Source organism: Orycteropus afer, unplaced genomic scaffold (genome assembly GCF_000298275.1).
Source record: "Orycteropus afer afer isolate SDZICR_OR568_19922 unplaced genomic scaffold, OryAfe1.0 scaffold00042, whole genome shotgun sequence".
Taxonomy (NCBI): Eukaryota; Metazoa; Chordata; class Mammalia; order Tubulidentata; family Orycteropodidae; genus Orycteropus; species Orycteropus afer.
Window position 1 is genome coordinate 12,988,182 of NW_006921629.1, and position 63,504 is coordinate 13,051,685.

Consider the following 63,504-nt stretch of genomic DNA (forward strand, 5'->3'; position numbering starts at 1 on the left):
CTCCAAATCGCCTACCCATGAGCCCTTGGAAACGGAAAGCAGCCCACCCCTGAGGCCAAGCCCAGGCTTCTGCCAGGAGTGAAACTACCAGGAATGGAGGAAGTCAGGCAGTGGAGGCCAGCTCAAGCACCCCGAGAGCCGCCTGCATCTCTGCTGCATTTCCCACGAACCTGTTGACCTTGAAGCGTGGAAAGCTGATGCTGTTCTTGATGAAGAGCGTGAAGTTCTCGGCCTCCTGGAGAAGGGCGGGGCTGGAGGAGAGCTCACTCACTCACTGCCCTTCCCCAGGAGGCTCTGTGTGCCCCACACAGAGCTTCACATGGTGAGGGTGGGTTGGGGGCGGGTGCATATGAGATCATCCGGTGGGGGGATGAGTGTGTTGTAAGGTGGACTCCCAGGCCCCTTGAGTAGGGATCAGGGGACAATCTGGCCTGGGCCTCACAGATAGGGTGGGGTGGGCGTCAGACATAGGGAGGCTAGATCCTTCCCAGAGCACAGATCCACATGCCCCTCTATCTGAGCTGGGGACCCTGCTCCCTGGAAGGACAGGGTGTTACCGAGGAACGTTGTCATCCACCTCCACAGGGCACCAGCCGAAGATCTCACAGGTGCGCACAGTGCTGTTGAAGGCCACACACTTGCCTGTGCGGATACCTAGAGCAAGGGAGGGAGGTCTGAGTGCCCACCCCAAGTTGGGGTGCAGAGGAGACCCCCATGACCCACCCTCTAGAACCTGAGGAATGCAGCACCCCAGGGAAGGAGCCTGAGGACACATGTGGCTGGCTCTGGGAGAGGGCAGACCAAGGTCAAGGTGGCAAGAGGTGACAAGAACAGGAAGGATTTCCTGGGGAGGGTACCTGGCGTATGGAGAGAGGCAGGTCAGTGGAAGGTGGCCCTGAAGGGCCACTGGACTTGGAACTGAGAAGGGCCGTGGAGGCTGACCTTACCTTGGGCCTTCCTCTCAGCCTTCCCGGGGGTGCAGCCGCTGTCATCTGTGCATGTGCCCCCTTCTGGGTGCTGGGAAAGGGGAGAGCTGCTGGCCCCAGACCTCTTGGGTGGGGTCCTGAGAAGAGTCCTTCCCAGCCCCAAGGCCTTAGTGAGGGTATGAGGCAGAGTCTCTGACCCCTTTAGGGGTGATCCTGGCTCACAACCTCTTCATCTAACCCCCTTCCATACTGCTCTGTCGAGAGCCCCACTGTCTCTTGGCCACTGTCAGCCAGGGCAGGAAAGTGAGAATGGGTGGGCACTAAGGCCTAACATCCACCTCGGTATATGGAGGGGAGGAGGGAAAGTTCTCAGCACTGCCAATGACTGACTGACTGTTACTTTGCATGACTCTATGTCAGAAATTCTACCATTGGAGTCCCTGGGTGGTACAAACACCATTGGACTGCTAACCAAAAGGTTGTCAGATGGAGTCAACCCAGAGGTGCCTCGGAAGAAAGGGCTAGTGATCGCCTTCCAAAAAATCAGCTACTGGAAACCCTACAGAGCCATGAGTCAGTGATGACTCCCCAGTAACTGGTTGGCCTGAAATCCCACCACTGTGGCCCCTGCGGAAAGCCTCTCTGGCTTCACCTCCAGTGCCTGAGGGGACCTCCTCTCTTATGCTGATTTCCCTGTAGGTCCAAGAAGGGGGAGCAGTAGTCCTCACCTCTGCACAGTGGCCTTGAGCCTGCTGGGGAGTCAAGATGAAATTGGTCATGACCACAAAGGAGCTGTCCCCCTGGAAGTGAGGGACAGGGGAGGATGGAACAGGGCTGTGAGCTGGGAGAGCAACCCAAGAACCTGAACACTGCCCCAGCCGGCCCCTAGAGCTCCCCTCCAGTAGCCTCCATATCCCAGGATGTCAGTTTGGGAGTGGCATTACAAAGCCACTCTGCCAGGAAAACAAATTCACAGGGAAACCGAGGCCCAGAGAGATGGACTGGAAGTGGACTAGTCCCCAAGGGAGGCTGGCAGAGCCCGACCTAGTTCTAGGCCAGGCCTGTAGGTAGAAAATATATTCCAAATCAGCTCACCTGGGCTGGGAAGACGTAGTCAGCCACGTCCCAGACCTGGGGCCTCCGGCCTGGGAGCTGGGTCACAGCCAGGCCCTTGAGTTTCACAGACACGCTACTGATGAGGCCGCTTGAGGTCTGGTAGCCCTTCTCGTAGACAAACACCCATCTGCAGGGGGTAGAGGGGGCAGAAGGGAGTTGTGGTTCTGGGCCAGGGCTGGGAGGCAGCATTGCGGCCATATGGGCCTCTACCCTGGGTAGCGTAAAGGTTAAGCAATCAACTACTCACCAAAAGATGGATGGTTTGAACCCACCCAGAGGAACCTTGAAAGAAAAGCCCAATGATCTGCTTCTGAAAGGTCGGTCACAGCCTTCAAAACCCTACGGAGTGCAGTTCTACTCTATAACACAAGGGGTCACCATGGGTCAGGATCTTCTTCAAGTATCTTAGTTTTTCAGTGCTGTTGTAACAGAAATACCACAAGGGGTGGCTTTAATGAACAGAAATTGATTTCCTCACAATTTAGGATTCTAGAAGTCTGAATTCAGGGCGTCAGCTCCAGGAGAAGGCTCTCTCTGTCTGCTCTAGGGGGCAATTCTCGTCTTGGCTTCTCGCCTATTCTTCTTGACATTCCTGGAGATCTCCACAGGGCATCTATCTCTCCGCCATTTGTGTTTGCTGGCTTCTGTGCCTAATCCCCTCTTTTTATATCTCAAAAGTGATTGGGTTTAAGACACACTCTACACTGAAACGGCATTAACATAACAAAAGCTCTGGTACCAAATGGGGTTTTAAAAAAATATTGTATTGTGATTTTGGAGAAAATTTACATAGCAAATTAGGTTCTCATTTAACAATTTCTATGCGTATTATTCAGGAGCTCTGGTAGCATAGTGGCTAAGACACTTGCCTGCTAACCAGAAGGCTGGTGGTTCAAACCCACCAGCCACTCCTCGGAAGGAAGGTTGGGCAATCCTACTTCCTTAGTGATACTGCCTCGGAAACCCAAGGAGGGGTTGCTATGAGTCGGATTTGACTCGACGGCACATAACAACAACAACAACAATGCGTATTATTCAGTGACGTTGGTTACACTTCTCACAGTGTGTCAGCATTCTCATTATTTCCATTCTGGTGTTTCTGTTTCTGTTGATGTAGTGTCCTTGTTCCCCCTTACCTTCTCATCCTTGGTCTAGTGTAAATGTTGACCATTATCCAAATAGGATTCTATCTACAGGTATAGGGGTTAGGATTCCAACATACATTTTGGGGGAACACAATTCAGTCCATAACACAACAGCAACTAGTTCTGGCCTTTTCTGGCACCAGTGGGACATTTGGTGTCCTTTCTCTCCCCCAAATGCCTTCCTGAACCAGTCTCTGCTCCTAAAGCTACCTCATGGGCTGGATGCACCATTCTTTTCACTCTGAAAATACTCATTCGTTAGAAGACCCAGTGAATGGCTCTTTCAGATGCTTTCCAAGAGCAGGGCTTGCTGGGGCTTGGAGGCAATGGTCTAGAAGCCAAGCTTTTCAGAGCCCAGCCCTCTTTCTTTCCTAAGGTCCTGCCATAAACAAACAGCAGAGTGCAATGGCTGAGAGCTGTGTGGTTTTGGGTAAGCTATTCAATCTCTCCATGCCTCAGTTTCCTCATCTGTAAAATAGGCATAATCACAGTAGCCGTAGTGTCGATATCAGATTGTTGTGAGTTAAATGAGTTAATAAGTGTTAAAGTACTTAGAATAGGGACTGACATCAAGTAAGTGCTAAAAAGAAAACCAGTTGCCATTAAATCGATCTTCACTCATGGCAACCCCATGTGTGTCAGAGTAGAACTGTGCCCCGTAGGGCTTTTAATGGCTGATTTTTCTGAAGTAGATTGGCAGGCCTTTCTTCTGTGGTGCCTCTGAGTGGACTAGAACCCCAACCTTTCAGTTATGCCCGAGTGCTTCACTATTGGCACCACCAGGGACTCCTGGGTGTGTTACATGCTGTTCTTAGGTGGCATTGGGTTAGTTTGACTCATAATGACCCTGCGTAGAAGATAATCGAGCACTGCCCAGTCCTGCGCCATCCTCACAATTGTTGCCATACTTGAGCTCCTTGTTGCAGCCACTGTGTCAGTCCATCTCACTGAGGGTCTTCCTCTTTTTCACATGATATCCTTTCCAGGGACTGGTCCCTCCTGATAACATATCCAAGGCATGTGAGACAAAGCCTCTCTGTCTTTGCTTGTGAGGAGCATTCTGGCTGTATTTTTCTCCAAGACAGATTTGTTTGCTCTCTGGCAGTCCATGACATATTTAGTATTCTTCACGAACACCATAAATCAAAGGCATCAATTCTTCCATTTCCTTATTCGCTGTTCAGCTTTTGCATGTATATGAGGTGCTAGAAAATACCATGGCTTGAGTTAGGTGCACCTTAGTCCTCAAAGTGACATCTTTGCTTTTTAACACTTTAAAGAGGACTTTTGGAGCAGATTTGTCCAATGCAATGTCTTGTCCTTTGATTTCTTGACTGCTGCTTTGATGGGCATTGACTGTGGATCCAAGTAAAATGAAATCCTTGCCAACTTCAATCTTTTCTCTGTTTATGCTTATTGGTCTGTTTGTGAGCATTTTTGTTTTTTTTTATGTTGAGGTGTAATCCAAAGGCTGTCGTCTTTGACCTTCATCATTATGTGGTTCAAGTCCTGCTCACTTTCAGCAACCAAGGCTATGTGATCTGCATATCACAGGTTGTTAATGAGTCCTCCTCCAATCTTGATGCCCCATTCTTCTTCAGATAGTCCACCTTCTTGGATTATTTGCTTAGCATACATATTGAATAAATATGAAAAGACACAACCTTGATGCACACCTTTCCTGATTTAAAATCACGTAGTATCCCCTTGTTCTGTTTGAATGACTGCCTCTTGGCCTATATACAGGTTCCTGATGAGCACAATTGAATGTTCTGGAATTCCCATTCTTCACAATGTTACTTAAAATTTGTTATGTTCCACACTGTCAGATGCCTTTGCATAGTCAATAAAACACAGGTAAGCATCTTTCTGGTATTCTTTGCTTTCAGCCAACATCCATCTGACAACAGCAATGATATCCTTCGTTCTACATCCTCTTCTGAATCCTGTTTGAATTTCTGGCAGTTCTCTGTTGATGAACTGCTGTGACAATTTTTGAATTATCTTAGCAAAACTTTACTTGTGTGTCATATTAATTATATTGTTTGATAACACATTCTGTTGGGTCATCTTTCTTTGGAATGGGCACAAATATGGATCTCTTCTAGTTGGTTGGTCAGGCAGCTGTCTTCTAAATTTCTTGGAATAGACAGTGAACACTTCCAGCATCGCATCCATTTGTTTAAACATCTCAATTGGTATTCGATCAGTTCCTGTTTTGTTTCTCACCAGTGCCTTCAGTACACCTTAGACTTCTTCCTTCAATATCATATCTTGATCTTATGCTACCTCCTGAAATGATTGAATATTGACCAATTCTTTTTGGTACAGTAATTCTGTGTATTCCTTCCATCTTCTTTTGATGCTTCCCGCATTGTTAAATATTGTGCCCATAGAATCTTTATATATTGCAATTCAAGACTTGAATATTTTTTCAGTTCTTTCAGCTTGAGAAATGCAGAGCATGCTCTTCCCTTTTGGTTTTCTAACTCCAAGGCTTTGCACATTATAATACTTTCCATTGTCTTTTGGAGCTGCCCTTTGAAATCTTCTGTTCAGCTTTTATCTCTCCATTTCTTCCATTTGCTTTAGCTACTCTCCACTCAAGAGCAAGTTTCAGAGTATTTTCTGGCAACTATTTTAGTCTTTTCATTCTTTGCTGTCTTTTTAATGACCTTTTTCTTTCTTTATATATAATGTCCTTGATGCTATCCCACAACTCATCTGGTCTTTGATTATTAGTGTTCAAGGTCAAGACTGATCAAATCTGTTCTTGAAATGGTCTCTAAATTCAGATAGGATTTACTCAAGATTGTACTTTGGCTCTTGTGGACTTGCTTTAATTTTCTTCAGCTTCACCTTGAACTTAATTGATGATCTGTTCTGCAGTTGTCCCTTGGCCTTGTTTTAACCAATGATACTGCACTTCTCCATTGTCTCTGCCCATAGATGTAGTCAATTTGATTCCTGTGTATTCCATCCAGCGGGGTCCATAGCAAGTCACTATTTATGTTATTGAAAAAAGGTATTTGCAACAAATAAGTCATTGGGCTTGCAAAATTTTATCATGAGATCTCCAGTGTTGTTTCTATCACTTAGGATTTATTTTCCAACTACTGATCTTTTTTCTTTGTTTCCAACTTTCACATTCTAATCACTAGTAATTATTGATACTTCTTGATTGCATGCTTGATCAATTTCAGACTGCAGAAGTTGGTAAAAATCTTCAATTCTTCATCATTGGCATTAGTGTGGTCCTAAATTTGAATAATAGTTGTAGCAACTGGTCTTTCTCATAAGCATATGGATATTATCCTATCATTGACAGCATTGTACTTCAGTACAGATCTTGAAATGTTCTTTATGATAATGAATACGACATCATTCCTGTTCAATATGTCATTCCTGGCATAGTACACAATATGATTATCTGATTCAAAATGGCCAATACCGGTCCATTTCAGCTTCCTAATGCCTGGGAATCGATCTTTATGCATTCCATTTCATTTTTGATGACTTCCAATTTTCTTAGATTCATACTTTGTACATTCCACATTCCGGTTGTTGATGGATATTTGAAGCTGTTTCTTCTCATTTTGAGTCATGGCACATCAGCAAGTCAAGGTCCCCAAAGCTTTACTCCATCCATGTCATTAGGGTTGACTCTACTTTGAGGAGGCAGCTCTTCCCCGTTGTATTTTGAGTGGGGCTCATCTCCTGGGACTGTATCAGACAGTGTTCTGCTGCTATCCATAAGGTTTCCACTGGCCAGTTTTTTCAGAAGTGGATAGCCAGGTCCTTCTTCCTAGTTTGTCTTAGTCTGGAAGCTCCATTGAAACCTGTCCACCATGGGTGACCCTGCTGGTATTTGAAATACTAGTGGCATAGCTTTCAGAATTGCAGCAACATGCAAACCACCACAGTATGACAGACTGATAGATGAGCGGTTGGAAGTGTTATATTTCAGCCATACTGGTGGGGCTCTCAGTATGGCTATAAATAACACATATATCTGTGTGTGTGTGTGTGTTATATAGACGTTAGCTATTATTATTATTTCAGCTATACTGGGAGCCCCTGGGAAGGGAAAAAAAGAGTGCACGTGGCTATCTCAAGGGCTTGCAGCATCTAGCCCCACCCCCCAGCCAAGACCCCTGTGAGAGTGGCTCAGGCTGGAGGCCTCCCTGCCTCCTCAGGTAATTCTCTTCCTCCCTTCCCAATATCAAGAACCCCTGCTCCTTTGGGTCCTCCAGTTTCAGCCTGTGAGTTTCAGCATGAGCTGACTTCCCCCCTGGCAACAAGAGCTCTCCAGGCCCTGTCATCCCAGAGTCACTGCTAGCTAGTTATGCACTATCTCCCTGCACCAGGCTCCAGGGAAGCAGGCGGCTGATGCTCTCCTCTCCCCTGCCATAGCCCACCCCTTCCTTTCTCAAGTCCCTCCCCTAGCCTTGCACTAGGGTTGTCACTGCTGCCTCCTGTAGGTCTTAGATGACTGCAAGTGAGGCATGACAAAGGTCCTGAGTGGACAGTCCTGAGCCTGCCGTCCTGCCTCTGCTCCTGATCAGGTAGAGTGGGGACGTCAGCCATCTCCCCCCATCACCCTTCTTAGGTTCCTTCCTGCAGGAAGACCTCTGGCTCCATGTCCAAGCTCAAAGGGGTTGCTGGAGGGTGGTAGGGGTGCTGCTTCCTGACCTGACTCTCAGTACCACCTGCCCTCACTCTGCCCTAACATCTCAGCAGCATTTTCTCTTTGTTCAGTTCCAACTCCTCATAATATAGGTGGGGAAACTGAGGCCTGGGGAGGTGTCCGTCCCAAGAGTCAGAGGCCAAGCAGGGAGCAGACCCCAGGCTTGGGGTACCCAGCTCAGGACCCTGCTCGCTTGCTCTGAGCAGCACAGGCATCAGTGTGTCAGCCAGGGCCAAGGGGTCAGAGAGGAAGCTGGCCACACTGAGGCGGTACAGTGGGGATGATGGTGCAACATTCCTGGGGGATGTCTGCTTCTAGGGGCTGTGAGTCACAGGGGTCAAAGGGAAAAGTAAAATCTGGCAGCAATGACGTTGCTCCCGACCATGGTGCCGGGCCTGCCTCCCTCCCCAGCTGCCCTGATTGTCCCTCCAAATCCATGCCTTCTCTAATCTGGCTTTGATGTCACCACCCCCGGAGGGACATCAGGGCACCTGATGCCAAAGACGCCAGCATCTTCAGAAGCCTGTCCTCTTCCAGAAATAATTACCCCCATCTTTTCCACCTTGCCCTCAGCAACACCCTGTCCTGAGTCTTTCTTCTCTGATGACACCTTGTGGAAGAGGCTACATGGTGGAGTGGCCCACAGCATGGACTCTGGGGTCCCGCAGGTGGAGATTCAGGTACCAGCTGTGTGAGTTCTGGATAGAGACTGAACCTCTCTGAGTTCTGGTTTTCTCATTGGTAAAATGGAGGTGATAGAACATACCTCAAAGGCACTGCTGCTCCAACAAATATTTAGCAAGGCCCTACTATGTGCTGAGTCTTGGGCTGGACCCCAGGAAGGCAAAAGAGTCCAGGTAATTGTTTAGGGAGTATTGATGAGATCTCTTTATGGAAATTAGCACACTGTGAGGCATGCAGTAGGCACTTTATAAATAAACCTTCTATTTTCTCTGTCTTTAGTCCTCCTTCACTGATTCCTCTTTAAATGTTGATCCGCCCCCATAGCCCCGGCTCCTATTTCCAGCCCAGGTGGAACTCCACGTGAGCTGTCTCAGACACGTGGTGTCCCTCAAATTTCTACCTCCAGTTCTGCACCTTCCTCTGAGATTCAGTTTCACATGTTTAGCCATTCAACACATGTTTATGGAGCCTCAGTTAAGTGCAAGTGATGCATTTGAATTGTGGCAAAGAACACAGAAAATACCATGGATAGAAGAACAAATAAATCTGTCTTGGAAGAAGTACAGCTGGAGTGCTCCTTGAAAGCAAGAATGGCCAGACTTTGTCTCACGTACTTTGGTCATGTTGCTAGAAGGGACCAGTCCTTGGAGAAGGATGCCATGCTCAGTACAGTAGAGGGTCAGCAAAAAAGAAGACAACCCTCAGTGAGATGGACTGACACAGTGGTGGCAACTATGGGCTCAAACGCAGCAAGGATTGTGAGGATGGCTCAGGACAGAGGCGTGTTTTGTTCTGTTGCACACAGACTTGCTGTGAGTCAGAGCTGACTGATGGCACCTAATAACAACATTAAGTGCAAAGAGTCCTTGTGGCACAAATGGTTAAACACTCGACTACTAACTGAATAGTTGGTGGTTTGAACCCAGCCAGAGGTACCTTGGAAGAAAGCCCTGGCAATCTGCTTCCAAAAGGTCACAGCCTTGAAAACTCTATAAACCACCTGCTTTTGAATGGTTTCTGACTCATAGTGAACCCACAGGACTGAGTAGAACTGCCCCATAGGGTTTCCAAGGCTGTCAATCTTTATGGAAAGCAGACTGCCTCATCTTTCTTCCATGGAGCAGCTGCTGGGTTCCAACCACCAATGTTTTGTTTAGCAGCTCAGCACTTACCACTGTGACACCAGGGCTCCTGATGATAACTCTATAGAGCAGTTCTACTCTACAACCCATGGGGGTCGCCACGAGTCAGAGTTAACTAGTTGACAGCTGGTTTGGTTTTTAGAGGATTTACTATGTGAGATGTACTCTTCTAGGCACTAAAAACTCAGAAGTAAACAAAGCAATGCAAGCACCATCTGATGCAATGATGGATCTCTCCTCATCCAGAGCAAAGAAGAATGAAGAAAACCAAAGATTCATGGAACAATTAGTCCATGCGACTGGTACACCATGCGATCCTCAGCCTATACAACTATGAGACCAGAAGAACTGCCCGGCTACCACTGTCAACCACTCGGAGGGGGATCTATGTAGGAGATCCTGGATAGAGTGGGAAAACAATGTGGAACAAAACTCAAAATCATTTGGGAAAAAAAAAACGGGACCAGGTTTGCTGGTCTGTTAGAGCCTGGTGGAACCACTGAGACGGTAGTCCCTAGCTGCCCTTCAGCCACACCCGTGGCTTCCAGCCAAACAAAAGACAGGCATAGGAGTTGAACATTTACCTGAGGTAGATACACTCCTTGGAGAGAACAATCGTGGGAGAAAGAAGGGCTGTTTATGCACAGGGGGACAGCTCAGGGGGCAGGAATGCATGGAGGGATCGACACAGGGAAGAGGTAACTATGGGGAGGAAGTGGGAGGGGTGCTATTGCATTGGGGTAAATTGTAGTCAATGTCATGAGACAACGTGTGTGTGAAGTGCTGTATGGAAAGTGAATTTGCTCTGTAAACTTTCACCCAAATCATACACACACACACACAAACAAAAACCTAAAAAAAAAAAAGAAGAAGTAAACAAAGCAAACAAAAATTCTGCACTCAAGGAACTTATAAAAATGTCTCCATCTCCAGCTGCTTGATTTCCTCCCAACTCCAACCCAGACACCTCACCAGTACCTCAAACTCAACAGGACCCTTCGGAAAACCGTCTGACAGTTCCTAAAATAATTAGAGAGTTACCATATGAGCTCCTAGTTATATAACCAAGCGAAATGAAAGCATATGTTCACACAAAACTTGTAAACGAATGTTCAAAACAGCGTTATTCATAACAGCCCCAAAGTAAAAACAACCCAAGTGTCCATCACCCGCTGAATGGATAAACAAAATGTGGTCTATCTGTACACTGGACTGCTATTCAGTGTGAATAATGTACTGTATAATAACACTGTAATGTATTTGGTATGAATGAATACTGACAATATGCTACAACACCGATGAACCCGGAGACCATTCTGCTAAGTGAAAGCAGGCAGACACAAAAGGCCACAGACGATAGGATTCCAAGACATGAAATGCCCAGAACAGGCAAAGCAGGCTGTGGGGAGGGGGATGGGGAGCGACTGCCAATGGGTATGGGTTTCCTTTGGGAGCAATGAACATATTCAGGAATTAGATATTGATAGTCGCACAACTTTGTGAATATACTGAAAACCACTGAGTCACATGCTTGAAAAGGGTGAATTGTGTGTCAGGTGAATTACATCTCAGTGAAAAAGATAATCCAACTGGACCAACCTGAACTCCCCACTCCTCTGCATACAACTTCCTCCTCCTGTGCCCCTCACCATGGGGGATCCAGTCATGCCCAAAGCACACACTGATTTTTCAGTTATATACATAAGCTGATCGATATTCCATACCCCTCCTTTCATAGCCAGTGTGAATCTGGCATCTGTCACTGGGAATCAAAGGAGTCCTGGCTAATTTGTCTACAAAAGGGGCTACTCCTATAGGCCCCCGTCAGGCTGAGTGATCCCTTCATCCTCTTAGTCACCGAGAAGAGTCTTGAGCCATCCTCAGCCTCTCCCTGCCCCTCTGCCCCACCCTGTGCCCTCTCTCTGTCTCATGGAACCCAGCACAGACACAGGCACAGAGAAGATGCTATAGACATGTCCCTTGGATGAATTTCTCTCAGAGATAGTTTGTCTCTGTCCTTATTCCTGATGGAGTCCCTCAGTGGTGAAAACGGTTAACACGCTTGGCTGCTAACTGAAAGGCTGCAAGTTTGAGCTCATCAGTGGTGCCTGAGGAAACAGGCCTGGTGATCTGCTAGTTCTGTTCTGACACACGTAGGGTTGCTGTGAGTCGGAATCTAACGACCTTGCTTGATTTGCTCCGGGATCAAGACTGCAGAAGCACGTGACTTCAAGATCTCTGCATGGGGCCTCTGAGGAGGCCAAGAAGGTCCTGAAAGTGTGCTGAGAGCAGACTTGCCCAGCTTCTAGCCTCCAGGCCTTTGCCCACGGTGGGCTTCCACTACCATGTCACCTCTTCCAGGAAGGCTTCCCTGACCCAGCCTCTCTAAGTTGCATTCACAAACCCCTTGGGGGGCCCTCCAGTGTGCTACAGACGGACCTCCCCACTCACAACCAGAGCCCCACCCCGGGCAGGGACACAGCACAGAATGCCCCCAGCATGGGCCTGCACCACGTCAAGCACAGACTTTCAGGCTTAAAGAATATCCAAAGGTCATGGGCACCGAAGCCGACTCCTCACACCCTTTCTGTGACAGAGCTCATCACCTCCCAGGAGACCGTTGTAAACGTGACCATTTTAATTTGAGCCAAGTGATATCTTAGCTCAGCCCTCCAGGGCCTCAAGCCCATCCATTCCTTCTGCTTTTCCTGGACTTTCAGGAAGAGTGTGACGGATGAAGGCCATGTTTCCTTCTCTGGAATCTGTTTGGATTCTCAGCGTCTCAGTCTCTGCCTCTGTCTCAGCAACTCTCTCCACCTCATATTCTCTCTTCATCTGACTTGTTGCTGGCCTCCAATATTTGTCCCTGTGGCCAGTTCTGCCTCTGACTCTATCACCCACCCCACCCTCAGGTCGTGCCCCTGTCTCTCAGGTACAGGGGTCTGGCTCTTCCCTGATGGTCCCCTCAATGATCACAGAATCAGACATTGAGATAGATGCGTGGATAGGGTCCAGTCCCTCCTCAAGAAGAACAAATTGTTGAGCTTGGGTGCAACATCTTCAGATGGGTGTTTTCCAACCCCTTCCTATGGAACAAATGGGAAACTGAGGCCTGATGTGCTGAGGCTGAGTTCCAGGCAGCACCACTTCTTGGTCTGCAGCTGCAGGCTCTTCAGGAGTCAATGCAACACTAGGAAGTGGCCAGATGAGGGCACCAGAGACAACAGGAGCTGCTACCTACGTTGGAATCAGAAACCTAGGCTGGGAAGTGGAGTGAGGTAGAAACGGACCTGGCCTTCCGGACCAGGCTGCTGTGTGACTTGGGCAGGTCAGTGCCCCTCTGTGAGGTTGCTTCCTTTGCAGGACATCAAGCTTCACTTTGGAGCCATGAATACCTGGGTTTAAATCCTGACTTGGCTTCTTCCTAGCTGACCTCTTGTCACTGACACTCAGGAGGGTCACAACCATTTGGAACCTGAATAGGTTATCTTTGGAAGGAGGAGGGTAGTGAGGTCCCCATCATTGGAGGTATGTTGCTCAGGGCTGAAAGGCAACTTGCATGAGTGACAGGGCCTGGGCACCAAATACAAGTGGCCTGTCCTTCCACTCTGACACTGACCAGCATACAGCACACAGCACTGCTCACAGCTGCTGATCTGGAAGCGGAAAGAGGGGCCACAGTGAGGAAAATATGCTCCCAGTCTTTTCAGGCGAGGGGCAGGCTGGGCTTGAGCGGGCAACCTCTCTCCTCCAGGGAAGGTCTGGGGTGAAGCGAGTGGTGGTAGACTTCTAGACCAACCCTGGGCTGGCATCACACCACCAGCGCCCCCATTACAAAGGTGCCCCAGAGGTGGGAAAGAGGAAGACAACAGAAGTGGGGCTGAGGCTCGGAGGTCAGGAGGTCTCAGTTCTAAGCCTCAATTTGATGCTACTTGCTGTGTGACCTGGGACTCAGTTTCCCTCACAAGTAGATGTCAAAGTGGTCTGTGAACAGGGTGAAAGTCAGCAGCACAAAGGCATCAGAAGGCTGGGTCCCCGCTCTGGTTCCACCTGACCAGCTCTGAGGCCTTGGGGACAGGATAGGGAAGTCTGTTGTGGATGCTAGAGGCCCTGGGAGGGCCAAGACTACGTGCTTTCTGTTTGGACCCCTGGTTGGCACACCTTGGTTGGATCCATTTTACAGTCCTAGTTTGTTCCCACAGCAAAAATGGGGACATGGAGACCAGAGAGGCAGAGCCCTCAGGATCACATACCAAAGTCAAGCAGGGACTACTGGGCAGCCCCAGGCCCCCAGCAGGGGCTGAGTCCCCTTCAGTGTCCCTGGGGCCTCCAGGAGCCCTCCACAGAGTCATTGTGAGTGGACATGATGCATCACACATAAAGCACACACATCAGGCACTTGGGCACACAGCCACAGGGCACACCTGGGCGCACACCCCTGTGAGCACTGAGACACACTGAGCAGACATACCCACTAGGCACATGCCCAGGCACACCAGGGCACAAGGGCAATGGAGTCATGGGTAGGACACACACGTGCGCTCACGCAGTACACACACATGTTGCACAAGCACACTCACACACATGCAAGCCCGTCAGGCCTGTCTTGGCTCCCAGGCAATGAAACTAGGAGAGGGGAATCCCATCCTGCATCTGACCCTGCACTCCTGGGACAGTGGGACAAGTCCAGAGACACCCAGAAGGGAGCCGTCATCCCTGGGGCCAGAACTGACACCCCACCTTGAAGGCACCAAGACTTCAGGATTTGAGGGTGTCTGCTCTGTTGTGTGCCGTTGAGTTGATTCCAACTCATAGCAACCCCTATATGACAGAGTAGAACTGGCCCATAGGGTTTCCTAGGCTGTAATCTTTATGGGAGCAGATCATTAGGTCTTTTCTCCTATGGAGCAGCTCGTGAGTTCAAACCGCTGACCTTTCAGTTAACAGCAAACACTTAACCATTGCACCACCAGGGATCCTTTACTCTGCTCTAACCCACTGCCTTGAGTGGATTCTGACTCATCGCGATCCTATAGGACACAGTAGAACAGCTCCATAAGGTTTCCAAGGCTGAAAATCATTACAGAAGCAGACTGCTCTATCTTTCTCCTGGGGAGTGGTTGGTGGGTTCAAACCGTCAATCTTTCAGTTAGCAACTGAGTGCATAATCACTGTGCCACCAAGGCCCCTCTTCTCTGTTTCAGGGGCCTGAGATACAGAAGGGAAGGTGGTGGCAGAGCCTGTCCCTCTCTGATCTGTAAGGTGAGCATGGCTCTATATCAGTACCACCCTGGCTGGCTGGGAGGTCAGAGGTAGGAGGACCGGAGGAGCTGTGGTTTGCTGGGACCCTACCACACATCATGTAAGGGAACCACTAACACTGAAAGGAGCTCTGGTAGTGTAGTGCCTAAGACATTTGACTGCTAACTAGAAGGTTCAGCCACTCCTCGGAAGGAAGATGGGGCAATCTACGTTCTGTAGTGATACTACCTCGGAAATCCAAGGAGGGGTTGCTCTGAGTTGGGTCTGACTCGACGGCAAAAAATAACAACAACAACAGTTCTCAAAGGCCAAAGGCCAAAAGCCTTGCCTCTTGTTCACCATATGACCCAGGGGAGGACCTCTCCTCCTCTGCCTCGATGTCCCCAACTCAACAGGGAGTTAGCAGAGTTTTCCGTTCCTTCTGAAGAGCACGGTGGTTTGTCAGGAAAGTCTTCCAATGGACACAGAGAAAGAGAGGCTCCTTGTATCATGGGGTGGGGAACATCCCAGAGCTAGAAGATAGGCCCAGATGGGGAGCTGGTGAAAAAGGGTGGCAGGGAGGGGCCCAGACTCACCCAACGACGTAGACCAGAACCACGAACTGGGTCAGCCGGAAGATGACGCCCACCTTCTTGTTGCGCACGAGCACCATTCGGGGAGTGTCATACTGGAAGAAGAAAGCGGCCATCTCATCCTGGAGCCGCTGCGCCATGATGGGCCAGGATGGGGCTGAGAACTGAGTCCCTGCACGGCCTGCACTTGAGGGCTTGAGGCGAGCGGCCATCAACACCTAGGATCACAGCTGCACTTCTGGGGGCAAGGTAGAGCAGGTGGGGCCAGAGGTCAGGAGTCAGAGGTCAGGCTGGAGGAGCTTGAGGTGGGGGGGGAGAATCCTTGGGTGGTCAGAGCCGCTCTTGGCCAGTGCAGGCAGCGGAGTGCAGGCCAGCCGCTCCCATGGACTAATAAATTCCCAAAGATAGATGGGGGCGGGGCTGGTGGGGCCACCCAGGCCCAGCCCCACTACCCCTTCTGGCTCCGCCTGGGCCCTGCTGGCCTCCGGAAACAGGAGTTGGCCGGAAACCACAGGCTACCCGTCATAAGGGCAAAGATAAAGCTGTCAGATCCCCAGCGTTTTGGCCAGGGCCTAGGGAAGCCTCAGAGCCCTCCCAAAGCCAGGGACCCAGCCCCACTTCCAGCCATTCTCTCCTCCCCCAAGCCCAGCCCCCAGAGTGGGCAGCTCAGTCCCTGGGGACCTGCAGCCATTCGGACAGAAGTGGAAGGAGGGTGATTTTGGTCTCCCTGCCTGACACTTTCTGTGCCTGTGGCAGGATGCCCACTCCTGTCCTGATCTGGAAGACAGCCTTCTGTCCACCCAGCTCTCTGGTCCAAGGCCTGCCCTGATTCAAGTAGTCTCTATGTTGGGCTGGAATCTCGTCTCCCACTCCTAGTCTTCCTCTAACTCCCCTCGGAGCAGAGGAGGAGGCAGGTCCCCAGATAACATCAGGAGCTTTGAGACCCAGCCGTGACATCAGCCTGCCTGGGTTTAGCATCCCTGTTCTGCCACTTCCTGGCTGTGAGGGCAAGGACAAGCTGCCTCATCTCTGGGAGCCTGCTTCCTCATCTGTAAAATGGGGACTATGGGGTCCTTTCATCACAGGCTGAGGTCCCTGGGGGACAGCTTCTGACAATACAGGAAAGAGGCCACTATTGAATTTGAGGTACAGCCCTTCTGTAGACCCTACCCTCATCAACCCCAGCTCAGCCCTTGAGCACAGGGTGTCTCAAGGGAGGGTTATGGGGGATGGTCCAAGTAAGCCTGTCCCATGCTACCTCTCCGAGCCCCAGAGCTTGAGGCCTCTCCACCCCGAAGTAATTAAAGCTTACATTGGAGGAATGAATTTCCTGAGCTCACCCTGGAGGTACTGGAGGGTCAAGCTTGAAGCAGGAGCCTCACTGGTCACCCCCTAACCCTTGTTGGGCCCCCCTGGGCTCCCAGAAGAAGTATCCCTAAGCTTCAGGGATGATAGGGACTCTTCTTCCCAGGAAATCACTCTGGGCAGGGAGCCATGACCCTTCCCACACCCCAGGCCACCCCCAGTCTGTCAAGATGAATGAGCCTCCTCCCAGCTTCCCACCAATTCAGTGAGGATGTCTCAGGCACAACTGTGGGACGCCACCTTCAAGAGGGGCTGGCAAGAGCCTTTAGGGCTTTTCTAAGGAAAACTGCAGAGAAGCTGAGAGCCCAGGATGTGGCAAGCACGTCTTCTTGGTGGAATCTTGCCCCGGGACCAAAAAGCCCATCCATTTCCCAGCTGATCTATAGCCCTTGGAATGGAAGGCCAAGGACCTGAGCCACCTGGATGGGGAGTGGGTGGGCACCAAGACTAGATCTAAGTCGTCTCTGTATTTCCCTGTACCCACCCATCCCTCTGACACACCATGCTCAGGACAGCATAGGCACTGACTGAGGGAGGGAGGGAGAGGAAGGAAGGAGGAAGGAAAGAAGGAAATAGGAGAGGAGGGAGGGAGGAAAGGAAGGGGGAGAGGGAAGAAGACTAGCTTCTCACACCACCTCCTCCTCCTCCTCTACAGAGCAGGCTTACTGACCAACGGGTTGGCTGATGGACAGATGGACTTGCTTGGAGCACACCCTTGCTCCTGTTATAGCCTCAGTACTGACCCCAACACTCAGAAAACAGCCTGGCCTGGAGGACTGTCTCATCTGGGGACGTTAGCATATCCAGAGTGTGCCCCAAAGAAGAAACAAAGAAATCACATCTCTCTCCCCAGATACCTTCTTTTTCTAATTATTCCTCAAGAGTAAGTTAGTCAGCCGATACGTCAATGTTCCTAGCACTGGTTCTAAAATGCATCTTTCTGGTCCGAGGCCTTTCCCACACGTGGTTGCAACTGCAGCATGCCCAGAGGAAAGACCGTGTTTGTTCTAGGCATTGTGGGGTTGGGGATGAGTATACAGGTGTCAGAGTGCTTTGTCAGGAATTCATCAGGTTTTTCTTCCTAATGTCCCTATGAGGTAGGTCTGGTAACGTAGTGCCTAAAGCACTTGACTGCTAACCAGAAGGCTGGCGGTTCAAACCCACCAGCCACTCCTCGGAAGGCAGGTTTGGCAATCTACTTCTGTAGTGATACTGCCTCAGAAACCCAAGGAGGGGTCTCTATGAGCTGGGTGTGACTCAATGGCAAATAACAACAACAACATAAGGTAGGTACCAAACCGAAAAAAAAAACACCTCACTGCCCTTGAGTCGGATCCGACTCATAGCAACCCCTCCTTGGCTTTCTAAGGCAGTATCACTTCTGAAGTAGATCGCCCAACTTTCCTTCTGAGGGGTGGCTGGTGGGTTTGAACTACCAGCCTTCTGGTTAGCAGTCAAATGCCTTAGGTACCAGTGTTCCCATTTTACAGAAGTGGAAACTGAGGCTTCTGAGGTTAAGTACCTTGCCCAAGGTTCTACAATGACTAGCTCCCATGTTTGCTAGGGGCTGGGAAGGAGGCTCCCCAAAGTCTGAGGGCTTGGCCCAGCGCCTACCCCAAGTCTCCAGCACTTGAGAGCCGTCAGGCCTGCCTTATAAGCCCAAAGGCCGGGTGGCTGGCTTGGGTACTGGGCCGGGCCTTGTAGGGAGACAAAGCTGTGCTGCCAAGCACTCGGCCCCAGCATGGCCTCCCCCTGCCTGGCTAAATTTAGCAGCTCTATGGAGCATGGAAGGAGCCCTAGTGGCACAGTAGCTAAAGCACTTGGCTGCTAAGAGAAAGGTCAGCAGTTCAAACCCACCAGCTGCTTCATGGGAGAAAGAGGTGGCAGTCTACTTCAGTAAAGATTTATAGCCTTGGAAACTCTATGGGGGCAGTTCTGCTCTATAGAGTTGCTAAGTTGGAATCCACTTGATGGCAATGGGTTTGTTAGTTTGGGTTTATAGGGTGTGGAAAGGGCCAATGCCTGTTTGGGAGCTGTTACTCAGGCCTGGAGGCCAGTTCAGGCCTTCCTGGTGATATAAGGTCCGGCGAGCCTCCTTAGCCCCTTAGGGTCTCAAGATTGCAGGGGCCATACCTCTCCCCCCAGAGAAGGTCAGTCCAAACCCTCACACCCCCTGGGCCTGCTCTGGTGTCCCAGGAGCTCACTCAATGCCATACAGTTGCTCAAGCACCCACAGGAACAAAGCCCTGAGTCAACTTCATAGTGACTGCGGAGGGAGGCCGAGGGGCCCAGCAGTGTTCCTCAGGGTCGGAAGCTCCCGTTGCCTCTTCCGTCTTCCCACTACGGGCCATGACCAGACTGGGTCCCCCTCCTGAGCATCCAAGGAGTCACATCCCCTGGTCCTCCTCCACCTTTTGGGTTGCTTCTCCTGGGTCCCTAGCCTCTTCCTGTACTTGGAATGTGGGGACTCCCCAGAGCTCTGGCCTAGGCCTATTCTCTCAAACACTGCACACTTAGGAGGCCTCGTCTCCTTCCCAGCTCCATAAGGCTGAGTCCTCCACCCATACCGACACTCACTCACTCTCTAGCCACATGCTACCCACTTCCTCTCTGGCTCCTGCCTCTTCTTCTTTTTAAATCAAACTGTATTGGGGTATCATTTACTTATAATGTGCTTTTTAAAAATGTACTTATTTAAGGGCACACTTTGATGACTTTTGACAAATGCACACATTCACGTAACCACCGCCCCAGTTCATCATCTTAGCATGCTCTCACATGTCTTCTTGCAGTCCATCTCCAATTCCAGTCCCAGGCCATCGCTGACCTGCTGTTTGGCACCACAGATTTGTTTAGCCTTTTCTAGAACTTCATATGGAGTCCCTGAGGGGTGCAAGTAGTTAACACACCTGGCTGCTATCCATAAGGTTCGAGGTTCAAGTCCTCCTAGAGGCACCACAGAAGAAAGGCCTGGCAATCTGCTTGTGAATGACCACAGCCACTGAGAACATTATGGAGCACAGGTCTACTCCGACAGTCACCATGAATCGGAGTTGACTCGATGGCCACTGGCAGAACTTTATACGTAACTGGAATCATTAGCTTTTCTGGTATCTGACTTCTTTCATTAAGATCATGATGTTAAGCTTTATCCACATCAATGCTTGTATCCATAGTTTGTTCCCCTTCACTGCCCAGGAGGATTCCACTGTATAGATGGACCAAAGTTGTTTACCATTCATCTGCTGATGGACATCTGGATTATGTCCAGATTTTGGTTATAATGAAAAGGCTCTGCTATGGACCTTTGGGTTTGAGTCTTTGTGTGGACCTATGTCTTCATTTCTTCTTCTGACTCTGTTTTGCCCTTCTGTTCCCCCTAACACTGACCCCAGTGTGGTCCTTCCCACTCCTGTGAATGGAGGAGCCACGGGGGTGTGGGGGAACACAGAGCCCTGGTCACTGGAGGGGGAGGCCAACCATTTGGCAGCTGCCATCACTGTGCCAGTGAGGAGTGTGCCTGGGCTTGCCCCGGAATTCCCTCCTGAGCGAGCAGAACTGTGAGGTGAGGAAACCTCTCTGTTTACCTTGGCCACTCCATCTTGGCCTACTGAGCTCCATGCCGTGGGCTGGACAGAGCCAGACTTGGGCAGGCCTGGGTGGGGGTGGAAGCAAAGCAAGCCCGGCCATGGTGCCCCAGAGGCTACTGGGAAGGCTGGATCCAGCCTCACTTCACACACAGGTCCGCCAGGCCCATCTCAGCTCCCATCTTGTCCTGCCTGTCTCCCACAGTGAGACTAGTCAGATGGTCAGATTCTCAGAGGGTCTGTTCTCTCCAGGCTGTGGGCTAGTCATTGGCCTCTCGGGGCCTCTAGCTCCTCGTCTATAAAATGGAGCCCTAACCCTTGGCTTGTCTGTCAGTTTGTGCATAGTGTAGTGGTTGCTAAGATAGACTCGGAAGAAGGAAGAGGCCTTCCACTTCTCAAAGAATTAGTCAGTGAAAACTTTATGAACAGCAGTGAAAGAGTGACATATTACTGGAAAACTTGCACAGAACCAGGCAGTGTTTCATTCCGCTGTACATAAGGTCGCCATGAGTCAGAGACGACTCGACGGTACCTAACCACCACCACCACCACCCTTGGCTGGCCCACCTCAAAGGCCTAGTAGAGGATCCTAGATGAGGAACATGTAAACGTTTTATGATCTTAGAGGTAAACCCACAGAATAGCCAGGGCTGGCAACCACTCTGTGGAGCGCAAGGAGCACCGAGTTCAGCCCCAGGCCCAGCCCTGCCTCCAGTCAAGCCATCAACCCCTCCCGGTCTCAGTTTCCTCAGTGGTGACATGGGAATTGTAAGGGGCTCTGAATGCATGCACTCTCTCAAATGCTGTCCACAGAAGGAGCCTCCCCGCCCCCCACCATGAGGCCTGCTGAGTCCTGTCTGCCACCCCGGTGTGGCTCTGGAAACGTCAGTGCCTCTCTCAAGCTTCCTCTTCTAGGGAGAAGGAATCATTCCTGGTGATTTGGGGACCCCAGGCCTTTGTTCCCTATTTCCTGGGGTGTGTATGGTGGTGTAAGGAGCTCTGGTGGTAGAGTGTGTGAGGCATTTGGTTGCTAATCAGAAGGTCCGCAGTTCAAACCCACCAGCTGCTCCATGGGAGGAAGATGGGGCAATCTAATCTACTCCTGTGCAGGTTTACAGCCTTGGAACCCAATGGGGGTCACTATGAGCTAGAATCATCTTGATAGTAGTACATGGGGTGGGTGTAGCAGGTAGATCCCCACGTAGACACCAGGGGCAGACAGTGGGGCCAGATTCCAGGAAAGAGATGCTGACAGTTCTCTGCTCCCAGGCACACAACCTTTATTTCTCTACCAAACAGCATGTCAGAGGTGGGTACAGGGCCCTGTCCCCACCAAGACCCCAACCCCTTCAGCAGGAAAGAAGCAAGAGTCTCTCCTGGGCACCAGAAGAGGGTCCCCTCCCCAACTCTGCCCCCTCCAGCACCTGCCCTAAGAGAAGGAGGGGGCACCCGGACAGGGGTGTCAGTGTTGATTTTCATACAATCACTTGACCGCTCTCCAGGTGGGGTATGGACTCCTTCACTCCCGGCCGTCTTCTATGCTTAGCTAGTTTTTGCCAACGGGGCAAAAGCCGAGTGAAGAGAAAATTTCTGTTCTTCAAACCCTATTTTCCTATCATCTGACGTGATCCGTGTGGAGCTGCATCTCTCCAGAGGAGGAAGTGCCTTGGGCAATTAGCAATCTTTCGTGTCATCCTTCTGGGTCACGGGGTGTGGGGGCACTAAGGGTGAGGCCAAGAGTTGAAGGGGGGATTTGGTCCAGGCCTCCCTGGCCACCCCCACAGAGGGGCACTGCATTGGTGTGGGCCATAGGTGCGCGTGAGACCCAGAACCACCCAGCACACACCTGGAAGGGCACAGTGGTTAGGACCCCAAGGATGTCTGGGACCTCAGGGGCCAGGGACATGGGCAGCCAATTGGACTTCTGTTTGGCAGACCAGGCAACACCGAGACATGGTAGGTCTTATTCCTTAGGACAGGGGTACCCGTGCCTAGGAAGTTACCGGAGCTGAGGGAGGCAGGCTGGGTTGTCTTCCTGGGTTGTCTCCTTACACCAACCAGCCTCCTGTCTCTCTTCTTGTGTCCCTCTCTGACTCCAAGGTCTGTACATATAAACAGAAACAGGCTCAAGTCCTCATGAGCCGACTTTGTGGAGGCAGAGCAGAGGGGACCCTCGCTGTGCACAGCTGGGCCCAGATGTTCAGGTTCCCCTTGTGACACCCCTCCCCGACCCTGACGACCAAGCCCAGGACCAATCACTGAGGGAGAGGTCAAAGCTGGCTAAAGTGGCTCCCAGGGGTCCTCTGTCAGTGCAGACACTGGTCACCAAGTAAATGCCCAGCCTCCAAATGAGGGAGGCAGGTTCCAGAACCTCTTATGGGTTTGGAGTGGAAAGGCTCCGGCTCTGGTGCCAGCTCCAGCTTCCTGGTAGCCCCATCCCAGGCTGCAGCTCCTGCAGGAACTCGGGAGAGTCCAAGAGACATGAATTACAGAGGCCCCAGGTCAGATGGAAGTGGTTCAGGTGAGACCCCAGCAGTGGGCCTGTGGTGTGTCCAGCTGGGCCGGGGGAACAAGCGGATGAGCGTGGCGGGCAGGGGTGGGACGTGGGGGTGAGTGCTTGGGCACCATCAGTCTGAGGTCAATGTCGGAGACTCCACTCTGCTTCCGGCACTCACTTCTGGCCTTTTTCTTCTAGAAGAAAAACCCCAGAGCATGGTAAGGTTTATGTGTGAGAGCACACTTCTAGGCTGGCTCCTTTTGGCCCCTTCCTCAGCCTTTTCTCACATTATGCTTCTTCCAGAACAGCTCCCTCCTCCCACAGCATCAGTGACTCCAGAGCTCTGTCTACCCCCAGAGCCCAGCTGTCTCTCCTGAGTTCCACTCCCTGGGTGTTCCCCAGCCTCCCTCATTGCACAGGTTTCGCTGATTCACCCCCTTACCCTGAAGTGAATGATCAGTTTGGGGAGCCACCACCCACCCATCATCACACAGTCCAGAAACTGCTCCCCCATTCCATATACCCAGCATTTCCAAGGCCTGCTGATGTCTCCCCATGAATCTCTTGTGCACATCGCTTCCTCCACTGCCCCACGAGGTCTCAACATCTCCGACCCTGGCCCCAGCCGCCAGTCGGCATCTCACTCCACCACCACCACCTCTGGGATCACACAAAAGCCCAAAACTGATCCATATCCCCTTTAAGGGCTCCCCACTGCCCAGAATAAAGTGCATGCTTGCCTTGTATCCTGACCCGCTCAGATCTAGTCCCACACGGCCTCTCCAGTCTTCACCCTCCCCACAGCCTGGTCCACAAGCCTCCCGCTGGACAGCTGCTCAGCCACACGTAGGCAGAGCCAGGAGGTGGGGCAAGAGGACCCCCTACCCCACTGGGGTTGACCCGGATCCACAATCTTCCCTAAGGCACATCCTTGTAAATCATGAGGGAGCCACAAATGTCAGGCCTCAGCAAAACTTCCCTAAAAGGCCACCCAGCTGGCTTGGCTTGGGAACATAACAGGGTCCGCTCTCTCACCCCCGCCCTGTCTGGTTTTAGGAGGCCCAAGGGACACGGCCACATGGGGCAGAGCACACGCCTCAGGCCTGTCCTTCCACCTCTCAGAGGTGGCCACAGGCACCCTGCCTGCCTGTGTCTGTCCTATGGGCCCCACAATCACTCCCAACATCTGGGCACCACCCTCAAGCTGTACCTTGCCCCGACAACATCTCAGGTCACATCTCAAGGCACTCTGGGCTTGGATTCAGAATATCTTCCCTAGACCCTTCCCAGACAGGCTCAATATTCCCCCCACCAGTCTCCCTGCCTATAATCTTGCCCTCACCCATCTTGCCATCTCCCACGGCCCCCACTGTCCTGAGGATAATATCCAGGGTCCTGGCCTTGGCATGTGAGGCCCTTACTAACCTCTGGGCCTCACCTCTCTACCCTGCACCCTGAACTCCAGCCCCACTAGATAGCCCCTTCTCTACCAGATTCACCCTTTTCTTTTCCAATCATCACTCAAATTCTGCCTTTCTAGAAATCACCCCTGACCCGGAGCAGGAACTGCTCCCTCCCCTGCCCTTCTAATCTACCTCCATGTGCTAGAAACCCTTTGTTGGGCCAGAGAATCACCAGCCAACCAGCAGCCAATGCTAAACAGTGTCCAAGAGATAGGCTTTTCCCCATTGGCTGAGAAATTTTAGCCATGGCAGAACGCTCCCACTTTTAAATTTTCCTAGAAAATTTTACTGCACCCCTTGGCAGTATGGCCACTACGGAAAGCTCTTGAGGAAGACAAAGAAGCCACCTGTGCTGTCTGTGTGTATCCTGGCTGGTTTTGCAGGTGAGTTAGGGAGGTCCAGTTCAGCCAAAGGATCTCCCAGCAGACCACTTTTGTGCTCTGGACATAGCAGGGGTGGCCTTAGGCCTTTGACGCATTTCTTCCTCCTCATCTCCCTAAGGCGCTCTGGTGGCACAGTGCCTAAGGCATTTGACTGCTAACCAGAAGACTGGTGGTTTAAACCCACCAGCTGCTCCACGGGAGGAAGATGGGGCAACCTACTTCCATCAGAATTTACTGCTTTGGAAACCCAATGGGGGTAGCTATGAGTTGGAATTGACTCGATGGCAGTGAGTTTGGTTTTTTGTTTGTTTGTTTGTTTGTTTTGAGCATCTTCCCAGAAGTGGATCAGGAAGAACCTTATATGGACAGAATGGCCTGATCCCTCCCTCCATCCCCACACTCTCCACCCTGGGCTCCAAAAACATCCACTTCTGCCTCCAGGTGAGCCCCCCACATGTATCTTTTCACCTCCTCAATAGACATGTAGTAGGCTAGCTCTCCAGAGAGAGAAGGGCAACTTCTTTTTTTTCTTTTTTTTAAAAAAAAGATAAAATATTTGCAGTACTCAGGGGACTGGCCAGCGTGGGAGATGGGGGCCAAATGAGGGTTGTGGCCCATGGAATGACAGGCACTGATCTATTTATAGCCCCTTCCCCTTACGCCCTCTCCTGGGGCCAGGACACATTCTTGCCAGAGATGGCCTCCAAGGACCCAGCTGCCCCAGCACAGCCCTAAGCCGTCGCTAGGCCCACCCCAGCCCCTCCAGTGGCCACTGACTTGGCTCAAACATCCAGGAATGGGGAGCTCCTCCTGCCTCCTCCTTCTCTGAGCTGCTCTGATGATGAGAACAATGCTGCCTCCTTTGCCACTAGGAGGCTCAGAACTGCTTGCTCTCTCAGCCTTCCTGACAGAGGCAAGCAGCAAACCCCACGTGTCAGCTTGCTCCTCTGCACACTGGCCCCTGCCCATTACCATTTTGGAGTCTAGGCAGACCCAAAGCTGTTAAGCTCAGAAACAAAGACCCCTATCTACCCACCCACCCACCCACAAGGTGACACCAAAGAGGCCAACCCAGTGTGGTTTGGGGTCCAGAAGGTGGTCAGCAGCTGCCCACTCCATGCCTGGGAGACTGTCCTGAGAATGCCTGGATAAAGATGGACCAGGGTCAGAGGATTCAGACCACAAACCAGGCCCAGAGTGAGGGAACAGTGGTCCTGGCCATGCAGGAGTAAGGGCAAGTGAGGCAGGCAAGGCAGCACGGCCCTCAGCAGTGCCCCCCACTGCCCTGGTCCCTGCAACACAAGGCCCAAAGGACACCATGGTCACAACCAATAGAGCACCTTTGTGTTTTCCATCTGGTGATCCAGAGAGGCCAAGATGCTGAGACTGAGGCTCTGAGTGTGACTGGGACTAGCCCACAGCTACTTATACCTTGGTGCCCATGAAGCCCAGGGAGTGAAGGAGGCAGGGAGGTGGCTGGAGGCAGCATGGTAAGCAGGGCACAGAGGGTCTGGGCTTTCCACTCACCATCCATGTGGTTTCGGGACAGGTACTTGAGGGCCTCATCAAGCAGGATGACAGGCAGGGATATCTGGAGAACCACCACCCACTGGCGCCCGCTCAGTGGTGTCACCTGGAAAATAAGCTGGGGAGGGGGTGGGTTTGGTTGAAGGAAGGACTGGCCCAGGTACCCAGCAATGGACCCATTCCATCTGCTTGGGTGACAATGGACTCTCACAAGAATATCTGAGATGTCCCTTGAATTCCAACCCCTATATCTTTGCCCGTTCAATTTCTTCCACCTGACATGCCTTCCCTGACCCTTGCCCACATGCCCAATGCCCATCCATCTTGTTGGGCTGTGACAGAGATTCTGCAAAGTCCTTTCTTCTGCCCCAGACTCGGGTGATTCCCTGCAGCAGGGAGTCTTCACCTCTTTCGCTGCCCAAGCCTGAGGGCTCCTGACAGTGGGCACATCTGAAGACAGTGCCCGCTCAGGGCCCACGCACAGGCTACACGCACCAAGCACCTTCAGGTCCCCCGCCTCTCCATCCCCCAGGCGGGCTCCATCTCAGGGGACCTGGCAAGGTTCAGTGAGCAGCCCGGGGGTCTGTGACGTCAAAGGAAGATTTGGATCCTGTCATGCAAGGAGCCAGGTGGGTGGAGCAACTCACTGGCAAGGGCGGTACAAGCAGGATGAGGAAGTGCAGGGCCATGGACATGGCCACGGCCGCCAGCAGCCAGGGGTTCAGCCAGGGTGGCATCCGCAGCAGCGACTGGTTCTCCGAGACACTGTCAAGAGCACAGAGGGCTGAACCTGGGTAGGCTAGGGGGCCCTGCTGTGGGCACCCCCCGTATGAGGGAACAGGGTAGCCCATATCTCAGCACTGCTCTGTTTGGGGTTAAGAGCTTGCGAGATTGTGGGGAGGTTGGTACGGCTGGGAGGGTGTCAGCTGCCTGCCCGCCTTCCCTGTAGGAGCTTGTCCGGGGCCTTGGTCACCTTTCTCTGCCTTTCAGACTCAATCCTGACCCTTCTATTTCTTCCAACCCTTGGACTGAGTCATGGGCTCCTTTGTCCCCTAGATCTCAATTCTGGTCCCCAGTAACTGTCAGAACCCCCCTTGTAAGCCTCTCTCTCACTCAGCTCCCAATCCTGGACCCCCTCCCACCCTCAACCTTAAATTGTGGATCCCTCTGACCCTCAACCCCAATCCCGGACCCCTCTGATCCTCAGCCCTGAATTATGGACTCCTCCATCTCTCAGACCCAATCGTAAGCCTCCTCTGCTCCTACCCCTTCAACCTCCAATCCTGGCCCCCATACTCAGCTTACCTGTTGAGGGCATTGCACATCTCAATGGTGACCAGCACAGACAAGGCCATGGTCGTTGGGAAGCGGGACTCAAAGACCTCACAGTCAACGTTGTCATTGGCAAAGAGCGGGTTGTCCTTGGAACACTTCAGAAAGTTCCTCTGTGCCACAGTGAGGTCAGGAGGGGTTGGGAGAGAGCAGAGGTAAGAGGAGGGGTCCGGCTAGTCAGACAATGGAAGCCTCACTTTGCCCTCAGCCCCTACTCTGAAGACTCAATCATGACCATGGGCAAAGTGCTGCCATAGAGTGGGTCAGGGAGCTGGGGAGGGATGTTCACCTAGGATGAGGGCCAAACGGCCTGGGGGGCTGCAGGGTGCCAAGGGAGGGGTGCTCACCCAGAGTGGAGGCTGAGGGGCCTGGGGGCTGCATTGTGCCAGGGAAGGAACACGTGTGCAGGGGTGAGGAGGGCAGGGCTGCCTAGTGGATCAGAGGGAGAGCAGTTGGACACTTCCTCCACACAGTCTCATAGAGCTGTAGCACTCATTAAGTCTAAACCAAATACATCCACTTTCCCCCATACCAACCTCTCCTCTATCCCATTTCCTAGGATCAGAAGCAAAGATACCCACTCACCCACCCATAAGGCTGGGGAGGACAACAGGGGTTGGGAATCAAGGTGTGGTGGTTAAGTTTGTGTGTCAACTTGGCTGGGCCTGGTTAAGTGGCTGGGCACCTGGATGTAGTATTCCCCATGATGAGACTGGTAATCAACTCCGTAGTGGATTCTACTGTGAGCAGCTGAGTAGCTGCCTTTGGGTATGCAGTCTGCTTCCTATGTATAAACAGCATCTTTGGGAATGGTCTGTAGCTTACGGCACGCTTGGACCCTGTGTATAGCCGTGCCATTGTTCAGTAGCCTGCCATGCTCTGCCGACCTTGGAACTTACAATGGATTTGAATTAATGGCCTGCCATGTGGTTTGGTAACAGCGGGACTGTGCCATTTTATTTGTCGACCTTGGGCTTGTTAACCTCAGCAGCCAGCAGCTGTCTGAGTGAAGAGATGCCTCTAGCTTCAGTGGGCCGGAAGCAAGAGGCAGAGCAGAAGCCCAAGGTCAAGGGGCTTTTCACACAGTCCCTAGAGCCTGGTACTTTGAACTCGGGACTTCTAGCCTCCTGAACTATAAGAGAATAAACTCCTGTTTGTTCCATCCCAATTTTGGTACATTCTTGTCAGAGTGGTACTAGGTAACCAGAACCAAGGAGAAGGCCCACACTTTACCCTGGGGCACATAGGAGCTTGGGGTATAGAAGTAGGGGTGTTAATTGAGTGAGAAAGCAAATGAATAGGCAAATGTGAAAAATCAGCCAACAAAACCCTGTTTGAGTACGATCCAGCTTGGGTGGCATAGAGGGTGAAGGCTACCCACGCCCTATTCATTAAATGCAATTCCATTCCTGCCTCCCTCCATTTCTGCCACTAAGATGGAGCTCTACACCACCTGCCTTATGCTTATAATGCAGACAACTAAATCGCCAGAGCACAACCTTAACAACACCCCCAAATCCCACTGCCATGGAGTCGATTCTGACTCATAGCAACGCTATAGGGCAGAGTACAACCGCCCCACAGGGTTTCCAAGCCTGTAAATCTTTATGGACACAGACTACCTCATCTTTCTCCTCTAGAGTGGCTGGTGGATTCAAAGCAACCTTTTGGTTAACAGCCAAGCACTTTAACCACTGTGTCACCAGGGCGCCTTCTTAACAACACAGGGCTTTCTAATTAATAAGATGCTCTCAGAGTCTGAGAAACAGGGTGGCCTTCCGGTGCAGCCCCAAGGAAGAGCTGTCTTTCTGTTTATAATCTCACTCACAGAACCGGCTGTGAGAAGATGTTAAGCAGAACATTCAGGAGACCCTTTGTCCTGTTCGCCTCTACGTCATGGAGATGAGTGTGGATGTTCCCCGTCATTAACCAGCTCAGCTCTGTGATAATATCAGTCTGTCTTTGGAGTCTAACCAGAATACTAACACCAAATCAAACCCACTGCCATTGAGTCAATTCCAACTCACAGCAACCCACAGGGGAGAGTAGAACTGCCCCATAGGGTGTTCCAAGGCTGTGAATCTTTACAGAAGCAGACTGCCTCATCTTTCTCCCTCGAAGTGGCTGGTGGGTTTGAACTGTTGACCTTTATTCCATTAGCAGCGAATGACTTAACCACTGCACCACCAGAGTTCCTTAATCTGCACACAAAGATCTTTTAAAGGACGGGTTTAGAAATTAGCATGCGCTGGGACAACAACCCTCAAAGAATTTCTAGAATGACTGGCTGGCTGACCTGCTGCCCAGCAATGACGTTTTCTCCAGCTTGATAAGTACGGGCAAGGCAGCTCTGCCAATCAGAAGGGGCCGCTGCCGGTACCTTTCTCTTATTTCTCCCGTGGGATGAAAAGCAGTAAAAGATGATGGCTTCGCTAGATTTCTTATTTTAACAAAGAGATTAAGAATCTTATTTAAATCAACAATGGGTGTTTCTTGAAAACCAAGCATTTGGGGGCAAGTGCAGGTGTTTTAACTTGGTGCTGATAACACAGCAGGGAATTGCCCTAATGCTTGAACTAGCTCTACCCCCCCCCACCAGTGACCAGAGCACCAAGACCTTCTGCCACCAGTTAGGTTTCCGCTCCCAGTCCTTAATGGCTTCACTATACACATACACACATTTATACTTCTCCCATTCAGGCACATGTATGTTTAGATCCTTATGCACGTATAACACAAACAGGGAGGAAAATACAAACAGGACCATGCCATGTGTTTCAACAGATTCCCTGCTCTCGCCATAAACACCCTGCCCAATTCAGACCTCGGGGTTTCACCAGGGAGCACCTGCATGCTCCCATCAGCCCTCAGGTCGTGGATCACCGTACAGCACCCAGAATCGTTTCTTTGAAGATGCTCAGGACTGGAACTTAAGTCTCAGGGTTCACTGGGAACCCTTGTGGGGGAAGGAGCCCGTTTTCATTGGTAACACTATTGTTCTGCCTGCATTTTCCCTTTGCCTGCTTGAGTATTTCCTATTCACCTATGCTGCAAGACACCTTTTGGGTTTTATTCATTTAATTAACATTTATATAGCTCTTACTCTAAGCCAGGGCCCGTGGGTGATGCAGTTCACACACCCTTCTGCTAACCAAAATGGTGGTGGTTTCAGTTTACCCAGAGGCTCTCGGAAGAAAGGTCTGGCAATCTGCTTCCCAAAATCAGCCATTATAGAGGACAATTCTACCCTGATACACATTGGGTCGCCATGGATTGGAATCAACCTGATGGCAATTGGTAGGTGATCACGTGTCAGGTGTCAGTCTACGCACTTTACAGAAATTAACTCTCAATAACTCTGTGGAATAGGAACTGTTATCATCTTTACTTTACAGACAAGAAAACCAGGTAACAGAGAGGTTAAGTAGGTTGTCCAAAGTCACACAGCTAGAATGTGGTACAACCAGGCTCTACCTGCCATGCTCTGAACCATTTTGCTGCTCCTTGACAACTTCCTCCAGGACCCCTTCCTGAAATTTCAACAACCCAAGCTGAAAGTTCTACCTCAGGTTGACCCCTGACCACCTCCGAGTCCTATAGCTACCTGCCTTTTCTCCACCACTCTTCCCATCCTGAAATGTGACTGCCCATTTCCATGGCTCTCTCTCCTGCCACCTTGTAAGCTCTTTGTAAAGATTTTGCCTGTCCAGTCACTGCTATACCCCTTGCACTTTGCATCTGGCACATGAAACCACACCCAAACCAAACCAGGTGCTGTAGAGTGATTCCAACTCATGGCGACCCCATGTGTTTCAGGGGAGAGCCGTGTTCTGTTGGGTTTTCATGGCTGTGACCTTTTGGAAGCACACTGCCAGGCTTTCTTCAGAGGTGCCTCTGGGTGGGTTCAAATCCCCAACCTTCCGGTTAATAGTCAAGTGCTTAACCATATGTGCCACTCCAAGACTGTTGTGTCTGGCACACAGTTAGTGTTTAATGGCCATCTGTTGACCAACTAGATAAATGAGAAATGGGATGACTTGAGGACTCTTGGAAAGTTGGCACTGGGACTGGGGACTGATTGGTGGTGGGCATGAGAGGTGTCTAGCATGACTCAAAGAGTCTGGCTTGCACGACCAGGTGGGCAGTAAGACCAAGCTAGGAGATAGGGATGGAGGAGAAGGACCAGTTTGGAAGAAAGATGATATACTTGGCAGTGACTGCCATGCATCTGTGGGTCATCCCAGAGGAGATGTCCTGCTGGATATGTGGGGCTGAGGCTCGGAGATTTGGGATCCTTAGCATAAGGGATGGCAACTGAGACCGGGCTGGAAGAATGCAGCAGTGGGGGGCGGTTAGCACAACCTCCAGTGCCCACTCTGCTGCTCCCACAGGCTTCAAGTGAACACAGGAGCCCAAGGCTGGCCTGGGCCTTCTGTTGTGGCTTGGGGAGAGCATCAGCCTTTGGGATCAGGGTCTGGGGCCTGTGTTCTGCACTGCTGCAGAAGGGAGAGCGCCATGTATTCAGAGCTGGTGGGTGCCAGGAAAGCGACCCTGGGCTGCCTTCCGCCCAGGAAGCCATCCCATCTCTTCCTGGACATGAACACTGCACACTGAGACTCTCTGAAACCAGGGAGCTCCCACGGAAGATGGCCAGGGACGGCAATCCTGGCCCCACACTGCCATCAGAATGGGAAGACTGAGCAGGGCAGAAGCTACTCCACCAGGCTCTCCCGACCTTCCCAGGGATGGGGAAGAACCCCTCCCTGAGACCTTCTACCGAAAGAAGGTAATGAAGGCAGGCACACTCAGAGAAAGCATTCCTGTCACTTTAACCAGAACCTGCAACTGGCTTTGTGGTAATTGCCATGACGGCTCTTTCAAGCCAAGGACATGGTGCTGACTGCTTAGGTGGAGGGACAGGCTGACAGACAACGGCTGAAGGGTCCCCTTGCTTGCTTCCAGAGATGTGCCAAGCCAAGCTGGCTCCATGGTGGGCACCTGCCAGCCACTATGGACTCTTCCCCCATGCCAAGCCAGGTGACTTCAACAGGACCGTCCTCTGAACAACATCTGTTGGATGTGGGGAGGAGCACCAGGCAGGCCTCTCCCCTCCACACCCCATCCCCTCAGATTGACCCACTGCCTGAAGTTCCACCATGCCTTTGACCTCAGTGTTTTGGGGGCTCCCTGATAAAAGACAAACTTTTCTGGGCAGATATACCCCTTGGTCTCTCTCTAATTAACTGGCTGAGAGAGAGAATAACTTCTCTGGCTTAGAGGGCTGTGCTGGTGTCTCAAGGCTTCTTCTAGTGGCTTCTGAGCTTGGTTCTCCAGGTGGAAGATACTTATGTACATGTATGGGGGAGCTGGGGAAGGCAGTAGTTGGCCATCCGTGGAGCTCGGGCCTTCCTGAAATTCCAACAACAACTTGAGCTGGAAATGCTACCTCCCGTCTAACCCCAGTAGGCTCCCTGACTGCCACTTGCTCACCAGCTGGTAGAAAGTGACGTGAGGTCCCTCGGCATCATACAGGAACCACCAGGTGGCGGCAGCCACTGTGGCCAGGCCCACGTACACTGCAGGGAGGGGAGGAGGAGAAGCACTGTGGTTTGGCAACCATTCCACCTAACAAGTCCCTGATTTTCTCTCAGGGAATCACCCTTTCCCTCTCTAAGCCATGTGGATTGCATAGACCTACCCTCAGTACCAACGGTGGGGCCTGATTTGCAAAGAACCTCTACCACACCCCTGACAACAGTGACTGGCCAGGAGATAAGCAGGTGACCCAATATGGGTCAATGAGAACACGTCTGAGAGTTTGATCACACCACTGAGGGAACCGTATGGTAAAGGCTCTTTCTTCCGAATTTGGGGCTATAAGGGAGTGAGCATGAGGATTGGAGCTGCAGCAGCCATCCTGCTACCAGGAGGCATGCCTGCCTGAGAAGGGAGCTGAGGCAGAGCCCGTGATACTGTCTGGGGCCTGGATCTACCATTCCTGCAGCATGCATCTAATCGTGGAAGCCCACACAGTCTCTTTTGGCACAAGCCAGACTGAGTCACACTGTCTGTGGTTTGTAGGCCTAACTGATACAAGGGTCTTAGGAAGTTCCTGAAACCCCACTGAGGGCTAGGGCCCTGCTCACCACCAATCGCCAGATAGCGGAAGAAGAGCCAGCCACTGATGAGGGCCTCACGGGGGTTCCGGGGTAGCTTCTCCATGATGTCCAGGTCTGGTGGGTTAAAGCCCAGGGCTGTGGCAGGCAAGCCATCTGTTACCAGGTTCACCCAGAGCAGCTGCACGGGGATCAGGGCTTCGGGCAGGCCCAGAATTGCTGTGAGGAAGATGCTGGAACCAGAGTCATGGGCTGTAGCCCCCAGCAGGCCAGGCCCCCAGCAGACGGAGGGCCCAGCTCCTGCTCACACCCAGGCCACAGGGAACTCACCCACTGCCTCTATGGCAGCCCCTCGCCTCCTCGCTGATGTGTGTGCACGAGTGAGAGGTGTGCATACACATCTCTGTCTCACTCTGGGCTGGCCCTGTCTCCTCTAGACCTAGCTCTAGAGTCCCGACATGTCTGCTCTTTAGGCCTAACAGAGGCCAAATGCACACGCACACGTGAACAGTGCATTCCCATGCGTACACACATTTATGCATACACACATTTGTTCATAGACACATGCAAAAACCTAGGGCACATCACCTAAATCCACAGACACCCACACACTTACACTGGTGTGTGGAAACGTACAGGCAAACTTGTGCTCACCATTCCCCTCAGGCGTCTCTCACACAGGAAGGTAAATGCTGTACAATTACATGCTGGCACATCCTTTGTGCTTGTACTCGTGGCCAAAGACGCATAAGAGTACACATGTGCACATAAACACATGTACGCACCTCTCACTCAGGCACACACAAGCATGTGCACACACACATACACTTAGACGCTTATGCATGTACACACACCAACACATTACTGCCCGAAGTTGGGGCTAGTCTCTCCCATCTTGTGACTCTGAAAGTGGGAAGAAGGTCATGACTGAAAGGATGATGGGACTTTTCAAGCACCTCTTTGAGGGCTGGGGTGAACTACAGTCCATAGTTCACCAGGTCCTCTGGAGAATTACATGGTATCCCCAGTCCTGGAAAGCTCCGGCCACCAAGGCACCTGTCCTTCCTCAGCCTATGCTAAGAACAAGCATTTCTCTATCTCAGGGATATGGATGACCCAGAGGGGCTGACAGGAAGGACTGCAGGGCCTCACCAGACCACCTCGCCGACATTGGAGGAAATGAGGTAGCGGATGAATTGCTTCATGTTGCTGTAGATGGCCCGGCCCTCTTCCACTGCAGACACAATAGAGGCAAAGTTGTCATCTGACAACACCATCTCTGCTGCTGACTTGGCCACAGCCGTGCCTGAGCCCATGGCGATGCCAATCTCTGCTTTCTTCAGGGCTGGAGCATCGTTCACTCCGTCACCAGTCTGTGGGCCAGGTTAGGTAGGGCCACACCTGAGCAACTTCCCTTCCACCCCACATCTTCCCCCAAATTAGCCTGCCCTAAGGAAGCAGACAGCTGGATAGGACAAGGTCAAGAACGAGCTTAGAAATTAGGCTGGGATGAGGCTAAGGGGAAGGCAAGGGGTACAAACGAGGACAAAATTGGGGAGGAAATCAAGTCAAAGGCAAGAGAAAATGATAAGGCTGAGGGAGGGTAGTAGTGAGGATGGAGATGAAATTAAGGTTGGGATAGGGTAGCATATGAAATCGAGGACAAGTCGGGGATGAGGTCAAGGTTGTGGCCCAGGTCAAGGACCAGGGAGGTTTTGTAGTCAAGGTGAAATTCAAGGTCAAGAATGGGACTCCAGCTCAAGGTAAAAAAAATCAGATTAAGGTGGAGGTCAACTCAAGTCAGAGGCCAAGTCATATGGTTATGGCCCACATCAGGAATGATGCCATGGTCAAGGCTGGAGTTACAGTCAAGGGCAAGATTGGGACTCGGGGCAAAGTTGAGGTTAGAATATAGTATTGGGTTGGAGGTCAAGGTCAATAGTAGGGATCAGGTCAGAGTTTAGGTCAAGACTGGAATCTATATCAAGGTTGAGTTCAAAGTAAAGAATCAGATTAAAATGGAGCTTAAGATCAAGGTCAGGGACAAAGTTTGTGTAGAGGTCAAAGATAAAGTCAAGAACCAGGTTACTATTGTGGTCAAATCAATGATGATGTCCAGCTCAGCACTCAGGTCAAGGCTAGGCCACAGGTCAGGGTTAAGGTCAAGGTAAAGGACTAGGTTAGGCTGGAGGTCAAGATTAACATCAGGGGCCAGGTCTGGGATAAGGGTGAGGTCAAGAATCAAATCAGTTTTGAAGAACAAATTAGGATCAAGAGCGAGACAGAACAAAACCTGGGCCCAAACCAAAGGCAAACCTGGGTCCATCCAAAGGCAAATGGATAAGTTAATTGTGATATATTCACACAGTGAAATACTATATAATAATAAAAATGAATAATCTACCAATACCCTCAACAACACAGATAAATCTCAAAAGAAAGAAGCCAGACACAAAAGAGTACATACTGTATGATTCCATTCATGTGAAAATCTAGGACAAAACTAATCTAAAGTAGGAAAATTTGCAACAGCGGTTGTCTTGGGTGGGAGAGGGACCTGAAGGGGAGGGGACATGGGGGAGGGAACTCGTGGCTTGATGGTCATGTTCTGTATCAAAGTTTAAGTTATACAGGTGTGTGTATTTACCAAAAATTGTTCAAAAGGCAGATTTAAGATATGTGCATTTCATTGTATGTAAATTTTATCTCATGAAAGAATAAAAAAAACATACACAAATGCTGATCTCTAGTTAATGATACGTTTTCTGATGTATGTAAGGGTGAAGTGTACTGATGTCTGTGACTTACTTTGAAATGCTTTTAAAAAGATGTATTCAGGTAGATGGGTAGGAATAGTTGGGTAGGAATGTGATAAAGCAAATAGTATAGCAAAATGCTAGTTGTAGAATCTAAAAGGTAAATATGCCAGTGTTCACAATAAATTCTTTCAATTTCTCTGTGTGTTTCAAAATATTTGTAACAAAGTGTTAGACAAAAAAAAAAAAAAGGGTGAAGGGCAGTTGCACGGGTTGCTTTCTCCAAGCCCTGTGGCAAGCACTCCCCATGTCTCACCACCTGCCCCAGGCTCCTGTCTACTGGCCTCACCATGGCAGTGATCTCATTAAAAGACTGTAGGTTCTCCACAATTCGGGACTTGTGTGCTGGCTCCACGCGGGCGAAGCAGCGGGCTGTCCGGCAGGCATGGCGCTGCTGCTCAGGGCTGAGGTCATCAAATTCACGGCCCGTGTACGCCTTGCCCACCACGTCCTCCATGTCCCCGAAGATACCAAGCCGACGGCAGATGGCCACAGCCGTACCTTTATTGTCCCCTGTGATCATGACCACACGGATGCCTGCCTGGCGGCAGCGGGCAATGCATGCAGCCACCTCAGGCCGTGGGGGGTCTAGCATGCCCACACAGCCCACGAAGGTCAGGTCCATCTGCAGGGAAGGAGCAGATGTCAACTGGGCCCGCGACTACCCTCAACCCACTACCTGCCCAGCAGCTGCAGGGGGACACGTGGCTCCCACCCTGTGACCCCAACCCAGAACCCACCTCATACTGTACAAACTTGCTAGAGTCATCCAACTGCATGTCCTCCTTCCTTGGGGGTGCATCCCGGGTGGCCAATGCCAGACAGCGCAGCATGTCTGAGCCTGAGCCCCAATCCCGGATCTTTGCCAGGATTTGATCCCTGGAGGTGGTGTTCAGGGGTACTGTGCGGCTCCCCACGCGGACTGAGCTGCAACGCTCAATCACACTCTCAGGAGCCCCCTGCAGAGTAGGGGCAAGATGAGGAGGTAACCCTGCAGTCACAACCCCCCCTTCCAATTGCCCAACTAAGGAAACTGAAGCCCAGAGATGGAAAAGACCCCCCCCAAGGGCACACACTGCAAGGCAAGACCCAGAATCTACTTTAGAAAGTCCAGATAAGGAAAGGCCCACTGTGAGAAAACCCAAGGGTGGGGAGAAGGGGGAAATGACCGCCCACTAGGTGGCACCCTCTCCCCACCAGCCTGCAACTGAGAAAGCCTGCTGCAGCCTTTTGGGGGTGGGCGTAAATGTGGGTATGCCATCCCTTCTGCAGCCCTGTCTCCCTACTCACATGGGGCTACTGGGATTCCAGGTCTGTGGGGTCTCAGCGGCAGGGAGGCAGGCACGGCGCCAGGAAGAGGAGGGAGTGGAAGTGGCTTGGAGGAAGCTGGACTTGGAGTCAACATGTCCCTTGGGGTGTCAGGGTCTCACCTCAGACCCTACCCCAGGCCTCAGAATAGGTACTGCCTCTGATCACTTGCTCAATGGCTTTTGGTTCTCCCAGAAGGTCTTACCCCAGACGCTAACTTTTTTCAGCAGCCCAAGCACCAATGCAAGAGCTACTTCACTTCAAAAGGGGTTAAAACCTGCATCATGGGGTAAAGCTAGGGCTGTGGTTCCTGTTTCAGGTTTAGAAGCAGCAACAGGAGGTGCTATGGGCAAAGATCTGGGTGGAAGCTGGTGTCATTCCCTTCCTGGGATTCAGTTTCCAAACGTGGAGCATGAGGTGGGCACCGTCCACCTCAACACCACTGGTCAGAGGCAAAAGCGCTTCTAAGACCTTCTAGCTTGACCCCATTGTTCAGATGGGGTGACCTAGGCCCACAGAGGAGCAGGGATGACATGAGGTCAGGTGGCAAGGCGGAATCTTGCAGCCCAGAGGTGGGGCCATGGAGAGGAACAGGTCTCAGGCCCCTGGCTTTGTCTCTGTCTCTACCAGACCTGGATCCTACTCCCACTTCCCCATGGCAGGCTGACCACCTTCATTCTGCTTTGACATCGGGTCTCCTGCAGCTGCAGTCTGGTGATTCAGTGGACTAGTGACCAGGTCCCCAGTCCCATGGTGTGTAGGGGCCCCAGGCCAGTCAGCTAGGCCCCCACCTTGACAAACATCTTGCTGCCCTGAGCCGCAGAGCCAGGGCGAGTGGGCGTGCAGTACACTGACATGGACTTCCGGTCTCGGGAGAACTCAAGGGTGAACTCTTTCCGCATCAGCTGCTTGATGACCTGGGGGGCCAGGGTAGGTCAGGGCATGAGGGGCAGAGCCAGCTGGTCCATGTGCTTCCTCACCAGCTGCTCAGTCCCAGGAAGCACCTCTCTCCTCCCTGCAGGATAACGTTTACACTCCTTTGACTCTGGCATTCAAGGCCTCTACCTCCATCTCCAGCCAGAGAGATGCTGTAAAGTTGTCCTTTCCTGACCACGCTGTGCACTTCCTCCTCCAAGCCCTTGCCCACATGGAGCCTTTTCCCTTTAGCCAAATTTTACTAGGAATCTGAAGTCCTATCTCCTCCCAGAAGTCCCCCAAGATATTTTTCTCTCTCCTCTCTCCAGACGTCCCAGCCATGCAGCCTGCGGCCTGAGCCCATCACCATACTCACTGCATTGCAGGCCCCGGCTTGCTCCACTCGGGACAGCCTCTGCAGGTCCATGTCAAACACATTCATCTTCTCTACCAGGCAAGTCAGGGCCGTCTCCGTGGCCTCTCCCACCTTCTCATACACGCCCTTGGCCTGGTGGGACCCAGAGAACAAGGAGTGAGGAGCAAGATGGCTGCCAGCTGGGCTCCCCAATATCACCTCCCACTCACTCCCTGCCCTATGGAACTCCCTTTGCCAGAGACATAACTTCCTTTGAGCCAAGGCTCGTGAGCCCTTCCCAATCTGAACGACCTGGGTCTGGGCAGCTTCAGGCAGAGCTGCCCACATTCCTTTCCTCTCTTTTCCTCTGGTCATACACCCCAGCCTCCCAGCTTTCCTCACCTCTCCGCTCACTCCTTCCCACTCTCCTTCACTCTCTTTCCAGGTCAAACTCTGCTGTTCAGGCCCTGCCCCTTGCCTCCCACCATCTCCCCCTAGGGTCTCAAACACCTCCTGCTTTCGTGGCATTTCATGTGCTCTTACCAGCACTCAGTTGTGACCCTCTCCTAAGCTCTAAACCAGCATGTCCAACTGCTGCCTGCCAGACCCTAGTCCTGGGGACCTCTCAGGCCACCTCCTCTTCTCCCTTTGTTTGCAAATCCAGTGACAGCCCAACCCAAGATGGCAACCAGGAGCTACTCTGACCTCTTCTCTCTCTTTCACCCAACTAGGCACCAAGGGTTTCCGCCTCCCAAACCTCTCTCAACCCATGCTAAGGCTCCAGCCAAGGCTCAGTTTGCCTCACTCTGGCCCTGGCTCCAGTCTGGCTCTGCCTGCTCTGTTCGTTCCCCACAAGGAAGCCTGGGTGACCTTTTGTAAATGCAAATCCGACCATACCGCACCTTTACGCAAAGCCTCTCTGTGGTTCTCTGCTGCCCTCAGCCTGGCACAGAGATCTGACTCAGTCTGGCCAAGGGCTTACCCTCGCGCCTCACACTCACCTGGGCTCCATCATTCAACTCCAGCCCCGGCAAAGGCATTTGATACCTAAATAACATCAAGCTATACAGCATGTGAGTGGTTTCTGGGCTGCGCCTTATGCCTTAAACACTCTCCCTAGTCCCTGTCTGGCAAATCTCTTCCCCAGGGGTCCTTGGTCCTTCATTCCCAAAGCCCCAGTGGTATGGCACTCTGAAGAGGCAGACATCGCCAATCCTGGGAGCTTTGAAACTATGTGAGAAGGTCTGTCCTGGGTGTTCATATACTAGGGAGGTCGTGAAAGAGAGTGGTGACCCACCTCATTGTAATCCAGTGCTGAGTCGTTGCACAGGGCACAGATGGTCGCCAGCTCCACCAGCCCATCAAACTGCCCACAGCGCACAGGCTTTTCTCCCTGCCTCCTGCAGAGCCCATGTGGTCAGTATAAGGGCATTGGCCCCACGCCTGGAGGTACCCTGCCTCCTGGCCCCACCCCCAGGAGACCCACCACTACCACCTCCTTCACCACCACCACCACCGCCACCACCACTCTGAGCTCTCCCGTGTGGTCCCACCCACCAGGAAGCACGCCCTCTTGATTCGCACTCACACTTCACCCTCAGGGGCATATGTGGTACCGGAGATGGTGAATTCATGCAAACGGCAAGAGCTGGCATCGGCCTCCGCCACCACGAACATCTGAGGAGCCAAGGGGTGTGTTCAGGGTGGGCTGAGATTGCCTGTCTCCTCCCAGGGCAGCCAGTCTGAATAGCGTGACTCCAGGGTATGGTCTTGCAAGGCTGCCCTGAGAGCCACTGGTGCCATCCCCGTCTCCAGGGTCACGGAGGCGCAGTGTAAGAGTAGCAGAGCGGGCTCTCTGCTCTGTGCAGGTGCGTTGCAGCTTGGACTTGGCTGTCTGCTCTGGACCCGGAAGGGGTTGCAGCAGATTCTTCAATGCTCTGGGGCAGCATCTAGCTTGATGGAGCCCTGAGCTAAGATAGGAAGCCTGGTCCTTGCTCTGAGTGGTTCATCACAATCTGCCGAGCACCTGAGCCTCAGTTTCTCCTCTGGCGAGTTGGTGGGATCAGAGTCCAGCTGTTCCTACTTCTGCTTCCCAGGAGACCTACACCCCACTCTGAGATACATCTTCCTACACAGAGGTGTCCCCAGGGAGTGAGCTCCTGTCGGCAGGGCTGCTGGGTCACCAAGTACAGGGGGCTCACCTCCTCCTAGGGTGGCCCATTTTCTTGTCAGCTAACTTCTTGGGAACAGCCTTGCTGCACATTCCCAAGCAAATGGCCAGCCCAGCACTCAGTAGGTGCTCAATAAACATGTCTCCCTGCTCTTCTCCTTGCTCCTAGAGGCAGCTCCCCAGCAAGTGCAGTCTTTGAAGAGTAAAGTTTCTCAGCCCAGCATCCAGCAAGTAAGGCCTCTACAACTTCCTTATGCTGTGTTTTTCAAGTCTCTATTTGAGCCAAGGAATATTTTGTTCAAATAAAGTCCCATTAGGGATTTTAGCAGAGCTCTGGGGCAAAGTCAGGGGCTGCAGGGTGGTAAGGCTTGCTGGTGGCCCCTCCCCTGCAGCCCCTTAAGGCTTCAGAACACAGAGCCCACCCAGCTGGCAGACTGTGGGAACAAGGATGAGGAGAGAGGAGCCATGGGGGAACCTGGAACCTGAGAGGGATGGGAAACCCACAACCTTCACCGTCACCCCAATCCACTTCTGTGCTGGGTCAGGAGGAGCCCTTGCCCTACAGGCTTGCTGGAGCCTTGGCTAGAATCCGTGGAATACACGGGCAACGTGCCCAGGATATGGGATCAAGCACCAGGGAATAAATAATTCCTGCCTTGGCCCTTTCTCGGTCACTGGAGCTGACAGATCTGGTGACGGGCATTAACTACAGAGAGCCATGGTGGAAGCAGGATAGAACCCAGATCCAGCCCCAGCTTGGCTAAGACATCAAGGGTCAAGTTTAGACTTGACCCTCTCCTGGGTCCTTTATGGTTACTTGCTAGGACTTGCACACCCAAGCTTCCGACAGGGAAACTGAGGCTCAGGGATGGGAAGCAACTTGCTTGGGGCCCCACCGTGACCTAACCAGGCTCCGTCCACTGCAGCCTGCCAGCCATCTACTCCATGAAAACCTGGATCTGCTCCCCATTGTGGGATGGCCCTTAGGTTCTCCTCTCCATCCCCTACCAAAGAGGAAGGCAGGGAGAGGCCCAGAAAGGGAGCCCAATTTACCCAGCATCACACAGCACCACCAAAGGGGTCCCAAGCTGACTGCGGCCACTCACTCGGCAGACGGACATCTGGTTGGTGGTGAGCGTGCCAGTCTTGTCAGAGCAGATGACCGAGGTGCAACCCAGCGTCTCCACAGAGGGTAGGCTCCGCACAATGGCGTTCTTGCGTGCCATGCGCCGTGTGCCCAGCGCCAGGCATGTAGTGATGACAGCCGGGAGGCCCTCAGGGATGGCAGCCACAGCCAGGGCCACGGCAATTTTGAAGTAGTAGACAGCGCCACGGAGCCAGGAGCCGCCATGGGCTGGGTCAGCAAAGTGGCCGATGTTGATGACCCACACGGCCACACAGATCACAGAGATGGCTCGGGACAGCTGCTGCCCGAACTCGTCCAGCTTGCGCTGTAGCGGCGTCCGCTCTGGTTCCACTGCCGCCATCTGGCTCCGGATCTTGCCCAGCTCTGTGTGTAGGCCTGTGGCCACTGCCACACCTACTGCCTTGCCCGATGCGATGTTGGTGCCCTGGCCGAGTGAGGGGCAAAGGAAGAGCTGCTTACACTGCAGCCAGAGCCCCGGATCTCTGCCTCCTTCAGGCCCTTGCAGTGATTTTATTTATCCCTCTGCTTGGCTTTGCTCTTCTTCCTGTTGCTTAGTGCTCCCTGACTTGGAGCTATGTATTAGCCATTGCTGTCTCCCTCATGAGGGTGTCAGCAGGGCTCTGGTTCATCACCATACCCCCAGTGCCTAGCACAGAGGAGGACCAGAGCCAGCATTGACCAGCACGGCACAGCATGGGCACCAACCCATCAAAAATGTGACTTTTGGAAGGAAGGTTGGGTAATCTACCTCCATAGTGATACCGCCTCAGAAACCCAAGGAGGGGTCGCTATGAGTCGGGTCCGACTTGACAGGACATAACAACAACAACATGTGCACATGGGAGCAAGTGGCTGATGTGATTCCTCATAAATAGTCCATAAATATTTATTGATGAATATTTACTGAAGAAGCCAGAAAACCTGAACCTAAGCCTCTCTACTCCCAGGGCCCTGGCACAATGCCCAAGTCCTGGTACAAGGGACAGCCAGCCTTGAGTCCTTCTCTATAGAATGGTACAATATAGGCCCAAGATGCAGTTGCTCCAAGGAGACTATTAACTCAACTCTAACTGGACTATTCACCCTTCTAATGCATGCACTATGTTGAGAGTGGCAAGCAGGCAAGGGCTTCTTCTGCCTCTCTTCTGCCCTGAGCAACAGCTCTCCACCTCCGCCCTCACTCGCACCCTCCTTAGAAGGCTTCTGGGACAGCTGCTGATACCGGAGCATGGCCCTTGAAGTCTTCCTCCCCACCCCAAAGCAGTCTTCCTGTCTCTGATATGGACTGTTCCCACCATCCTCCACCACTCTTGCAATCCTCTTCCCTCTAGAGAACTCTCTGTAGAGTCATTATAGGCGAGCTCTTGCCGTTTCCCAATTAGTCTAGTAGGTAAGAGGGAAGGAAAACTTTGGAGAATATCTAAGTTCCCATCCCAGCTCCGTCACTCACTCACTGACTGCGTTACCCTGAGAAACTTACTTAACCTTTCTGTGCCTGCTAGAAAATACAGACAAGAGTACTTATTTCAAAGGTTTTTTGTGAGAACTCAACAAATTAATATTTATAAAGAGTTTAGAACAGTATCAAAGAGCTCTGGTGGTGTGGTGGTTAAGGCATTTGACTGCTAACCGTAAAGGTGGGTGGTTCAAACCCACCAGCTGCTCCGTGGAACAAACATGAGGCAATCTGCTTCTGTAAAGATTTACAGCCTTGAAACCCAATGGGGGTCACTATGAGTCGGGATTGACTGAATGGCAGTCAGTTTAGTTCGGTTGGTTCAGAAATACCAGGCCCACAGCCCTCAGTAAACACAAGCTATTATAAGTGTAAATCTGCATGTATTGTCAATAACTGATGAGGTTCTTCCCATTGGGATGTTAATTGATTAATATTAATGATATTGTTATTCCACTAGAGGGAAGGCCTGAGTACCCAAGGGACTTACAGAAAACAGCATATTTTTCTTGTCCTGGTTCACAGCTCTGGAGTCTGGGATAGCATCTGTGTGCTTGGTCACAGACACAGATTCACCTGGTCATGGAAGAAGAATGAGAAACGTTGTGCAAAGATACCCATGTCCTGGCCCAGCCCCTGCTTGGCCAGGCCTCCAGAGCTTACCTGTCAGAATGGACTGGTCCACTCGCAGCATCGTGGACTTGATCTCAATGAGGCGGAGGTCGGCAGGCACTTTGTCCCCAACTGAGGAGGAAAGAGGGCCTGGCTGAGTGTGGGGCTTTGGGTACCACCCCGAAAGCCAAGAGGGCTGCCAGGAACCACGACTGGGGCTGGGATGCAGGGGCCTGAGTGTGATCCCTTAGGTGGCCCCCTGCCTTCTGGCCATTAGTCTCTTTGTTTGTATAATATGGGGGTGGGGTCGGCAGAGGAACTTTGGAGGGATCTGAGGATCTGACAGTCACCCCTCTAATTTAAACAGCCGAAAGATGGAAGCATAGTGAGAGACAGGATAACCAGTATCACCCAACGAAAGGGGGAGCCCCGGCGCACCCGCCACTTCCACGATGTCTCCGGGTACGATGTCCCGGGCACGGATTCTCTGCACACCCCTGCGGTCTGAGCGGATCACCTTGCCCATCTCAGGCTCATACTCCTTCAGAGCCTCAATGGCACTCTCAGCATTGCGTTCCTGCAGAAGGCAAGGCAAGCAGGCGATTTGTTCCTGCGGCCCCCAATAGGCCACCGCCTCAGAGTGACACCCTCAGGGCTTGGAATGAAGCTGGAAGCAGAAGGACCTGCAGGGGGTCCCAGCATCTGGTGAAGGTCACACCTAGCAGTTGGGAGACCTCAGAGCCCCAGCCACTTCCCCATGTCTCCCACCTGCCACACGCCCACGATTGCGTTGGCCACGAGGATCAGCATGATGACCAGGGGCTCCACGAAGGCTGTCATGGTCTCTTCACCCTCCTCGAACCAAGCCAGGACCTGTCGGGATCATAGCTAGTGAGTTTGGTCTGTGCTGTGGGCAGGACCTGCTCGACTTTCTCTTCCTTCCTGTCTACCTGTCTGCCTCCCTGCTGTGGAGGAGATCCCTGGATGTCCTAGGCGACTCTGAGAAGGCCTCGGCTTAGAAGACACTCAAGTCCCTCAGATAGTGGCTGCCACAGCCTCTGTCCCACCCAAGGCAACTTTTAGGGACATGGGACAGTTAAACAACCACCAGCTAGAGACTCTAAAGTTTGCCCAGAGCAAGGTGGGGTCCCAGACCAGCAGCAGAAGCATCGCCTGGGAACTTGCTAGAAAAGCTATTTGAGGTGCCCATCCTGGACCTACTGAATCAGAAACTCAGGGAGTGGGCCCGGCATCTGTGTTTGCACAAGCGCAAGTGATTCTGGACCTTATCATGTTTGAGATTCACTGGCCAAAGGAGCCTCATTCCACAACTAGCGCCCACGTGCCCAGGCTGGGAGCCAGTTCAAGTCCCGCTTCCACCATCTCTGGCCTACGTGGGTACTTGTCACACCCCTCCAAGGGTTCAGTGTGCCCGTGTGTATAGTGAAGGGTATAAGCACCCTATAGGATCATCTGTTTCAGGGTTCTGCAAGGATAGACTTTTTCTGTTTAAGAGTCCAAGAGCCCAGTATCCATGAGGACAGTGGCCAGAAGGGCCAGGCACAGCTGGCTGAGCCCCTGCTGGCTGGAGGGGAAGAGTCCCACCCAGTGCACCTGACGTCCTATGCTCTCAGCCACCAAGATGAAGTCTCCTCCCCAGGCCCTGCCAGGGGAGGTGCCAGGAACCAGAATCATGCCCACTCTCAGGGAGGCCTGGAAATGAGCCCGAGTTCCACTTGGGTCGCTGCTGCTCAGCCATCCATGACAACCACTATCTCCCTCACTACCTTCCCACCCTGGCCCCGTGGCCCCTTGGGTTCAGGAGGAGTCTGAGTGCCAGGAGGGGAGAAGAACAAAGGGGAGCAACGATCAAAAGGAGGTCACAAAAATTTAAGGCCCCAAAATATGTCTGAGGAGCATAAAGAGTGAAAGGAGGGGCTGAGGAAGCAGCTCTCAAGTGGAGGGGGATTTCGTCCCCCAGGGACGTCTGGACATCTGGAGACATTTTTGAGTGTGACAACAAGGGAGTGCATAGCTTCTGGTGAGTAGAGGTCAGGGATGTTACTAAACATTCAACAAGGCAAGACCACCCCGCACAGCAAAGGATTATTGGCTCCAAAACATCAGTAGTGCCAAGACTGAAAAACTCTAGGCTAAAACAGGGAGGGTTGGGTCCCATCTATGCTTTTGAAAGCTCACTCTGACAGCTAGGGTGCAAGACAGACTGGAGGGGACCAGGGAGGAGCCAGGAGACCAGTGTAGGGGCTATGAGAGCACAGGTGGGGGAAGTCAAGGTCTGAGCAGAGCAGGAGGTGGATAGGGCCAGGGAGCAGGCTCAGGGACGCCCAAAGCTGAGAGGACAGCCTCGTGCCTCAGGGCTCCCTCTTCTGGCTACAGACGGGGCCCTACTTACAAATGAGACCAGGGCAGCCAACAGCAAGATGCGCACCAGGAGGTCCTCAAACTGCGCCAGCACCAGCTCCCATAGGGACTTGCCTGGGAATGGGAGCACCATGTGAGAACAAATGACACCCCCCCATTCTGAAACCAACTGGCCTGCTCCCTCCCTGAAGTTGGAAAGAGAGCCCTAGGCCCTGAGGGAAGGCCTCACTCTACAGGGCTGGAGGGGGCATACCCGGACAACATAGGGCCTCGGAACATCTCCCATTGGCTTCAGAGCCTGCCCTGGTGCAAGCCTTACCTTCCTCAGTTGGGAGTTCTGCAGGATCCAGGCAGCCACAGGAGACATGAAGAGATAAAAAAGTGATCAGGTTATACAGTGGGGCTTTGAGGTGTCTGGGCCACCCCTCCCTACTGTGTGCACCCACAGATGGTCTGGACAGATCCCTACGACCCTGTGAGGTCACTCGACCTCTGGACAGATGGCTTGAGCCCAGATGCCTGACAGCCCCCCACGCCACCCCACCCTTAGTGAAGTAGATCGGGTGTGGCCAGGCTCACTTTGGGACAAAACTGGAGCCCGCAGGGCCCTTCTAGACCCAAGTACAGCTCCTTTCCCAGAGAAGGAAGGTGTCACAGTAAGTTGATAGTTCTCACAGTTCCCCTGACTGTACTTCTTCAGATGGCCACCTGCTCAATGTCCCCCCCACCCCCACAGCAAAGCGGGCCCTCCATCCACAAGCAAATCAGATGGAGATCATCTGCCCAGGTCAATGGAATCCCCGGGTGGTATAAATGGTCAATGCGCTTGGCAAGGTTGGTGGTTAGAGTCCACCCAGAGGTCACCTTGGAAGAAAGGCCTGGTGACCTGCTTCTGAAAAATCACCCATTGAAACCCTGTGCAGCACAGTTCGGCTCTGCTATACGTAATCGCCGTGAGCCGGGGTCGAGTCAATGGCGACTGGTTTGCTAACGCAAGTGAGACCCAGCCCTGCCTCTGCTCACAGGGCCTTAGACACACCTGCTACTCTGGGATCACCTGGCTGAGGTCTACAGGAGAACCTCACCCTACCCTGTGTGTGTGTGTGTGTGTGTGTGCGGAGGGCTTGCCCTGGAAAAGACCACAGCAGCCAGCATCCCATTCAGTGAGGAACGCTTCCGTGCGTTCCCCCTGGGGGCTGGGCCTCAGCTCACCCCTCCTAGGTCCTCCTCTCCAGGCAAGGTCAGTGAACATCCACAGCCTCTCAGGCCCAGACCCACAAAACATTATGAATTTATTGGACCTGCCAGCACTTTACATGCAGAGTTTTTACCTCTGTGTTTCCTGAAGCACCTTTTGTACCAAGTGGGCTGGTACCTGAACTCATACCTGTACCTGGCTGCCTTGGATACCAGATGTCTTTGAATCATTCCAGCATCTTAAAGGGGGGATGTGGTGGGAGCCATGGCCTTGTTTCACAGAGGGAGTTAGGCTCAGAGCGGAGAATCAGCTTGGACAAGGTGACACAGCAAGTAGGTGTCTCTGTGGGGTTGTGGGAGGGGGCCCTAGAGAATAGTCTCTGACAGGCGTCCCCCTGTCCGTGCCAAGCTCCTGGCCCTGCTCAGGCCTCTCTGAGGTCCCTCTCATTCTAACTGACCCCACGTCTTCCTGCCCCTTCGGGCTTCCTGCTACTCAAAGGACAGTCTCCAGGGCCAGCAGCATCAGCATCACCTGGGAGCTTATTGGAAATGCAGAATCCAAGAGCCCACCCCAAGTCAGTGCTCTCTTCCTCCTCCCGACACATGGAACAGGGCTTTGCATCTGCCCACCTGTCTTCAGCTCATGCACCCACAAGCATTTTCTTCCTGTAGGAGCCTTCTCCCAGACCACCTACCTGTTTGAAAGGAATGGGGTCTGCACCTGGCAGCTAAAACAGAGAGAGTATCACGCAGTCCACTGGGCTGCAGGAATCCAGGAGGGAAACATATAACCTAAAAATACACTTTCTCGCATTTTCTCCAAAGTCCTATTTTAGGCAGCGGCTGACATTTTCCGTGGAAAATGTAATCTCCAGTGTCCTGCGTCGAGATTAAAATCAAACAGACTTTTTCCTTCTGATCTATTTAGCTGAAGTGAACAGGAAAGGCGGGGGGGTGGGCCAGGCCTGGTTTCTGGGCTAGTTCTTCAATGGAGTAGGGTCCTTTTGAGGTCATTTCAGCCACGCTCCAGCCTCTGCACGGAACAGTGCCAACCTCACGCACACATCTGCCTGCCTTTGCCATGATTTACCCAGGAGATTCCTAAACCCTTCACCTCTGCAAGCATCATCACAGTTCCTGACCAAAGGAACAGTTCATCTGGGAGTCTCACTTGAATCCCTCTTGTTGTCTCCCCCTGTCAGGCATGTAGCCCCTGGATCTGCATTCCTTAGGGCATTTATTCCGGGCCGAGTTGAGGTCAGCCAGCCACTGAGGTCGAATCAGATGCCCTGCCCATCCCTGCGCATGGCACAAGACATGGCTTCGATTCTGCCTCTATGCAGCCAGCTCCCCACGGGACTCCAGGCAGGCAGCTCAGTTTCCTTGAGGCTCCTTTGGAAGAAGGGGCACCCACACCCACCTTGAAGGGCTGGGGTAAGGAGTCACATCATCACTTGTTATTAGTAAGAGTTACATTTACTGAGCACCTACTATGCACCAAGCAGCGTGCCAAGTGCTTTACCTACATAATCTCTAGAGAACAAATGGGAAAGTGGATGCCGAGCCCGAGAGAAGGTGCTTGGTAGACACAAGAGGAACAGCAGCAGCCAGTGTTGGCTGTGTGTCAGGCACTGTGCTAGCTCTGAGTGTCTCTGTCAATCCTCAAACAACCCAAGAAGGAGGACACAATTAAGATTCTCATTTTGGGAGATTCTGGAAAGAGTGGGAGAACAATGTGGAACAAAACTCAAAATCATAAAAAAAAAAAAAAGACCAGGTTTGCTGGTATGATACGAGCCTGGTAAGATCCCTGAGACTATGGCCCCTAGTTACCCTTCAGGTCTAGAACTGAACTCATTCCAGTGGCTTCTAGCCAAACAGGAGACAGGCACATGGGCTGAACATTTTCATCAGGTAGATACACACCTTGGAGTGATCAATCGTGGGAGAACAGAAGAACAGTGTTTGATAGGGAGACAGCTCAGGGGGCGAGGGGTGGGGAAGTACGTGGGAGGGAAGGACACAGGGAAGAGGTGACTACAAGGAGGAAGTAGGAAGAGAGCTGTTACATTGCGGGGATTGTAGTCAATGTCATGAAACAAAATGTGTGTGAACTATATGGAAAATGAATTTGTTCTGTAAACTTTCACCCAAATCACAATAGAAGTTTTTTTTAAAAAAAGGATAAATAAATAAAAATTTAAAAAGTGAAAGAAATAATAATAATAAAAGATTCTCATTTTACAGAGGAGACAACTGAAACACAGAGAGGTTGAGTAACTGCTTCTGGTCACACAGCTGGGAAGTGTCCAGGCAGGGTTTTGAACTATAGGAGTCTGGCTCTGGACCCTCTGCTCTGACTCCTGTCCTTTCCCTGGTCCTGCTGCTGCCCACAGTCTAGGCCACCTGAAAAAATGTGGCATTTTGTTAGAGACCCTATGGGGCAGTTCTACTTTGCCCTATAGGGTCACCATGAGTCAGAATTGACTCAATGACAGTGGGTTGGGTTTGGTTTTGGGTAAGAAGAGCATCTTAAAGCGGGTGGAAGGTCCTGGAGCGAGTCTAGGCTTAAGCTGGACCTTACCTGCCCTGCCCAAGCCCACAGGCCAGGGCCACAGAGAGACTCTTCTGCTTTTGTGGGCCCTTTACCATAAGAAAATTAAAATAAAAATTGTAATTCACACACACATAAAAAAAGCAGCATTTTGTTGGGCTGTAATGACCACATCCCAAGAACTGGCAGAACCCTCTGTGGCAGCCCTCTGCCCCAAAGCCACCAACCAAAATCACCCCTGTTCAGAAAGGTTCTGTGTTCTCGTAGTGGTGTTTTGGGAGACACCAAGCAGTGAAAAGGAAGTAAACGCCATGGGATGCACTGACACTGGCTGCGGCATGAGCTCGAACATACCAAAGATAGGAGGGGCCAAGGGCCAGGCAATGCTTTGTGGTTATACACAAGGCTGACGTAAGTCGGAGGTGACTGGATGGCAACTAACAACAACAAAGGCCCTGTACGCTCAGGCCTGGCCTGCTTTAATCTCACAGAGACCCTGAAAGACTATGTTTTCCCCTCACATACATGAGTCCTAGGGCTATAGAGGGAGCCCAGGGGTTGGGAGGTTCCCTAACCCCACCTCTAGGCACCCCTGGAAGATGCTGGTGCCCTCTTGCTTTCCCCAGGCTGTGCATGGGGGGGCTGAACCAGTTCTCATTGAAGTGGCAGCACTGACTGAGCCCACATCTGCCTGCCCTGACTCAGATGCCCTGTCTGTTAAATGGGGAGAAGGCCCCAGCCATGCCCACCTCTCAGTGCTGTCCACCAGGCTGCACAAGGCAAAGGCAATGAAGGGGTGCTGCTCCCTCCCAGATGGGTGGCTGGGCCAGCCCGGGGCCGAGGCAGTGTCCACTATTCTTTTCTTTTATTTTATTGAATTGTTCCTCATAGAATTCTTTACAAAAATAGCATTAGTCATCATGTCCCTGAACAGTTACTCAACAAATATTGAGACCAATGTTTAGGACACTAATTAAAAAAAGACAGAGAATCTGTGTTCCTGGCTTTTAATACAATTTCAAATATTTAAAATTCTGTAAGTTTAACTAAAAAATCCTAAATTTACTTTACTTACAATTTCAGTAACACTGATATTTTGATTTAGTATTGTGTTTGTAGTACTATCTCTATTTTTTGTTCACAAGAACAAAGCCTATTACTTTCTATCTAAAACATATACATAATATATATATATATGGTTTATAATATTAATAATTTACATAAAACATATTTTTTCCAAGTTGTAAATAAATAATATTTCAAAGAAACCAAATCAGTATGAAAGCTAAAATTACCATACATTTCAGTTCATTAATTCTAAAAATTGTGACAAAGTTTTGGATCTTCTTCATGAAAGAAATGTATGAACTATACCCTTGATGGTACTTCTACAAATGGGACATTTACTTAGAGATGGACTATATTCTTTGCACACTACTCAATGACCACAAGGAATAAACACTTCTTTGTCCATATACACTTTACATTTTCTTTCTTCTTGTAATCTCCTCAGTTGTTCTTCCATTGGTATATCTGTAACATCTTCTGTGGGAATACACTTTATGTCCTGCTGCACAGATAAATTCTTCTATAGTCCCAACTATTATTGTCTGGGTCTCTCCTACCCACCTCTGCTCTGGGTCAACGTGGCCTGACCAAGCTGGCCCATGTCTACCAATGTCCACTGTGGGGTTGGCCTGGAGGAGCCTGGGGATGTGATCAGAGAAGCTTCATGGCTTACAGCAAAGAGTCTGGTGTAGAAAGCTTGAGTTCAAATCCTGCTCTGTCCCTTGGTAGTTCTATGTCTATGGACAAATCACTAAAAACTCTCTGTGCCTCAGTTTCTCTAACTGCAAGATAGAGATAATAATAATAACTACCACCTAAGGTTGCTGTGAAGATGAAATGGCTTAGTATGTCTAAAGCACTTAGAACAATGCACAGTACATAGTAAGTGCTGAATAAACACTAACCATACTAATCACTACAAGAATGTAAGCTCCATGACAGCAAGACTGTTTAGTGCAGTATCTCTAGCACCTGGAACAGTGCCTGGCACATAGGAGGTGATTGGCAAATATTTGTGAATGAGTAATGGGCCTGCCTCTCCCCTTCATATAGGCTACCAGTGGCTCACCATGGCTACAGGATAAAAACCAACCTCAGCACAGCATTCAAGGCCTTCCTGGATCTGCCCAAACCTGCCCTTCCAGAATCACTCCTACCTTAGACGTCCATTTGTCCATCTGCCAAGCAGTTCACCTCAGGACTGCCACCACCTCTCCCCATTTTGCTAAAGATTTTCCTCCTCCAACAGTTTGCTTCTGCCATTCTTTCTGTCCGAGTGCCATCAAGTCAATTTTCAACTCACAGCTGTCCCGTGCGACAGTGCTGAACGGGCCTATAGCGTTTTCCAGGCAGTAATCTTCACAGGAGCAGATTGCCAGATTGTCCCACAGGGCAGCTGGGTAGGTTTGAACTGCCAACCTTTTAATTAACAGCCCAGTGCTTAACTGTTGTACCACCCGGGCTCCTTCTGTCCAGAGTACCAAACCAAAAAACCCGTTGCCAAGGAGTTGATTCTGAATCCAGGGCTTCAAACCAGTTCATTCCAATTTGACTCCCTGCTGAGAATTTGCCTCTCCACCCCAGATATGCTGAGTCAGAATCTACATTTTAACAAGATCCCCAGGTGGGATCCTCAACTGGAACGGAAAGGGAATTCTTAGCAAGGGGTCGAACCAGTTTGAAGCCCTGTCCAAGTCATAGCGACCTCCTAGGACACAGCAGACCTGTCCCACAGGGTTTCCAAGGCTGTAATCTTGTGGCAGCATATGTGGTAGATGTGGAAGCAGACTGCTACCTCTTTCTCCTGCCAAGTGCCTGGTGGGTTTGAACCGCTGATGTTTTGGTTAGCAGCAGGGCACTTAACCACTATGGTTCAGAAATACCCTTCTCTAATTCCTTATGTGAATCCTACCCTTCTAGGAAGGTTTGGTGGAAAGTCCCCTCCTCTGTGAGCCCTCCCAGACCCCCTACCCCATGCCCTTGTCCTTCCCTCACCACCCATGACCTTCACACAGTCATCTGTGGAACAAAGTACCTCCAGGCCAGGAGGGGTGAGTCGGCCCTGGTTCCATATACAGCCTCACAGCAACTGTTGGCTCAATTGCCCTGCGTTCAGGCCAGGGCCCAGTGCCATGGAGCGGGCAATGGGTGCAAGGTCAGGGATACCCCTGGGCTACCCCCAAGCTCCACAAACCACTTGTTCTCCTAATCCTCCCTCACTCCTTCCTCCTTGCAAGACTGGAAACTGGTATTTCAGCTTCTAAACGTCAGCTCCAGCTAGGAGAGCCGCACTCACCAAGGTCTTCCTCAAGAAGGTAAATTTACAGAGTAATTAAATCGTCACTTGCAGCATCAGGGCCAGAGCTGCAGCAGGCTGGGAGAGGCCCAGCCAGGGCAGACCCCGCCCAGCCCACCTGGCCCTGCCATGTCTCTAGGTCCACCCAGAGTGGACAACCTGGCCCCGCTCTGCAGGGGACCACTTTGGAAGCCTTGGGAAGCAGCTCCTGGGTCTGCAGAGGGGCCCAACTGCCACTGGAGGTAAAGGGGTTGCCCAGCCTCTGTGTGCCTGGGCCTGCCTCAGGGAGCTCCTGGCGTGAGGGATGAGGGGTCCAGCTGGGAAAGCCTGGTGCTATTCCTGGGGAACTAACACTGTCCAGCAAGGGCCAAGGGGTGTGAAAACTAGGATGAAGCCTAGAAAACGGTGAGCTTCCAAGTCCCTGCAGGTAACCGCCCCCTCCCACCATCACACACACACACACACACACACACACACACACATACACACACACTCAGATCTGGGACAGACTAGAGTTGGCTTCATGTCCCACAAGGCCTGTAGAGGATCTCAAGGTCCCATCTCCATTAGAGGACACTCAAGCCAAGGGCACGCTACCCAGCCAGTGGGGCCACTCAGCTCACCCCACCCTCTCAGCCTGGTTAGGACACGCATATGGCATCCAATAGGAGCCTGGGCTGAGAGCAGGAGATAAAGCCCCAGTCAAGCCATAATTGGCTTGTAATCCAAATCATTTGGATTACATTTGTAATCATTTGTAATCCAAATCCAGACCACCTCTCTCACCCAGAAGCCTCTGGGGCCATTGTACCCACTACACAGATGAGCAGCATGACGCCCAGGAAGACAGGCTCCATCCCCAGGTCACAGCTCTTCCCCAAGCTCCCCTGGACAGAGACCACCTATGACGACTTCCTGAGATCTTGCCTGACTCCCACATCACACTCCGTACTGAGCTTTAAGGTCCTTGAGATGCAAGCCCACTTGGTAGGACATGACCCTTCCTTCCTGCCTTGGCTCATGTTGGGCAAAGAAGCTACACAGCCCACTCACAGGCACGAGGAAAACCAATGGCTCCGAAGCCTGTGAAAAGATGCCCAATGTCACTTGTAAGCAGAGACGTGCAAAACAGAACGACCAGAGGACATGGTTCCATCCAACTGGCATAGATCAAAATGCGGGTTCCACACTACATTGACGAGGCGCTGGGTTTGACGGCAAGGAAAGTGTTAGCAGAAACTTCCAAACAGCAGTTTAGCAACAGCTGTCAAAATTAAAAAGACAACACACCTTTTGACCCTAGCAATCCCACTTCTAGGAGTTTATTCTTTAGTGATGTTCACAAATGTGTGAAATGATGTAGGGACAAGGATATTCCTTGTCATGTCGTGTGTCAAGCAACCCAAGTGTCCATCAGAAGTCGGGGTGAAGAAATGTTGCAACAGTCACAAAAGGAAGCCCTGCGTAGCCACCAGAAGGCCGAGGACACTCAACAAGGAGCCATCTCCAAGAGTGATTGGACAGTGGAAAAGCAAGGCAACGCAGTCCTTACACTCTCTTAGGTTAAAAAAAAATCACGGTATGGTCATAGATCCAAATGCAAATCTGCACAGAACAGCTTGGGAAAGAGACACACAGGCATTGGGAATACTGGGAATGGGATGTTGGGGACAGAGTAGACAGACTTTACTGTATACCTTTCGTACCCTTGGAATGTTGGACTGTGTGCAAATTGTTATTCAAAAAGTAAATTTAAAAACCGTAGAAAGTCTCAGCAAGAAGGTGAATGCTGGCACCTTTGGGTCGTGCAGAGAAAGACTGCTGGAGTCCAGGCCTGTCGGGGCCTCAGAGGACCCGCCCCTGCAATGGGCTTGGGACAGACAAGGTTTTGGTGTGTGTGGGGGAGACTCCGGCTGGCATACTCCCCGACTGCATTGCGATTTCTACCTTCCCTCCCCACAGCAATAAAGTTTATTTGCAAGAGGAGGGAGGTGGGAGGGAGGTAGGAAGGTGGGATCCCTGGTCCCTTCCCCCTTCCCCACAGAATTTGCAAACTTCAGGACTTAAGCAAATGACTTCCGTGTGGTTTCCAGCGCTAACGACTTTGCAGGTGCACAGACTCCTAGAGTGGCAGGCACCAGTCCCTGGGGTGTCCCCCTCCGCCCAAAGGCCCCGCCCACCCCTCCACCCAGCTTCTGGCCCGGAGCCCAGCCCAGCCTCCTTTGCCACACAGAGGTGACTTGGTGTCTGTGACCTCACTGGAAACTCACAAACAACCCTGTGAGGTGAGTTCTATTGTTGCCCCAGTTAGAGATGAAGAAGCCAAGAGGGGTGAAGTGGCTTGTCCCGGACTGCACAGCTATGAAGGGTCAGAGCCAGGGTTCAAACCACTGTCAGTCCGACCCCAGAAGCTGTGATGGTGGCAACTGCAGGACATACATCTCTCACCCTTCCTCTCTGGTCAAAGCTGGGCACTCGGGCCCATAGACAGTAGGAAGCAGGAAGGGACAGCTGACTCCTCTCACCTCATCTGACAATTTCCAGAGCCTGGAACGCTTCTTGATCTGAGGAAGAGCTCCACGGGGACTGGGGTCAAAACTGGAATAGCTGCTGCCCAGCCAACCCCAACCAACAACCAACACATGTACCAACAACAGAGTCCCAGAGCCTACAGAAGCCTGTCCAGCCAGGGAAACTGAGGCACAGAGAGGGCCGGCACCCAGACACGCTCCACCACTTACTGTATGACCTTGGACAACTTATTTAACCTCTTAGTGCCTCAGTCACCTCCTCCGTAAAATCGGATGACAACAGTCCTTACCTCGTAGGGTTATTATGGGGAAGAAATGAGGTAATGGTGTTGAGAACAGTACCCTGCACACAATAAGTGCTCAATAAATATTGGCTTTTGTTATTATTAAGGAGCTCTGGTAGCACAGTGCCTAAGGTACCTGACTGCTAACCAGAAGGTTGGTGGTTCAAACCCACCAGCCACTCTGCGGAAACAAGACTGGGCAATCTACTTCCGTAAAGATTTACTGCCTCAGAAACCCAAGGGGGGACCTCAAGACCAGAAGACCTAGATGGTGCCCGGCTACCAATGCCAACCACTCAGGAAAGGATCAAATCTGGAGATCCTGAATAGAGTGGGAGGGAAAACGTGGAACAAAATCCAAAAACACAATAATGACCAGAATTACTGGTCGGATGGAGTCTAGTGAGACCCCCATTACTATGGTCCTGGGATACATTTTGGGCCTGGAATAAAACTCACTCCCAGGGGCTGGCTCTCAGCCCAATAGTAAACAAGATGTACATGCAGACCACTCAACCCAGGGTGATGCACCCACATACTCTATGGAGATGCATCCCTTGGAACAATCGCCATGGGGCACCAGAGGGGCAACATTCACATGGAGGAAATGCAGGACACACAGGAGTGCATAACTATGAGAGGCGCAGGGGTGGGTGGGGGAGTGGGGGGGTGGTGGTTACTGGGTAGGGAGGGGAGGATACTGGGTTAGGGCTGGGGATGGTAAGTGAGGACTGAAACTAAATGTACATGAAATGCTGAATGTAAAACAAACTCTGCTCTGTTAACTTGCACCTAAAGCACAATTAAAAAAAAAAGAAAAAGAAAAAGAAACCCAATGGGGGTCTCTGAGTCGGAATTGACTCGATGACAGCAGGTTTGGTTTTTTGTTTGTTTGTTTTATTATTACTACTATCAAAGCAAAGGAAAGCCAGGAGGGCCCAGAAATGGCCCCCAACTTTTCCTCCCATCCCCTAAGGCACTTCCATGTCTCTGCAGACCTCCCCCCATGTCAAAATCCTTACCCAGTACCCTACACAGATGCTGGGTGGCCAGGGTACTCTGAGATCCCCACGCACAGACAAAACAATATGAGGAGGAGGTGTGTGTGTGAGAGGGGGACTAAGGGCTCCCTCCACTTCCCTGCTAGGCTGATAGAGACATGAGAGCCAGAGAGGAGAGGGGTCTTGGTCAGGTGACAATGTCGAAGCTGTGCCATTCTGGGGCTAGAATCAAGGGCTGGGTCTCCAGGTTCCTTTGGGAATCAGGGACTCCCAAACTGGAGGCCAGGGCGGGCACAGAAGAGGATGTGGGACTCCAAACCTGCCTGCCCTGACCCTCACACCCCAGGGCACAGGCCTGCTCCCTGGCAGGAACGACACCCTCCCTGCCAAGTCACTAATGGGGGCTATTAAATAATATTTATCTCCCCAGTTCCTCCCACAACTCAACTAAATATAGCAACTCATTCTTTTTTTTTTTTTGAAAAAGGATTTCTGCTCCAGAAAGATAATATTTACATAAGAGGTGGTTTTCATAAACCAATATGAAACCCAAAGCTCCCTTTCCGACAGCTCCTCATCGTTTCTGAGCTAGTCCTCAGCAGTGGGACACTCGGGCCAGAGCGCCTTCTCCTCCTGGGGGCAAAAGGAAGCCTGGGCTGGCAGGCCGGCTGAGAAGGAGAGGGTGAGGCTGGGAGTCTAAGGGGAACAGGCTCAGGCTACCCTGTGGGGATGGAGGGGCCTTTCTCTCTGGATCTCTGCTGGGTGATGCCGCGGTGAATGAAGAGGTAGTAGGTCCTGTCGGGAAGTGACATGGAGAGGGGACTTCGACCACCCTCACAGGACCACCAAAAGGGGCCACAGCCACGTCTGGACAGTACCTGGTGACACCGCCTTCTGGATGAAACAAGAATCCCACACACCGTTAAGCCTAAAGGAAGAAATACACGCCTCCCACGCGAACAGCTTGGAAGCTCCCACATCCCTGCCCAGAGAGGGGCCAGCGCCACCCAGAAAGGAAAGGCCTCCCCGGGCGATTTCCTGAGGCCTTGAACTTGCCACCTCTGGGAGGTGGGTCTCCCCCGCCTCAGCAGTTCAAAGCCCCCACCGACTTGGCCAGCCACATCCGCCTCGGGTAGCAGAAAGAGGAAGACTTGGAGTGGGGGTGGGGGCCACCCAGGCTGCCAGCTGACAAGCGGCACCTTCCCGGGGGTCTCACTGAGCCCTCACTGGAGACCCTCAGAGCCAGCTGCGAGGCTGGGCCGCAAGTCCCCGCCTGGTTCCTGGCCAGCGGGTCTCCATCTGCACCAGTATCTGCACCTGCACGACACGGGCAGCTTGCAGCGCGACGCGAGGACCCAGTGCTGATGGCGATGGGGGTAGGCTAAGGCTTGCAGGGGGTGGACGGGGACCAGGACGACGGGAAGCTCGGAAGAACCGCGCAGGTCCCGGGGCCAGGAGGAAGGGAAGCGGAGAGCGGGGACCAGGCGTCGGGACTCCCAACCCGGAACCCTCCCCCAGCCTCGGCGAAGGTGGCCGCGCAGCCCCGCTGGGTGCCCCAAGAGCATCTGAAGAGGTTTCCGGAGCCCTCGCTTCCTGCCCGCCCGAGAGGGCAGAGAGCTGGTTGGGAGAAGCCCGCCCGCAGCAGCGGTGCAGCGGGGAAACCGCACCTGTGGCTCGCGGCCCCCGCCCGGTCCGCGCGCGCTCTCACCGTTGGGGCCGTAGCGCTCCCGCGCGCTGGTCACCTGCGCCGGGGTCAAGCCGCAGTCGGCTGTCACCGCGAAGCTGCTCAGCACGTCGGCGGCTGGGAGCAGGTGCGCCGCCTCCATGCCGCCCGCCCGGCAGTCTGCGCCGTGGGCTCTGTGGATGCCGCCTCTGCGCGCGGCTACAGCGTGGGGCGCCGGCGGCTGGGGCCCCGGCGGGCGCCGCGCGAGGCCATGTCCGCGCTGGGACCTTCCCCGACGGCAGTGGCGGCAGCGGCCCGGCCAGGCTCCAGGATGCTGCGCCCGGGGCTCCCTCCCCGGGGCGGGGCGGCGCGGGGCCCGCCCCCGCACTCACACCCCTTCCGGCCGCCCTCTAGCCAGCCGCCGCCCCGCCCCCGCAGCGCATGGGCGCCAGGAGACCGCCCGCCCATTCTGCAGAAGGGGGAACTGAGGCCGCTGGCGGGAGCGCGCGGATCATGGTGCACGTGCATGAAGGGGGCCTGATGTCTCTCCGCAGAGATCTGAGGGACCGTCCCAGGGCCCCCAAGGGGCAAGAGGTGGGGCGGACTGCAGAGCCCCGTTCTCTGAACTGCTGTGTTGGACTCAAGCCCTGCTGCCCCCAGGACGTGCACTCCTGGGTCCTGAGAGATTGCAAAATGAAGGTATTCATAAAAGGGCATCCTGTCCCTCAACTGGAATTCTGCAAAATGGGACCCTGGGTCTCCAGGGAACCCTGAAGCCTGTGAATAAGCGCATCTCTTCTTAAGGAGACTCTTGTAGCTTTCATCATTTGATGTTTTGCTTGGTCATTCTTTCCCAAACGTCTGAAGATGAGCAGTTATTCCCACATAACCAAAACCTACAACAATGAACCAGTATGTAAACCAGTAAAGAAAACCAGTCTCTTTACCTTAGACTTTCACCCTCACCCCAGCAGGAAATGTAACTGCCAGGGTGGGGGTGGGGGTGGGACTCCCTAAAGTAGCAGAGGGAAGGGGTGGGGGGCCTCTAGCCCAGGCCCCCAGGGAGAGTGACCCTGCCCCCAGGGAACCAGAGGGACAGAACCCCTACCCGGGGTTCCAGAGCTGCCAGGGGTGCCAGGAGAAGGGGTTGCAGGTTTTGGGAAGGAGGTGGGAAAGCAGAAACCACTCATCCAGGCCAAAAGGAGGTCCAAAGAGAGCAATCTGACCATGGCCCCCTCCAGCCGAGAGACTAGCACGTGTCACCACTGGCCTCCTCCTCACCCCATCCCCAAGTTGGCCTCTATCTGGAGTTTCAGCCTCTGGGGACTCCCAGTGCCACAGAGAGTCTTAAATTCCAGGGTTGAAGCCTCCTAACTGGCTGGTCAAAGCCCACACCACCTTACAGCAGTGCCGCCACTGCCAGAAGGCTTATGTACACCCAACACACACACACACACACCTGTAAGCCTCAGCTTTCACCATGTATGCACTCCCCCCAAGTTTTCTTCCTCCCAGGACAGGCCTAGCCTGGGCTCCTCCTTCTTGGTCTGCCATTCTTGATGCCTCCCTGAGCCTAGCTAGAAGATGGTCCGTGAGGACTGGCTGGACCATTTGCTGCTTTCAACAGGTCATCCAGACTGACTCCTGGGCATCAGTTGGCCTCCAAGCCTGTTGGAGTGTCAGGGTGGAAATAAGGGGATGCCGACTTCCTGGCTGGGGCTCCTTCTAGCATAGCATGTCCACCCTGTTCCTTTCTCTCCCACCACTACAATCCACGAAGTCCCTAAATTGCCAGGGAAAAAGTCAGCAGGGACCAGACTGGAGGCAGAGCCCTACAGCTAGAAACCATTCTCCAAGAGACATGGACCCCTAAGCACTCAAGCAGCTGGGAGCCTAGCCTGCCCCCACCCCCACACACACGTCCCCAAATTTGGCTCTCCATCTGCCAGCCCAGAGACCTTAACCCCAGGCCTCCGCAGCTTTCCTCCACCGTCATCTATGAGCTGGTATTTGCTAGAAGGTAGGGCCAGAAGGCCTGTCTGTTTGCTCTGGCAGCCTGGTCCATGGTCCCTTTCTCCAGCCCACCCCACCCTGCCTCCAAACCACTACAGCAGAGCGGACAGCTGCCAGCAACTGCAGCCCCGACAGTGGCAGGCTCATACACCTGTCAGCGTGCCCACCTGCTCGGCTGCCCCCATCGCGGCTCCTGGGCACCCTTCCAAGCTCTCGGAATCACACGCAGTCATCTTACATTCCAACCACCTGCCCAGTTGCTTGTCTGTCCCTATTATGTCCTCTGTCTACACCTGGACAGACAAACAGCCAATGGCCAGGGAGACATAGGTATAGGCCAGCTGTCCAAAGGGCATGTCTATCCTCCCACCTCCCAGCTGCCGTATCAAGAGGTCTGTGCCTGGCACCCAGTACCAGCTCTTTCTAACTCCTCCACAGGACAGATGATGGCAGAATTTACTTACTCTGGCAGGGGGCACACCTAGCTATCTCACCTGCTGGAGCAATAGTGGGACAGGGAAAAGCTAGGTCTTCTCTGGAAGGATTTGCCACCTGGAGAAGAAGATGTTGCAGGCAGAAAAGCCCGCCTGAGTCAAAGGTGAGACACTCAGCAATGTGTCCCTCAGCATGGCTCGTTCATAAGGTGCACAACCAGAGAGGCAAGGCTAAGACACTGAGAACCTTAGTTGCTCATGTAGGTCTGGATTTTCTAGAAAAGCTTCCCCTGGAAGCTGGTGGGGGAAGATATTGAAGGGACAGCTGAGGCCGGCAAACCAAAAAACAAAACCCACTGCCATTGAGTCTATCCAAGTCATAGCAACCCTCACTGGGTTTCTGAAGCAGTAAATCTTTATGGAAGTAGATTGCCTAGTGGCTGGTGGGTTTGAACCACCAGCCTTCTGGTTAGCAGTCAGATGCTTTAGGCATTGTGCTACCAGAGCTCCTTCTGAGGCTGGAAGGACCCCATAATGGTCATAAAGAAAAATGAGGAGGTCTGGAGGAAGGGGAGGCTGTGATGGACAGGTCCTGTGATGGATTCGATTCAGAAGTAAGGGAGCGTGAGGAGTCATAGCTGACTCCTGCTGGAGTTTCTGGCTTCTGTAGCTGGGGGGAGATGGGATTCAGCCTTGAGGTGGGAGAGCAGCGGGCGGAGGTGGGGAGGGGGCTGAAGAAGTGCTTCCGGGGGCAAGTGGAGTGTGAGGGGTCTGGGAACTCCTGGTGAAGTTGTCTAAGAGCAGCTGGAGAAGGATGTGCCTGGGAGGCAGCCTGAACTGTCCATGTAACGTGCACACCCCGGGGCTGCTGGGGGTGGGTGGCCACTAAGGCCTGACACAACAGTAGTTTGCCCATAGCAAGTGAGCAGAGCCTATTGGATTGTCTCCTGAGAGTTTAAGCTCTGAGCTAGAACTTCTACCCAGAGGGCGGTGGGTGCTTAGGCCAGAGTTAAAGGGCCAGAGTTAAAGGGCCAGAGTTAACATCATCTCAAGTAGAACAGTGGGAGAGCCAAGTTCACAGGCAGTAAGAAGTTGAGGCGAGAGACCATGTGGGTTGGCAGTTCAGATCCACCCAGAGGCATCTCAGATGACAGGCCTGGCCATCTGCTTCTGAGAGCTCACAGCCTTGAAAATGCTATGAAGCAATACTGCTCTGCATACTCTCCATGAGCAGTCATCAACTCAACAACCAACACCAAGCAAGTGGTGGTGGGGTGGGGGCTCTCTGACGGCACCTAAATTCCACACAGGTTCTACTGTATGCCTGTGCTTGGCTTTCCCATGATTCCATGGGGCATGATATCCTACCTTTTGTTTATTTGTTAAGAGTGTGAGCAAGTTTCTGATTTTTGCAGTCAAAAGGCTGTGACTAGAAAGCTCTGGTAGCATAGTGCCTAAGGCACTTGACTGCTAATGAGAAGGCTGGCGGTTCAAACCC

At 52.2% G+C, this 63,504-nt stretch overlaps 2 protein-coding genes across 2 annotated transcripts in view; both read right to left on the reverse strand.

Annotated features, from left to right (window-relative positions):
- The window catches only part of P2RX1 (purinergic receptor P2X 1), a 22,343-nt gene extending 6,669 nt beyond the window's left edge, over window positions 1–15,674 (reverse strand). The window contains exons 1-6 of the mRNA XM_007937486.1: window positions 15,538–15,674; window positions 2,022–2,169; window positions 1,655–1,726; window positions 948–1,017; window positions 558–654; window positions 171–251 (exon numbers count right to left, since the gene is read on the reverse strand). Of these exons, the coding sequence (XP_007935677.1) occupies window positions 171–251; window positions 558–654; window positions 948–1,017; window positions 1,655–1,726; window positions 2,022–2,169; window positions 15,538–15,674 (605 nt within the window). The remainder of the gene's footprint in view (window positions 1–170; window positions 252–557; window positions 655–947; window positions 1,018–1,654; window positions 1,727–2,021; window positions 2,170–15,537) is intronic.
- A 7,439-nt stretch (window positions 15,675–23,113) lies between these two features.
- Window positions 23,114–59,722, reverse strand: ATP2A3 (ATPase sarcoplasmic/endoplasmic reticulum Ca2+ transporting 3). Its single transcript, XM_042780475.1, has 22 exons — window positions 59,605–59,722; window positions 47,285–47,302; window positions 46,997–47,079; window positions 45,352–45,456; window positions 45,022–45,160; window positions 44,635–44,715; window positions 44,462–44,547; window positions 42,475–42,939; window positions 40,787–40,875; window positions 40,496–40,598; window positions 39,220–39,351; window positions 38,720–38,845; window positions 37,361–37,579; window positions 36,910–37,245; window positions 34,957–35,177; window positions 33,835–34,037; window positions 33,179–33,264; window positions 27,662–27,801; window positions 27,004–27,121; window positions 26,357–26,474; window positions 25,901–25,973; window positions 23,114–23,177 (listed from the first exon to the last, which is right to left on the reverse strand). Exons 1-22 carry the CDS (start codon window positions 59,720–59,722, stop codon window positions 23,114–23,116), a joined length of 3,123 nt encoding a protein of 1,040 aa, XP_042636409.1.
- Window positions 59,723–63,504: the final 3,782 nt, after the last annotated feature.

Bases quoted from the DNA above. Each gene is read 5' to 3' on its own strand.
- ATP2A3 (XM_042780475.1), bottom strand. From the start codon at position 59,722: ATGGAGGCGGCGCACCTGCTCCCAGCCGCCGACGTGCTGAGCAGCTTC. The intron at 42,940-44,461 runs GTAAGTCCCTTG...TCACTCGGCCAG, and splicing joins AGAAAAATATGCTGTTTTCT to GGCACCAACATCGCATCGGG. The intron at 23,178-25,900 runs GTTGGCCTCTTT...TTTTTCTTCTAG, and splicing joins TGGACCCCAAACCACACTGG to AAGAAAAAGGCCAGAAGTGA.